Raw genomic sequence first — 72,089 nt, 5'->3', positions numbered from 1 at the left:
TGGCAAGAAAGAAACACTGAGATGGCTCCTACTACTTCAGGCCCATGGCCTGCTCAAAGATAGTGCCCCAGAGATCTCACTGGCCCTTTTTATGGCAACTGTATTTCTCAGATCTTCCAGATTTCCTGTGTTGGATAATTTAACAGTCCAAAGTTATCCAAATTCTATATATTTACAGTGCCATATGTGTACAGAAAAAAGGTTTTCATGCACTCAGCAAATACCTATGGAAATCCAGAAAGGATAATTGGGAAAAGTATCTGGAAAAGATAAATACAAATTTGATATCTGCAAGTAAATTTTAGAAATAAAACAACTGAACCATGACTTCCTATTTATTTATAGACACTGATATTTGTGTATATGGAATATCATTAATATAGATCAGTTCATAATATTTTGGTAGCGATATTAGCCTAATTTGAATTTTATATTGTGCAGTAGTATTGAATGTTAGACTTGAATTTTTTAAAGTAATTAATGAGCTAAGTTACCTGAGAGAAAAACAAAATGATGACTATAATTAGAAGTGTTCCATGACTGCTGCTGACTGTTTAGATGTACTTACAGGTAGCATTTCTAATTAAAACCCTCTTGATGCTTATACATCTCTCTGTTCATTCCTCATTAAAAAAAAGTGGGATTTTTGCATTAAGGAATCTCTTAATAGAAAAATAATAGAAAAAGTTACAAGTAATTACATTCTCTGTGCTATTTGTGGTGAGCAGTCCCTAAGAGAAAATGAGCTGCAGGTGTGCAAGTGTAAGATATGCTGGCATTGATTTCATTTGTTCAGAGAATTCCACCTGGAAAGAACTTTAAATTTAGGTTAGAATTTTCAAAGAACCCAGAAAGAGTTAGGGAATTTAAGGGAAACCTGGGCACCTAGCTCCCTGGGGGCTGGACGGAAACTGCATTACTTGGGGAGGAGGAGGAAAAATAATTCTGTTCTGCTCAGAACTATGTAAAATCCCAATAAGATGCAAGCAAAGTCTAGGATTTCTCAAAATGAGCCTAGGTCACAGAAATGTCTGACAAAGACTTCAGCTAAATACAGGCCTACCATCAATAAGGTTGATCAATATTTTCCCAGTCAAAATACATTTCAAGTCTCTGCTTTCAGACAAAAATTTCAGTCCTTAGTGAAAATGAGATCTGTAATGTTGCAGCAACGTTCAGTTATCTTTGCTATCAGCCCAAACCGTCTGCTATTCAAATTTCTGATATAAACTGAAATATTCTGTATACACACGGAGAACAACTCTCAAACACCTGTAAACAGGTTTGCCAAATTTCAGAGCTGGCAGCAGAATTTTCAGCTATAACAAGGAGGCTTCTTTCTGGTAATGCCCTAAACGAGGCCGAATGTCTCTCCTTCTCCTATGCTGTCTGCAACACTTAGATATGGATGGCTGTCGCTGATGCTCACATTACCAGTGCAGTTATATTTATGATCCTGAAACTCATTAACTTGCAACCATAAAATGGACTAATGGAGTAGCCCTGCTGCAGATGCAAACTGTCATACCTTTACTGACTTCACTAAACTGATGCTGTTTTATATCACATGAGAGTCTCATCACATAATTTGCATTATTATCCTTTGTGAGCAATAGCAGTAATGGTAATAAGCTCTAGCAGTAGTAAATTCAGCCTTCCACTTTATGTCAATGCCAAAAGGTGAAGAGGAAGCTGAAATAAGGAATAATTAAGTCCAAAACTGCATGCTTGAAAGAGGAAGAGTAACTTCCCATGATCTGAGGAGTTGGGAGATAATCCTTTTCCCCACCAAAATCTCTTTTCCAGCCCAGAATTCGGCTCCAAATACAAAGGATATAAAACCAACCTTCCCGCTTTCTCCAGATTGTACTTTTGTAAGACAGAGAATTTGTACACATTTGCTGCGTTCAATCACTTTGTGATCATTAGGTAAGAAGTTCTAAAAATATGTATATTCTGAAGAAAAGGCTTAAAAGGTTCTTGGTACAACAGACGTGACTTTGAAGATGATTCACCAAGTGCAGGATGCGTGCTCCCAGCTCCCAAACCACTGGAAACTTTGTAGTCAGAAAAAACAATATCACAGTGTGAAGTGAGGGAACCTGTTTGCTTTGATAGTAGTTGCCTTGCTGTCTACAGCTTGCAGGTTGGAGAGCTTTGGGATGGGATTCACATGTACCAGAGTGCCAGAAAAGTCAGTTAGAGAGAAGGGTAGGAAAAAGAGAAAGAAAACAAGGGAGGGGAAGAAGCAATATTACTCACTTTGAAGAGAGAGGATTCTGGAAAAGAGCAATGAATGAATAAAGTCACCCTGCTAGCTTTAAAGTGCTGAACTGATATCAAGTATGCCCCCCTTTCCTGTGGGAAGAAGGAGGAAAGACACAGATCTTAAGTTTGTTGTTTTTTTTTTCCCTGATTTCTAGAGGTGGGTTTTGCAGCTTAATTATAATTACTTTTTCTTCATAAATTACAGTATGTCAAAACTGTTCTCACCTATGATCAGGAATTCTGTAGTTTTGCTGCTTTGATCCAGATCAGTATAACTCAGAACTATCTAGACTAGATTTTACCTTAATTTCTCTAAAACACTACGCTTTCTGCTACGATAGATGTCAAATCCTGTAGGCAGGTGCTTAGATTTATGCTCTTATTGACCATGTTTGACCATGATTTGGCTAGCGAAAACACAGTATTCATACTGTGAAGTCCTTGGCCTCGTTTGTGAGATTTTCTCTCTTTTCAGTCATATGCAATATGCTTCCTTATTAATCTCGATCACAATGACACTCAGTTTGCAAACAAAGAAGGAAGCTGCTGACCTCCCAAGCGCTGCTATGCTTGGGCACATGTAGGTACTCACCCTTTTTTTCCCACATGTAGCCCATGATACGTGACTCTGTTCTTTGACAAAACATGCTGGTGTTAAAAAAACAAGACTAAAAATTAAATGTTTATTCTGTACATTTTAAATCAAAATAAATCAAATCTGATGCGGAAAAAAGTTTAAGATGTTTCATTTAAAATATACTGTTGAGCAAAATGCAAAATGGTCTCCCTGTCATTTACATACTGTGCAATACATGCCCTTTAGAGAAATTAATTAGCTATGTATGACATTTATCTACTGATGTGCATATTATAACATCACGATACAGATAAGATAACTTTGCACCAAACAAAACTGAACTCTCATGCACAGCTGGCGAGTCAATGAAACGCACTCATGATTTACTGCTCTTTGACACCCATCAGCTTCCCGCTAGGAATTAGCTATGCAGCCTATGCAGTCTTATTAAAGCATCACGCTATGTGTAACAACTGATCTTTAATCTTTACATGATTCTTCAACCAGTCCTCCATATCAAGTTGGTGGCGTAGAAAACAGGAGGGGTACAGGCAAATTAACACGTTAGAAAGAAAAAGAGAGAGAGCTTTTTATGCTGTAACTGCGTAAGTAAATCTTCCACAAAACTTAAAGTCATGTAATACACCCATCAGTTAGTGACTACATTTTTAAGCATTAGATGGGAGACTTAGAAAAAGGGAATGCCTACTTCTGTGTCTGATTACAAGAGAGAGCGAGCTTTTGTTTTTTCCACTCATGCCAAAGAAAACTTCACAGACACCTACATGCAATCAAGTTAAACGTGGGGCAATCATCTACTATGTCTTTTATCATGTTTTTCCTTCCCCATTTACTGACGAAATTAAAAAAGAAAAAAGAAAAAAAAAAAAGAGGGAAGGAGATCTGAGTCACAAAGTGAGACTTCAGATCCAAGGCTTCTTCAAGCACAGGGATCTGTCCTGGCTTATTGTATAGGCTAAAAGCCATGAAATTTGAATAGACTTTCCAAGGTTAAAAGATGTTAGGGTTCAGGCCAATCTTCAGTAAAAATGTTTCAAAGACATGGAAGGAGGTTATGGAATAGCGGGCAGTGGGTGAAGGAGAAGCTACTGTATTATCTGCTATTCTATTGCCAATCCCTCTCCATCTAACTCTACTTTTTCTCTTGAAGCCCTTTAACATCCAGGGCTGAATGCAAGCAGTGCCAAAGAGCACAATGGCAGCTGCAACTGTGAGTGCCAAGAACTACCAGAATTTCACTCATCGCTTCACAGAGTGCACTGGACTACTCATGCATAGAAGTCTCTGTGAAATTGAATTCTCTTCTAAAATTCACTGCATAAAAAGGAGATTTGTTCCCCAGTCCTCCACATCACAGTCTTATCTCCATTGTGCATGCAATACAGGGAAGCACATTGCTTTATTCAGACTAAAACTACAGCAAACTATGCTTATGTTATCACTAGGATAGTCATACAGAATCTCACAATAGTCTTAGATTCCACGTTTTAGAGAACATGTTCTTTTAGCAAACAGCTAGGTTTAAATCCAGGTCCATAACATGAAAGGAACACCAGATGTAAAACATATTCTGCCTCCTTTGAATATTTTGGCATTACAGGAAACATTTGCATCTTGTCCTGCATTTCATATCTAACTTTGTAAGCATCTTTGAGTGTAGAGAACTAAAACCACAGTTAGACATTCTAGAGTTATTAAAAATATGACATAGAAATACAATTCTCTAGGGTATGCAATTAATTTTAAGAACGAATAATTGAAATTCTGGATAAAAGATACCTAAAATCAAAACTAGTTAATCAAGGTTATTATTCTGATAACCTGGGTGCAAGGCCAAGGTTAAAGCCAGTTCCTTAATCTTGTGCTCTTCTGAGCAAGCTGAAATTCAGAGTCCTGATTTTCACGAACAGACCCAAAGAAGTGCCTGGAAGCGACACTGGAGCAGGTTGCCCAGTGAGATTGTGGATACCCCCACCCTGTAAGCACTCAAGGCCAGGATCAATGGGGCTCTGAGCAACCATTTCAGGCGGGAGGTGTCCCTGCCTACAGCAGGGGGGTTGGAACCAGATGATCTTAATTGTCCCTTCCAACCCAAACCATTCCATGATTCTATGATCCTAAGACAGCAAGAGAAACTTCTCTTTGAAAATATTTTTCATCTGAGGCAGAGCTGAATTATATCTTCCATAACACCACACAGCTGTGCTAATAACAATTCAGTGTAAGCTCCCTACACTGCTCATTTACTAGAGAGCTGCTTTTAGTGAGCATCAAGGTCTGAGCAGCAACAAAAAGGGAGCATAAGCTTCTTTTGTATTTCAGCTAATAAAACCTAGGAACTATGCACTGTGATTTTAAGTGGATTTCTAAGATTTATTGAAAAGTTCTTGGAGAAAAAATGAGGCATGTAGCAAGTTAGCCATACCAGTGATAGCCACCAGAGCAGAAACCACAGACAGACATCAGATATTTATAGAGATAGAACTTGAAAGACAAGGCATTCATATCACATTTTTGTAGGGAAGGTGGAGTGGGATTTAAAAAATAGTTAATTATTCAGTAATGAAGCAAAGTTTTGGTCATTCCCATGACAGCTGATGTCAAAGGCATTGGTGAACTTGTCCATAATTTTCTAGAGTCATTACTCTTCTGTGAAAAGTTTGCAGAGAGGTAAAGCATTGCTTGGTTTGTTAATGTTTACACGATGTTGTCCACAAAATGAAGAATGAGCAAAAAAAAATCAGTACGTGTATGAGTATTATCAGATTTGTACACTCAGCCAAGTACCTATAGGCTCCAGGCAGAAATAAAAGTGTGAATAACTCCCCAAAAGAAGAACATCACAGCTAGTACTGTAGCCAGACAAGTCTTATTGCCAGAAGTATCGCTCTTTTATTAGACTAAATGTGAGAAAAGGGAGTGGAAGGAGAGATGTTCTCTGTACGTAAAAATCCTTTTTCACATTAGATCTCATAGGCCTTAACACTTGCCTATTTTTCTCTACCCTGACTACTGGTTGAACTAATAAAAGCTATTACCAGTTCCTACAAGAGCAGAAATATATAATCCAAACCTCGTATCCTTGGCTCATATTCTGCCAAGTGTCAACCCCTAAAATCTCAGTCCATGTATGACCAATAAAAACTTGTTAGAGTTTGGCATCTAAAACCTCTTATTCTTTCTGCACTGGTTTTGATCAATTCAGCAAGATGGTAAGGACTTTCCTTCTCCTATCTGCAGGGACTACAGCACTATGTAACCTCAGATCTGAGCAAAAAAATCCCTGTGGCAGAGCCCAAGCAGCACAGGCGAAAGAAGGAAACAGCCGCAGTGAAATGCTCAGGGATGGGGAAGAGAGAGAGATTAGGACCTCTGGGGAAAAGGATAGGCTCTGATGTTGATTTCACTGAATGATCATTCAGCAAACCTTTGCAATCCATTTGGAAACAGGACCTAAATATAAAATAATATGGCACCCTGTAACCAAAAATTATGGTTTCAAATAGCAGTTGTAACCATGCTGGAGAAGGTATTTTTCATACTAGAGTGCAGTATGGATCTGCTATATATGGGAGCTCTGGGTGAGATAAGTAACACTTCCAGAGGATCATGAGACGTTCATGAATGCCGTTTTATCACTATCATTATCTGTATTAGTTCCCAAAAGCTATAGCCATAGATCACATACCCAAAGTGCAAAGCATTGCACAAAACGCACACGACAAACCTGTGCCTCACACAGCTTATAACCTCAGTTTCAGATAAACTCCTTTTCTCAGCTTTAATCTGTTTTGTAGACATTTTTACAGGACTATGACAAAGGACAGGGAAAAGATACAAGGAACTTTCTGCTACAGTACCAGGAACTACACTACTGTGGTCCAGAGCCACTGTGAAAAGGTTCAGATTACAAGCTGCCTGTACAATACAGCATACATAAAAATCACAGAAGCTATAGAGGGGGACGTTATACCTTGCACATCCATCAGCAACAGAGACCAGAACAAGCAGATTACCAGCAACAGCAGGATATATTGAAACATATCTCGCCTCTTTGTCACTAAGCCATATGAAGCATTTGCTGTAGAATTATTCTTACATCTCTTCTGTTGATAAGCTACTTAGCAAGGTAGAGTTGAAGCTAATCTGAGCGCTGTATGAGAAACGTGATGTGCTGTTTCACTGTGCCACTGTTTGATATTTGATCACCTCTTTCCAGGCACTTTTTGTAAACTGCAGCTGCTATCTTAAAGCGAAATCCTTTGGCCCATACAAAGGTCATAAAAAGGCTCTAAATACTGAAGAGTCTCCTGAAAGAAGGAAGATAGCACATTTTCTCTTGGTTTGCATCTGAGAGCAAGGGATGGAATTTTGATATCTTTAAACAAATTCCTTCTCAGCTGCACAATGAAGCAATACAATTCTGCTGTGCTCCAGTTTGATAAATGACTTATTAATACAATTGAATCCCCTACATTAAATCCATTTCTGAAGAAGAATTTCATGTAAATACACCAGGCACTATTCCAACGGCCATATGACAGATATTCCACTGTGCAGCCAGTATCTTGCAATTATTTTCTACTGTAAATCTTTTGACAGTTTAAAATAACTCAATCAGAGGTTTTCAACCACTGAGTTTATAATTTCAAGGTTTCCCCCCCCTCTAATCAGCAGTTTTATAACCTACTGATCTTCCTTCAAAAAGAGCTGGTGATGTTCAGTGTTTATTCCAAGCCATTTAAGAAGGCAGCTGTTTATTAAAGTGCCAACAGCAATGATTGATTTCTGATGCTCATGAGTGCATCTGTTTTCTAGTTAATGACATCATTGCAAGCAAACACATATTGCAAGCTGGGGCTCTAATAAAGAACTAAAACAGCCGGGCCTTCTCTATTAAAAAAATAGCACAACAATAAGAAAAAAAACCTTTATTTCACTCAGAAAGAAATCTAGTATATGTCAACTGTTCAAGTTACATTCATGCCAATTGGCATTCTTATATGCAACTGGCATTTCATCAGTAAGAATCTGTGGGTTAACAGTGTTTATATTAAAATCTCTAAAGAGGACATCTGTTAGCTGAAATTCCAAAAGTAGTGACTGATTTATGATCTAGTAAATCACATCTGTACAGGAAAAAAAAGGACTGAATGGCAGTGAAACTAACATCTGTCAACTGGCAAATACAGACCACAATAGTGAATGAAAAACTGAAGTATTTCAGGTTGGGTTCTCCTTTTTAAGGTATTTGAGATAAAGAATAAAAATGAATATACTCCAAGCTCCACTGGAATACGTAAAAGTAATGGCAGCTAAAATCTCATTTCTTAGGACCAAATTCCCATCAGGTATAAACAAGTGTGGTCTTCCCAGCTCTACCTTCTCCTGCCTTCTAAAGAATGCACTGCAGCCCATAGCAGCACCCAGAAAGCACTTTTGTAAAGAAGCCTTTTTTAAATATAAATGTTGTTTGTTTTTTAGAAAAAACAACAAACCAAACCATAAAGAATGGAAAATAACCAGCTGCCTTGCAATTCTTTGTATGCATCAAACAGGGACGTGGAGCTGAGAGCACTGCTGTCTACTCTTAGAAATCCTTAGGAAATGTTTTATATTTCACAACCAACGTTGCTTGATGTGCTCAGAGAGCAAGGCCATGACTCAAAAACCCAAGACTGTGAATAGCTTCAGCTGTACCTCTGTAAGGATGCGTCAGGAGCCAGAGGAGTGGATTAGCCCATGAGAGAAGTTCCACCTCCCGCTGCCACATCTTTGACTCAGCCTTCTGGTATTACCACTAGAAGTCCCCTAGGTGTCTGTTTCTTAAGAATGTGCTTCTTTCGGTATGCATGTGGTTTGCCTTGCTCTGCAATACTGCTTATTGTCAAGAGAGATCTGAACGAGAGGCACAGAATCTTGAAAAAAAAAAAACAGCCATTCAAAAGTCTACACACTGAAAAAAAAAGTTATAAAAGAAAAACAGAAAAAATGCAATCACAGTTTGAGGTCTGAAACTGAGCGTGCACATTTCTTGGCTTTGCTCCTCTTCCTTGGCTCTTGACCCGAGTAACAAGATTCTGAACGTTAGAAATGTTATTCTATAGCAATGCCTGCTTTCTCCCTTTATTATTTCATTGTCTATGATTTTCCTTCCACTTGCATTCTTTGACAGGAGCACCGGGGAACCTTCCTGCCCTCTTTACAGAAAGCAGATGACCTATTCAAAGCCTAATGAGTTCCCTCATTCAGTTTTGAATCTTTAGCTTAAAGACTAACCTTAACCCTTCCCAGCCATTTTCATTCTTTTTTAAAAATTTATTTTCTAACTTTTCTCTCATATAATAACTCCTCATCTCATATCCTTACCAAGCTTCACTCACAAATTCAATGCAACTACAAACAGAGTGTGTCATTCCCTGTTTCCTCTAATCTCCTTGCATCTTGCAATAATTAGCAAAACAGAGACAGTAGAAGGCATTGGAGGGGCAGTTGGCTGCAATAATCTTTACCCTGCAGTGTGTCAGCATTAGCTTTTTGAGTTTACTTTGTAAACCTCTGCATCTTAACCTACAGACACATCCTATAGCACAGTTTGATGCAAAGCTGGCAGAAGCACCAGATGCTTACGGGCACCAGAGAGCTTGGAATCAGCTCTCAATACTGCTCTGCATAATGGTTTGAAATCTGTGGGCACCTCAACTTAACCCGCTGATGGCTGCACAATGTCATCCACAAGCAAGAGTAGGGTAATGAAACTATTTGTTTCAGAGAGAGATTTTGTGTAGTATTATTAATATTAAATGTAACCTGCCAATGTGTAAAAACCATCATGCCTCTTAGAATGAAATGCTTCCACATGGACCACACGCCTGACATTTGTAAGTCTGACTGCTTATTTTAGCTTTCAAATAGGCTACTAAGCCAAGGGAATTGCTTGAGAAATCTAGCCCTGTGCCTGCAGGGAATTCCAAGAGTTGAAATATCCCTTCCTATGATTACAGAGGAAATATTTCAAATGGAGTAGAAATAAATATTTTACAGTAGATTTTGATAATTCTTATTATCAAGTCAGTATACTCACTTGCAATGTTTGATACCATTTCATTATATTAACTAAACAAACTAAAAGAAAACAAGCTTCTTACAGCTTCAGAATACACATAAAATTTGTGTTTCTTTCTTGTGGCTTTTTTAGTTGTTGCTAATTTGCCCTTCATAAAAGACATTGGAGAAATTTTAAACCTTGACATTATCTGCAACAGCTTAGTGCATTATGCTGCCCTTATTCCTTGGGTAAGTGCTTTTCTAGGCATTCCTGATGCTGAATTTGATATCCTAAACATTTTCATTAAAATCATTCTTTTGGGCATGCATTATCACTTCAGGTAGCAAAGCAGCAAGTGAACTTCCCACTGTGATTGCATGCAGTAACCCATCCAACGCAGTCAGGATACATGCAGCAATTATGCAAATGAAGCCACACCAAGGCAGACCCCTCTTATAGGTGGTTTGAGGGAACACACTGAATGACTCACCACTGGGGAATCACCTACCAGCAGAAATGGGACTGGCACTAACGCTGCTTAAATTGTTTGAGAAATAGTTATAGTTTTTAAATCTTTAAATTTCACTCCCATCATTTACCACCAAAACTAAGATCAAAAGAGCACACGTCTATGAGGAATATTGCACATGTACAGGTTGCCAAGGAGCAGGAAGTTGCTATAGGTAAGTGCAACTGCACAGGATGCTTCTGCAGAGCAGATATCAGACATTACACTTATACATGGGTTTACTCAGTGAAAAGCAGCAGATTTAAAATACCAGAGGAGCAGAAATGACTTCAGGGGACTGCAGGTACTAAGCTATAGGAAATCATGTCCCATTAATTCTGCTGCTCAGAGAACAATTGAGGGTTTTCATTTATTTTTTGTCTCATTCTCAGATGACATATGGCTATGCTTCCTAAATACAGCTTGCATTTAAATACTGACTCTATGAAGAGAAAACACTTCCATTATTTCAAAGCTTAAGGGAGGATAATTTTGCTGCCCAGTTTCCCCTGATTTTGAGGTGGGAAATTGCCAACTGTCCTTAAGCATCTGACCAGGATATCCAAACAGATGCATTCAGCATTAGCACAATACATGCTTTCAAGGCTGTGACTTGAATAAGAGAATAAGAAGGAATATATTATTTCTGCAGTTGAGCAATTATTAGTAGGTTGTTGTAGCTTTTTATTTCTTTATTTATTTTTAATTCCTAGTAAGGAGAACATGCAAGTTCATGATGAGAAGAAAAATGTAGAACAAGGTAAATGTATTAGCTTGATCCCTAAAGCACCCAGCACCATATGCACATGTTTGTGAGGGATTCTGCTTCAGTGAACAACTCGAACAGCACATAATTTCTCTGATCCTGTTTGGTCCCTGGAGAAACACTTGCAGGTCGCTGTTTAAATGAGGAGAAAATTGGTGATAAATCAACTTAATTTCAAATGTATTAATCCAAACAGAACCCTATTTTGTGTGAGATGGCAGCATTTAGAAAAGAGTGAAAGAAAATCTCAGAAAGACGAACTCTTGTCTTTAATTTTAGCTAGCATCCAAATTTTAGACTATGACATCTTTCATTTTTCAGTTCTCCAAATTTCAGCAGTGATACAGAACATGTAGGCATAATTAGTCATAAACAAATTATTTGCAATTTTTATAAAACTAAGTATGATGGAATGCTTGATCCCCCTTTCCTGCGTAACTTTGGGATAAACTGCCTAGCAAGAGGAATTGTTACTTGTAAGTGCTGAGGTCCTGTATTTCTTCTGAAAAGAAATGGTTTAAAGTCAGAGCAAAGTGAGATGCTGGCATTAATACTACAATTTTTAACCTGCAAAAATAAAGATCTAAATTTAATGACATGCCTCATTTTTCTCTCTGTTCTTCCACATTCTTCCATTTTGCTTCTCTGTTCTTTCCAAATGAAAAACAAACTCGCAATTGTGTCCTATGCTGGTACCCAGGAAGGAATACTCACCCCCCTCCAACCCTTCTCTCCAAGGAATTCAATAATAGTTGTATCTCGAAGTGGCTTTTGCTGACATCACAAAACTACTACACAATTCATCACAATCCAGCTGTGTTCAAGAGAAAATTCACCGCTTTGATACGTCTTCAGAGCTTCTCCTTTCCCTATCTTTCTCTGGTTTAAGTGGAGAAGAAGTAGATTAAGTTTTTCAGCTAAAATCCAATATCTGTGCATTTTGTTATTGGTAGAATATTTACACAAGAAAATGCACTGAAGAGGCTCATCCCGCATAGCTCTAGCTCTAGTCAAGTGGAGGGAGCTTGCCAGAGATGCTCAGCATCTCACAGGCTATACTCCAACTGACAGCATGAAAACAAAATGACTTCAAGGTCAGAGAAATGCAGAGAACTTAAATCTCTGCATGTTCCAAACATCAGCTGTGCAGCATCTATATTTCACATTAGAAGGTGCCACATCAATTTTATAGCAATTTTTGGAAAATATGGATGAAAATATCGGCAAAAATACAAAGTAAATAAGTTTCAAAGGCAAGAAACTCAGGATTACAATAAACATATACTAAAACATAAGACTGTTTGGACTACATGGCTTCCTCGTTAGCTGGAAGAGAAATTCTCCTCTCTTATGCTGATACAGCTGTTACCAAGTTAATGAGTAAGGTCTGATCCAACTGGCTTACTGAAGCCAGAATTTTTTTTATGCCAATATGTGACATGCTGGTACTTAGCGATGCGCTTTTAATCTCGAAATACAGCCACATCTTAAAAATATTTGTAAGCCAACAAACCAACCAACCCAAAAGAAAAATCCAAGCCTTACTGTACGATGCACACCTGAAACCATCAGCAGTCTTGTCTTCCTTGAGTCAGACATAAGAGTTCTTAAGTCTGACAACCTCTCACTGCCTGCCCCTTATTTTAAGCAAAAAAACATAGTGCTTGACACATTTTTTTCCAAACTTTTTTTTTTTTTTTAACAGTATAGTAAGGGAAATGCTATTCCTATGTTTCACTGGCTCATACAAATTGTGAGAACCAATTATCATTTGCGAGACGCTTTGAATACACATTATCTGAGTAGAACTAAGGAGAAGAATGGTCATTATTCATAGCTTTCATTTTATGGCACATTTAAAACAATTTTCTGTGCCTGAACTAAGGCGATCACACCCAAACCTGATCTCTTTCAAACCCTCGCTCTCAACAGGCAAACATTACCATGCAAATGTGTAAAACAAACTAGACAAGTCTGAGAGTCTTTAGTAAATATGTTGCCTGTTAGATAAGATGAATTACAAAGTTATTTTCTTGAACATTTGCATTTACAACACTTCCATCGAATTCAAACAATTCAAATTCAGACTCTTGAACATCCTTCAGATAACAGCATCTACCAAAGCATGCTAAATACTCTAAAAGGCAAGATCTTTCTCAAAGGAATGAAGAATGTACCTACATTGACATTCATATACATTTCTACATATACATTCATATACATTTATACTCACCCATACGTACATAATATATACACAGATGTATGTAAATATATAAAAATCCGAGTGTTGTAGAGAAATCAGGTATCTATAGCAACAACGTGCTGTTATTCTAATGGCACTGTACTCTCTCATAATGGGGCCATTAGTGAAACAGTTGTTTGATGTTCCATTGCATAAACCAATAACTTTCTGCACTGTAAGTAGGCAGCTATATGGATGCGTGCACACACATTGTTTCTGACAAAAAAAAAATCCTAACCAAATCCATTAGATAAAAATCCATCATTCTATTCTTGCTTACTTTGATTTAGAGTTAGAACATTTCCAATGCACATTCAATTATGGCTTCCTTTATTCTGCAATATAAAAAATAATAACAATTTTTTAAAAAGGAACATGTATTGTTGGATGAATATAGTGACACACTACTACATTCTACATTCTAGAATTCATCTTGAGCAAACTTGGTGATCCTGGAATTCTCTCTTATTCCTTGAGAAACCCGATTATCACTGGAATAAAATTATTTATATTGGTTCTTTTCTGACAAGGAGATTTGGGATTATTCACAACCTTATTTTTTTTTATTTCTTCATTTGTTGATATTTTTCTTGCTACTTCTTCCTCATCTATTGCTTCTTTATTCTTCAGTAAATAACACAAAATCAATGCACATTTGGACAAATATTCGCAACTGGCCAGGCTGTCAAGTCCGTCACTGACAGGAATTTATAAGTTGCAGCACCAAGATCTTCCCCTCTTGCTTTTAGTAGTAAAGCAGAAAAACAAGATTTAAAAAAGTTTTAAAGTTCCAGATGTGAAGGCAGAATAAGGCTCTCTGCGGTTCATTTGTACCAACATACATTAACAAAGTGTTTAAGGCTAGGCTCATTTTCACTTTTCTGCACTCCAAGGGCTAATACTATCATTTTTCACAGGGAAGGAGCTTCCTGCTGTTCTCAAGCCCTACTGCTGAGGAACAGATCAGCTCATTAGGCATTACGACAGCTATTCTGACATGCAAAGTGTGTCAGCATCCTTTCTTCTTGTGTAGACTTAGAACTTCTGTGACAAGCAGCAACTTGTTTGGAAATATTACTACAACTATTTCAAATGTTTTATGTTTTAAAGAAATTAAAGTCTGGAAATGATGTTTACTGCAGATGGTGAAATATAAAGGGTCATACACATGATATAATAAACCATTCTTAACAAATAACAGATTTGTGTTCTGTTTTCCACTGAACTTTGTTATAACCATTTCACTCCGGCTCTGAAATTTCTCAGTGACTTTAAAAGTAATCATTCTCCTCAAGACTAAAGCTTCCAAAAACATTAACAGCACTTTGAAAACAAAGGCCAATGTACTCAGATATCTGTGCAAAGATGTAAACAAACACTTTAGAGAGTGAACAAAATGAGACTAAGTGCATACAATTCATACAATCTTACTCGAAGGAAAATGGCATTTAAATGAATTGTGATGTGTATGCTACCCCTTTCAGTCTCAAACTAGTACATCCTTGGAAATGCCACACTTCTGCCTATAATTTCTAAGTATTGCTCTTCCTAAACCACACCATAAGTGCAAGTAGATTTTTCAGTAATACAGCTCTTAAATTTAGTGCACTGAATACACTGGTCAGCTCTTCTAGCAATGAAGAGCACTAAAACATGTCCAGTTAACATATAACAAAATAAAACCAAGAGAGATCCAGTCCACGTGTGAACTGATGATGCAACCCAGCCCATAACAGGAGAGTTTCATTTTGCCACAGCTCCAGGAGATGGAAATCAAAGAGGACAGCTGGCATCAGAACCTAAACCAGCAGTCTTTCACTGATTGTGCCTATGAATCGACATTGCAGTGCTTTCTGGATACTTTGTAGTATGTCTTCTGCTTCTGGCATGAAATACGTTCCTCTCTATTTCACACTTTGCTTTCAAGAGCCACATGGCACAACAGAGAGGCATACATCATACCAACCATGCTAACCAATGGGCTATCCTCATGGCTACCTTCATAAAGGCTTCTTACTGCGCATATCTTGCATATTCTTTTGTAGTTTTCCTAATTCATTTTCCAGTCAATAAAGAGTGTAAAGAAGGAAATGCTGTATTAAAAAAATGACCTAGTGCACGCATGTTTAATTATTTCTGCGAGAAAAAAAAAAGGAAGTGACCATGTTGCCAAAGCAAAAAATATATGCAGAGCTCTTATAACAAAACACAAAGTGGATGTCTTACTACGTAAACTACATCCTTACAAAGGACATTTTCACCTTGAATCCCATCAGCCATCACTTTCAGTTGGATTCTGTTATTGTCTGTGTACACTCAAACAGCAAAGGATGTTTTACACAGCTACAGTTTTATAACTGTTTGCCCTTGGCCTAGGCCCACTGGAATGAGCAGAACTAGTAAACAACCTACACAAACACTGCATTTCTTTTGTTATCTGAATTTAAGATGTAATGAGTCGGGTTTTTTTCTGAGTAATTACAAAGCATTCTATGTTTTCAAACCTTTATGACATATAGCAAAATATGACTTACAGCACAGAAATAATAATAAAAAGCTCTCTAAAAATTTATAGCCTCCTGCATGTTGTAAAAATGCCTTGCACATTCATTATATCACCCACTAGAAAATTATTTCCACAGTATGCTTTTAATGAATCTGGCGGTGGTTTTAACACCTAGCTTGTTGGGATGCAAAAGTACTATTTTCCCTGTTGACAGATTGAGGCAAGTTTTAAGCTTTCATCCATTTAGTAGTCAGAACATTTTCAGACAAAACTAAATACTACGCTTTCCTTGTAAAGAAAAAAGGAAAATTAAATACGTTGTTTGCACATGGTGCTAAATTTAAATTTCTTGAATATGGGTAATAAAAAAAATTGGAGAGGTAGGGTAGGGGGAGTGAAGAAAAGCAACAATTCAGAGTGCTGAATTTGGGACACAGAGTCATAGAGAACATAAATAACCACGACTGATTTTTGCCCAACTTAAAACTTCTTTATGACTGGGAGAGACAGCATTAAATAGTCTGCATTTTCAAGTCTGCAACATGAAAATCATAGCATAGATCTGGCTTAGTCAATAACAACTCAAATTTAATTCTCTGAAAACAAGGTAATACAGGCACAGATATTTTCCTATCTGTACGTACGAGGGGGGGTACCTCTGTCAAAAGCAATCTTTGGGTGTCCTTGTGGAGTGAAGAACAACACAGCACAGAAGTGGGTCATCTCCAAGTTGTGCTGTGCTCGGTGCACTGCGAGCGTTTGAGTAAGTGAATAGCCAGCTGCCAGTCTTGCTGAACTGAAGTGGAAGAAAAGGAAAGCCAGAAGTCAGAGTGACCTCTCACTTTATGAGTCTAACTCTGATCACAGGTGATCGTAACAGAGTTCCCTGAGCAGCAGCCCAGGTTATCAGACTTCGTCTTTCATGCTCCCAGTGCTGTGAGCCTGCACTTTGGTGAGGGTCCATGCTGTTCTATAGAGATTACTAGCATTGTGGTTACAGGGAGTTCTACTGCCTAGAATAATATTAAGAGTAGACACAAAGTGGCAAAATAACATTGAAATATTGTGTTGATTTTTAGCTGCATTTGCAAAAGTTTTCAATTGTTCTTATGTGTCACAATGAAATAATATTAAGATGCCCAAAGGGTAACTCCTCTGCTATGTTTTTACTGCATAATGAAGGATTCCAGATTAATAACTTTTCATCAGCACTAAGATCAGTTTACATCCTTACAATCATTACACATTTTCCTAAAAGTCTAAACACAGAAAACAGGGACTGCAAGTATCTCTGTGGAGATTGTTATTATGACTTTACTCAGCTCTGTCATGAAATGCCAAGATTTTCTTTGAGCTGGAACAAAAACAGATCACAAGCATTACATTTGTTGTAATTTCAGCCAGGATTTTGTGATATCTCTGAATTGCATGCGGGATATGGAAGTGAGATGTTGTCTGAGAGTAATTTATTGTTGCAAAGATCCTCTTGTGCATCTTTGTTTTGTGTTTCTACACATTTCTTTCTTCTCCTTTTTTCCCAGACTGCTAAATAATGTGGTATCAAGAACACTGCAGTCGAGCTTTTCAAACAGTGCTACTCCTGGGCCCATGCACATTTGTTTGGAAATCTGGTTTAAAACAGGAAACACTTCTTGCCCTTTTCCCAAGAAAACTGGCAAAATTCAGATCCTACATCCAGATCAAGATTTTTTCGCAGGTCCATGCCAGATATGCTCAAATGTATGCAAGTCTACACTGAGTATAAATAGCTCACAGAAAGCAATGAAGAACTAAGCTCCTGCAAGGGAACCAGCAGTAGCCTGCTTTCCTAAGGCTATCATCTCAAACAAATGATATTTCTCCCTATCAACATTATTAAAGCCAATGTGTCTTGTGATCAATTTATCACTGTCTTTCTCCCTTTCCTCGTATCACACATCTTGGTCTAACCAAATTCCAAACATCGAGCATCTCTCATGAGGCAGCGGTTACTGCCTTCCTGTCTTTTCCAGCAATACACACATAATTAATAATAATAATAATAAAAAATAACTGTGTGCAGCAGGATGAATTATTCATAAGTGAATATACCAGACTGCTTGACGTTATCTTCATCTTCATATATATCCAAGAAGGATGACTATGTCTCTTTCAAAGTAATTTTTCTGTTAGATAGAAGAGTAAGGTCTTTGATGTGTGCACAGTTGGGTACAGTTAAGTGTGCATAATGCAAAATGTTACCCAAAGCCCACGCAGTTTTTGCCAAAGTTTGCAGTTCCCTGTGCAAAAAGAAGCCTTTGCACATACTACCTAAGGAATTATGCATGTGTATTGCCCACAAACATAGATTAATTGGTACAGCTGTGCAAATTTGCACACTTTCATTTCATGTCTTCCACATGTTACTTTGTCTAGAAATTTACCAATGCTTTTATATAAAAACTACTCCTTTCCTTTCTTTCTGCAGAACTGCAATTTAGGAAGCTGCCTGAGTGATTTTTTTTTTTCTGTTGCCATTATACTGGGATCCTTTTAATGGGATAGAAGAAAATGTCACATAATATATCCTTCCTTACACTTTAAAATACAATTATAGTCCAAAAGTGAATCTAAAATGGACTCGTGGGACCAAAGTCTCAGAGACTATAAAGTGGTACAGATTCATTCACTTCAGCAGAACTAGAGTCTTCAGCAAAGAATTTGGCATGGAAAATTTACATGAATGAGTTTAAAACTTCTATCATTTCCACAGAAAAAGTTTTCCCACTTACCATCCTGATTAAAAAAAAAAACAAACGTATATTTAATATCAATGCACTTGATATTGCGTCAGCAGCTATAAATAATGCCATAAACAAAACACAGTTAACAATTCTATTACTGATAAATGAACCAGGCTCAAAGCGGACTACCCTTCCACAATCTGCCTCCCATGTTTGCAAAACCCTCTTTTGGCAAGTCACGTATATTCAATGCTAACGTGATTTAAATATAATGCTATAAATACAAGGTAAATACAAATTGCTAAGGCAATTTTTCACTTTAATGCCTGAAAATTTATCATTAATGTTATGGACTTGACTCCAGAGCATAATTGTACTTCCTGAGCTTCTATCCCTGAGTTCTCTGTACTTAAAGACACATTTATTCCTGTCTTGAAAACCTCCTGCAAAATTTATGGTTGTCTTCCAGGAAAGACTGCAAGGAAAACATAGCTCTAATAAGCAGCAGTGCTAAAGTTGGTGGTAAAGAAAACAAAGATGGAGAATACACTGCGGGATACAGACCTCTAAAAAGTTAATGAAGTCCTTGTTTAGATGTGCTGGCCCAGTGGATAAAGCAGACTGGCAACAAGAATGAGTAACCTCATGGTGAGTAGGAGACAGCCGAGGATTACTGAGGGGCCTGGGGCTCTGATGACAGCTTTGAGCAAATCTCTTTAGTCATAGTATTTAAGCAACTTGTATGCCAATACCTGATAACTTACAGAGTCATCTGCTTTAACTAAATGTTTCCAACTTTCACGGACAGTTAAATAGTGAGTTTCTATCTCCACCACAGAAGAGATATTCAGAGCAGTTTACGTTAAGGAAAGCAAACCTTGAACAAAGTCAACATGTCTCATTGCCACAAAATGAGATCTACCTAGACCTCTAATATCTCTAGACCTCTAAGAATAGAACTCCGTTATCAATAGACAGTAAAAGCAGGCAGAAGTATCTAGGTCAAAATACATTCCAGGATATTTAAAACACGCTATTGATATCCATAAGCGATAGAAGCCAGTGCAGCCCCGCTGATGGCAGCAGTTCCAAGTGAAGATGAGGGCTGTATAACACTGCCTGCTAACAGACAGGAGGATGCGTTATCATTTAGAAATGTAACTCAGTAACTTCCTTGGAGACCTACTTATAGTAATTATTTTTTATTTCAGAGGCTCTCCTAACATGACTTACCAGAACAAAGTGTTCTGTTTATTAATAATTACTATTGTTACTATAGAAACAAGCAAAACAAACAGAAATTACCTATAATTTTTCTTTGCTGAAGTTCGCATGCATGATTTTGCTACTGAAGCAAATTCGTAGGAATATTTGAAAAATATGCAATTATCTCTAAAATATGCTATTAACCCTAAAGCAAATGGCTTTTTATTGCATTTGTTTCTTGTGACCTCTTAGCTTAATAATTCAAGAGAAGGTGACTGCAACCACTTTCATACTAATGGAAGGGGTAAACGTTGTTTGATTTGTGGTTATTTCTGGCAATCTCAAATAATTAACTATCTAAGCCAGACAAAGTGATACAAGATAGAAAGATGCATAGCCCAAGTGTTGTGCAGCCACAGGAAAATACGAGGTTTTGTTTTGCTACAACAAGTCACCAGCAAAGTGTAATAACTCACTGTGAGAATGGATTTTGCATATTTCTCAGAAAGAAAAAAGTCTCTGTCAAAGCAATATCTGACTCATTAATAATCAGTAATCAATACATGATAATGTTGCCAGTAGTTTGATATAACAAGATTTACCCACCAAACCTACTTAGATTTACTTGACCATCAAACCCAACCACAACATTTTGTACAGCTCCCAAGACAGAGATAAACCAGCATCACTGACAAACAGGCTCAGATCTTCTCGTGCTGAAACATGTAATTATAGGAAACACAAATTCTAAAAATAGGCAACACAGACTGTGCTGCAAAAGCAAAATTCACTAGTAATGAGAATTTGTGCTTGGGCAGTATGAATTTATATATGTAAAGCCACATACTGCTGTACACAGCGCTAACAGAAAGTCCAACACATATCTTCCTTTGCAATGTGTTTTCTCTGACCGCAGAAATTTTCATTATAAAATTCATTGTCTGGTGGGGGGCTGAACAGGGAAGAAATTCATTTTATAATTCATCATTACGTGCGCTTTATCTATTTTCCTTCTTTGTTCTTCTGATGAGAGCACAGCGTTGTCTGAGGACAGAACCAGTGAACTTCAGAGAAGTCATATCATAGGAGAGTTGTCTGTAAATGTGTTCCAATGCTTGAAAGTCTGTTTAATAAGGCATTTGATGGAAACTTTTCATGGATAGTTAGTTTTCAGTGCCAAAAAAATATCCACACATTCATTCACATTAAAAAAAAAAGGATTTGTATTTAAGAATTCTTACAGGGTATGGGCTGGGGTGGCCTTTTCATCTCCACTGGCTAACAGGTCAAATGCTATACTGCAGCAGTACTGTGGACTTCTGAAAGCTTTTTCAGCCCTATGATCAAACTGATGTAAAACATGTTAAATCTGACCCTGCAATTATGCTTCATTGAATAGGATGAGCACAGTTATTGCCTCTTGCAATCATTCTTTGTTGGTTTAAATACAAATAGCACTGATAAAAATTAATGGTAACCAGGTCATAGACAAGCTTCAGCATTCATTTTTAATCTTGCTATTTCAGTAAATAAGTCCAGGGACCACCATCTAAAGATAATGAGACAGCTGTCAATGGCATAAATGTGTTATAATTGTGCAAAACTATATGGAAGACAGAGAAATCAGAAGAATATTTAAGCTAATTTTATAAAGGCCTCAGTGCCTTTGATTATGTTTAAGAAACAGCAGGTGAAGCACTTACTTTTCTTTTTTTCCCCTCATGTAGTATAAATAAAGAAATAGAAAACATAGGTCTTTCCATCATAAAGATTAACTTGGGTTTGAATTTTCAGACGAAGTTCAGTAAGTGTATGCAAATGTGCTTGAAAGGAATTTTTCCTTCACAGCAGAACATTTACCCAGAGAATCATCACCAGACCCTCCGTGAGAAGCAGCCCTTCTGTGCTGCAGAGAAACAAAGCCTGACCTGGCCCAGTCAGCACCACCCCTGCTCCCACTGAAGCTGATGGAAGCAGAGAGAACTCAGCAGTGCTGTCCCAAACCAGTTCTCAGCAACTGAATGGTAATTTCACAATGACACATAGAACGCTCCAGACAAACCAAAGTAATGCCACAGCTTCAGAGCCACCAAAGCTGCAATTTATTCTGCAGAGAGCATGCAGCAGTTAGTGGGAGCCTGTCAAACTATGCACGACAAATTACATGCACCATGAATTTTGGAATGTTTTACTTTAAAAAAAATAATCATTAAAAACTAGTTCCAATCTCTAAGAATGTCTTTTTAAATTGAAAGACTGGAATGTAATTTCTGGTTTGTTTCTCAGCCAATCACTTCAGATATCATTGCTATAAATTGTATGATAAATATTACAATTGTATTCAAATTAACTCTTCCAGAATCAAAGAGGTACTGGATGTCCTTTACGCCCTGCCCTCAAAGTACAGTATTTCTCTGAACATCACTTATTTTGTATCATGTTTGCAGTTTCTATGTCTCCTCTTCAGATCTGTAGACTGACACATAGATCTGCATAGAACAGAAATGTGGGGACTTCACTGTGGAGTAACCGCTCAACACTACCTCAATTTTACCTGCTTTTCAAAAGGTTTTTGTCTGCACTCATTCTTATACACTCTGACATTTATTCTAGATATCACTTCATAAAATGTTTTTAAACTGAAAGTATATGCTTTGGAAAATTCTTTCTCAAAGCACTACACCTTCAATCTCCCACATCCTGTTTGAAGGCACACCTTTTCTACCCACAGATCCACATCATGCATGTAACATTATCTGCTCTCATATTTACCAACACCTTTGTGTTTGCAAGTTTGATCATTTCACTTATACTTCAGGTAGTTAACATACAGTTTAGATTTTATTAAACTAAAATTCAAAAGGTCTTTAAACACCACTTTGCAGTTGTGATGAATAGAAACCCAAGACAGAAACTAACAAAAACCGTAAAGCTGGTTGTAAAATCAGAAAAATCTCCCGTGGCTGCTGATCTATCCCAGATGATTCTTGTAACTTCAAAATCAGTTGTGACTGTAGGTTTGTCTTTTGAGAAACACGATTTTTGGCTCTGCAAGTGCAGTTACTGAAGTGAGTCCTGTTTTGCACTCCTCAGGCTTTTTCTTTAAGGTAATAACCACAAAAAAAGTAGGGGACAAATACAGTTCCCAGGATAGTTTTACCACTCAGGCTGATACATATCTAGCACAAGCCAGACTTCTGCCTGACAGGTACATTGGCACATTGTCACTTAGGATGCAGTTAGTCGTCTTGACAAGTCAAAACATCTTGGTCCACATCCCCTCATGAGCAGGGCCCATATCCCTATGTATGGCCTACTGCCAGTCCTAAAGCGACTCAGCCCCAAAGGACCATATCTTCAAGTCTGAATGGGACACAAAGGCCCTAAGTTATACTTCATGCATACCAGTAGACTTTACACAGGCCAGGCAGGCTATTTCTCAGAGTACTTTTCAAGTTAAAAGAGAGTAAATAAATTTAAATCATGACTACGGAGTGACTTGAGAGCTCCAAGTTATAATATACTCCATCTTACGCAATGTGTGTTTTTATCCACGTCAGTGAAAACATACAGGGAGCCAACAATTCCTGCTATAACTGGTGGGAGTCGTAGGTACAGATACAAACTGGTTTTACTCTTCAGTATATACAACATACGGAGCCATGCAGTCAGTCAGGAAAATTATTTGTCACTGTTCTGTGGGTAGAGTTCTGATAGCAGTTTTATTCTTCAGTGTTGCAAGCTTTGAAAGTGTTACGACATTATTGTTTCTTTGTCGATTGCCTTGATTAAGATCAAAGTTCGAGGGTTGTATTGTTACCCAAAGATTGCTTTGCTCCTGTTATTTTCAAAGAATTGCATGGATCTGCACTGAAATGCTTAAGAAATGGCAAGCCTTGACTTCGTTCTTGCTAGTATTAATGAAAATCGGGAATGGAACAGTGAAACACAATTAAGCTTGTGAAAAAGAGAAGAAACTCCAGCCCACACATTTTTTTTTTCCATTGTTTCTCTGCTTTGTTATTTACAGAGGGTCTAAAAAGAAATTGCTGGAAAGATGCAACTTGTTTCAAACTGTTTTCATTATTATACAGCCTTTCACTGCTCCTGCTTTTTAGGCCAAAGACTTTCAGAGTAGTTCTGTCTTCAATGCTCTTTTCACTTATCATATAGCTCCACAAGGGAGTTATATGCAGTGGATAATTAAGCATCTTTGCTGATGGTAGTCTGACTAGGGCAAGATTCTTATAGTACTAGTCTTATTTTCTGAGCAACTTTGTCATTCTCTAATTAGAATCTGGCCTTAAGGTCTCTTAGAAATATTCTCCTGAACTCATCTTATTATGCAAACTTTTCTGTGTGTTTTCTGCCATCATACAGCAGTTAATTGCTAATATATATACTTATCAAAAGAAGCTTCCTCTTAAGTGAGCAGTCCTCTTTTCCTAAAAAGAAGAGTTGAAATCTGTTGCACTGAGTAGAACTTTTTTTTTTTTTTTTTTTTTTTTTTTTTGTGAAATGGAATGATATTCTGTTGGTATTGTAGAGGATATAAACTTAATTCTGAGAATGTTGTTTGTGAGCATCCAAAAATCTCCTAGGTAGGAGCCACAGGAGTTTCTGCACTCCTGTTAGTTAACATGTGCTATGAAATTCAAGATCACTCCAAGGTGCAATCATCACTTGGGAAATATGGAACAAAATTCAGTGAACTGAGGCAAGTTTTATAGCTTGATTACATGAAGATTTTGTTAAGTCATACTTCACATACATGAGTTTTCCCTGTAAAGCTAAAGCCTTACTTAACTATTCAAAATTAAGCACACAATTATAGGCTTTTCTAGATTCTAGTCAGACTGCTCAGCAACTTGCTGCATTATTGCTCAGCAGAGTAATTAGTTTTTCTTTTGAAAGCCAATTTGTCCACCCTGAGTGAATCATTTCTTGCCTCTGTCTCGTGTTTTCTTTCATTAGTTTTTACCTACATTCTTGTGAGATAAAATGACCATCCTGTCGTCTTTCAAGCTCTTTGGGCAATTTAAATATTCAGCCCAGGGTAGCATTGAATCCAAATTCATGGCAGAGTTAAGATCCATAAAATTACCTCAGGATTACGAAGTAGGAAGTGCATAATCAAACTACCTTTGCCAAACTTGAACAGAAAATGTAAACACAAAATTACAGCTCAGGAAGATGAAAAAGGAAGCGAGTCAGCAACCATCTCAAATTCACCACAATGCAATGTTTCAGTTCTGCTCTACAAAAATACAAAACACAAGAGAATATGAAGAAAAGTCATCACTAACAGGTTTATACACTTTATAAACAGATACTTTGATAACTGCATCTCTGCAAACAATCTGCCTATGATTGAGAAAATATTTGTTAAATCAAACAAGATGCTCTTGGTAGATCCAGAACTACTGAAATGGGAGGAGAAAAGAAGAAGTGAGGCTCTTGGACCTACTGTAACTATCTGAGGCAGAAGTATGTATTAAAAAAAAAAAAAAAGCTACAGTGTCCTCTAAATGCTATTTTTCCTTACTGTCTAGCAAACACTTTTGCTTTAAGACAGGCATAAAAATTTATGATAGCCCTACTCTCTCACCCACTAATTATTTCTTAGGACAAAAAAAACACATTGTACATTCCTTGGTTCACCCTTTCCCATCCTCACTGTAGTAAAACTAAAGTGTTTGACAGTTACAAGTCATATCAGTGCATTCACAAGAGGAAAAAGAAAAGTTTAGACAAACTCCAAAGCCTTTACAACTAGTAACTACCTACAAACTCAACCCATCAAGAACTCAGGCCAGGCCCTCAAATGCCAGAGAACAATAGAAAAGCACTCAAAATCCTGTCCCAGTGAAGTAGGAAAATTCAGCACCTCCCTTCTATTTTACTAGCTACACCTTCCACTGCAAAGATCACATTTGAGGTGCTGGTGAGAGTGCACCCTGTCTGACCAGAGCAATGGCAGAGACCCGAGCAGCCCAAAAGACACTCATGGAAATTATGGGAAAAAGGAGTCATGATGTGGGTGGGATATTTTAAGAGCTAAAATAGTCCCTCTATCTGATTTTAAAGGAGGACTGTAATCCTCAACAGTTGTTGGTTTTACACCTCTAGTTCCCCTCTTTGATTTTATCAGAACGATAAAACAGACGAGAAGCACTCATCTGGCTTTTACTTACAGATTAACAGCTGTGCAGCCAAGGCAATCTAGTAAATGGATGATGTCACAGTTCCAAATCTTTTAGCTTGCTTAAAAAATGCCTCTTGGCTTTCTATGGTGTAATTTTCCTGCAACATATTTTTCAGGAGAAGCGTGTTAAACCTATGGTAACAATGCACATCCTGTCAAAACAAGGAAACATTTTGTTTGCATTACAGCAACTAAACTTGCTGAAACACCATATGAAGCACAAGGTTCCAGCTCATCAAATGTACTGTATATTCATTATATGCACAAGTACTCCTCATGCATATCAAAAATCAGTCCATGACTACAAGGGAAGTATAAAATAGCAAGGCAAATTTTATACTCTTACTTGCTACCTGACTTGTGATGGAAAGGCAAAGTGGTTGTTGTAAGGATCATATGCCATGCACAGAAGTACTGAAGACACAGATGAAGATTACCTAGAGTATATTTCCCTGTTTAAGGTGACAATTGGATAAATTTGGTCACTTACAAGAGTTTTACTTCCGACAGCCTTTGGAATTAGTAACACTAGGAATGCTGCTGTAGGAGTATTCATAGCTGAAATGGATACTGTAATACTGAATGACAATTTACATTTGTGGCACAAAAGTGGCACTCAGTTATTTTGTCACATTGCTCCATGCAATGGCAGAGGGAGCCAAAATGGTACAATACCACCTACAAATTCTAAGGCCTATTTTCTCCATCTATGTACAGGTATTCAAGTTGCTATCAGCTCTAATACCATTTCTAGGAGAAATAGCATGACATACCAACAACTCACTGGAGGAACATAGAGCAGCCTGTCAAGTTCTGGCTGTCAGAAAGACCCAGTTTGTTGGTACTCAAATTACTGGAAAGCTAGATGACTTGGATGCAGCTGAAAAGGCAAAAAAAAGTAGTCATCTACCTTAATAACCAAAGGAAAATCACCAGAGGTGGGTAGCAAAATAAATACTGTTGAAGATCATCTACTCCCTGCTATCCTCAGTTACCAAATAAAAAATTGAAGTCATCATTTGGTTATTGAATGCAACAAGATATATATCTGTACAGACTTCCCTCAGATGGAGAATAAATAGGTGAAAAGTGACTCTGGAATTTACTTCAGAAGTTTTTAAAATCAATTTCATTATTTGAACCCTGATACCTATGATCACTTGCAGCAAATTCTGAAAACACAAACTTTTTTTGAGGACAACTGGAGAAAAGTTTTTCAGACGTTAGCAGCAAAACAGAGAAAGGAAATGGCTCTCAATCAACATTAAAACTGCATCTATTTAAAAGTTCTAGCTATACCTCAGAACAAGTACATGCAATCTTCTATACCTTCATCATTAAGAATTGCCAGTTAGTAAAGTGCTATTATGTGCTTTTTATAGATGTGGAAGAGTATACAGGGAGCCTGACTAACTTGTTCAGTGTCATAAACAGATCATGTAGTAGAGCTGAGAATTAAACTTTATTCTGGTAAGTCTCAAATCAATGGCATAGTTCGTGAGTTCTTTAAATAAGAATCATTTAACAGGGAAAAAGAAGAGGCAAGAGAAAAGGAATATTTTATCACTGGAGATAAAGAATTGGAAGTGTTAGCAGAAACAAAACTCAATGCAACTTAATGTAGGCAAGTACTATCAGAGACTTCTAATAAAGAAATTAATCTGACCGTAATGAAACTAAGAGGGAGGAATATTTTTAATTCTATATTTAAATGGGAAATCAGATTACAGTTTTAATACGATACAGAAAAGCAAATATTATTCATTCCCAACTATAGTTAGAAATGATATAGGAATGTATCACAAGGTCTTCACAGCATTTAAAGAACAAAGGAGAATTCTTTTGATTCAGACTCATTATCCATTCTACAGCGATCGAAAAAGATCAGCAAATTCTAGCCTACCTACATACGTATCTCTTGTTATCACTTATGAAATGATAAAAGCTTATCAGTTAGGAGTTGTCCTGTGAGAATAAAAATTTAAAAAGGGAGGATTTCAACATGAAATGATCAATAATTTAGTTTCTAGTTCTTATTTCTATGCAAATCAATTCCATAATCCTGGTCCATTTATTAACTGAAGTCCAAACTGAATAAACTTGATCACACAAATTCAGGCCTCTAACTTGACATAAAAATGAGAAAACTACTCGGGATATTCAAATCTGACAGATGGACTAAGTCGCTTAGGTACCATAAAACTGAATACATTAAGAACAAGGAGATTTCAAGATATCCAAAAGGAAACTAAAAAACATAGTGGGTTTTGATATCCTGAACATTTTGCTTTTTTTTTTTTTTTTTTTTACAGATATACTCCATAATATGATAATTTCCATGAGAATACCGTTGCACACTTTTTATTTATTCATGCATTCCACATATTCATGCCTGTCAGGAGATGGCTGCATTACCATTTATTTTAGCAGATATACTATGATACGCCTCCAAACAATACCTCTTTTAATGGTTTTGAAACACGAACAGCATACATTCTTTAAAATTATCCCCATTTAGCATGACCTGCTTAAACCGCTAATTCCCGTTCTTAGATATGTCTGCGGCGTGGTTGGTGCATGGCTTAAGGAAAAGGTACTACAGAAATCTTCAGTCTGGCCTGTTTCCAGTTTTCCCCTCCAGCAAATATTTTCTGTTTGCTTCCTTGTTATTTTTCAGCTATATTCTCTGCTGTAACATAATTCACACAGAACAGTTTATATTTGTTGTTGTCTCAGATGACTACAATTAAAATCTTTTGCTGCCACTAAATGTGGCCATTGTTGTGTGTTCACTAAACAAGCATTGTGAATGAGCCATGAGAAAGGAAGAACACATACTTGCAGCAGAGAAAATAACACAACAATCCTATGCACTTTCCTCCTTCAATCAATGAAACAACACAACTCCTCCCCTCCCCTCCCCCCCAAAAAAGGAGTGATTCCAGAATAGCTAGAAGCTCCGACTGAAAAATTGGATGAGATCTTCCTCCTGGTGCTCCCAGTTTGCTGTAAACTGGCTTGGAATACATTCTCCTAATACACATTTAAATGAACACAACACAGGAAAAAAGAATCTGTTAAGAAATAATCTGAGTGTAAGTCTGCATTGTTCAAAGAATTATTCCAAGCAGTATTCTGACTGCATATCCCCATGTGAGAAACTCTGTTCATCATCCAAATGACTGTAATTAATTGGGAAAAAAAAATAACTGAAGGCGATTACTGGGAAACACATGGGAGGTGAGATAGACTATTAAATTTATTTCCAAGAGGAGATGTGGGAAGCGTTACATTTCCCTGTCCAAATAACCATGGTTAATATACATTGATCAACTACTGCTTCAAATATATGCATGGCTTTTCAGTTTATCAACATCTCAAGCCTTTGTGCCAATTGTTCTGACATGTTCTCAATAAATATAATAATAGCAAAAGGACAAAAAATAAATGGGGAGATCCATCTTTCACTGACTACTAGCACCTCAGAAGATCAATACATGTCATAACATTCTTATCACTGGGGAAAGGGAAATCTTTTTATGGCAATAAAGCTTTAGCATTTTACTTATTAATTTAGATCAAGTGTGACAGATCCAGGAAATTTCACATTGGTGCATGAAAAACACAACATTTGTCTAAAATAATTGTGAAAAACTTTTGTGATCTCAAGTGAAAACTTCTGCCTGTTACATGAGCTTCACTGGTTAAGGTGGGAGATTCCATTTTTACTGCATGATGGGATTCTATAAAATAAAGCTGCTTTATATTAACATTGGGAGAATAACCAAACGCCGTTTTCTTTAACTGGAAAACAATAATTGTCATACCAAATAATACAATACTGCCAAATGTAGGCTGGAACTTAGTTGCTATAAGTAGTGGGCAACAGAAGGAGCTTCAACAGAAGGTGCTGAAGTGTTCGTAAGGTGCTGTGTTCTCATCTGGAATTTTTGGGAGTTGATTTGGGAATCTCAAATTCTGCTTTCTCAAAGACAAATATTATTTGTTACTTTAAGTAGGGGGGTTGATAGTCCTTTTAGTTTTAAGTTGATCTATTGAAATTGAATATTATTATAATTATTATTATGCATATACCTTTTTTCAAGAGCTGACAATTGCAATTATGGGTATATCTGATGGTACTCATTATCTCCAGAAGTTACCAACTGTTAATTTTTACAACCAAGTTGAGAAAGAAGTTATTAATTTCTTTTGGAATATGCACAAACTAAGAAACATAAGGGTTAATTAAGATTCCCATAATACATCAGTGGCAAATAAAATCCACGCCATCTCAACTTTCAATACTGAGTTCAGTCAGCATTTGTACAGAGTGATAAGTGAAACATCTTTTCCCGCAAAGATAAATTCAGCTCATTTTCCTGATTAGAGTAAATATTGATAGGTACTGTCTGGTTGTGCTAAATAATGATGCAGACATCCCCGTTATTAGTTGTCAATTAACAAGACTATCAGCTGGGACTTAAAAACTAAATCTGTGTAGTTTGCTTTGAGCCTATGAGCTACTGCTTAGACTGTGAAGGTTTGAAGGCAGCTCAGATATAAAAAGTATATATAGGTTGTGTATGTTCATGAAAAAAAGATGATATCAGATATAGTTGACTTTTTGCTCAGCCAAGGACTGGAATTTATATAGGGCATATTTCAGGAAAAGACTATGGCTGTATTTTACATTGGGCTGCGCTACCACAGTGGCAATACTAATATTTGGCACAAGGGAACACTGTCATGTCAGGCAAACTCCAGCTGTCCACTCCACCTGTCACTGCCTTCATCGTCAAGTTTGTAGCAGAGGAGTGGGCAGAGGAATGTCAGAGTGGGTAGAGGAATTCCTCACGGAGGAATGTCTCCGAGCACGTTAGTGAGGATTTGGGAGTGTGGGCCCAAGGGAGAGGAGGATAGGAGAGGGAATGGGGAAAAGGGGACAAGCAAATTAGAAAGAAGGCAAGGATTACAAGGGGGTAGGATGGGAAGAAAACACGATCCTGCACAGAGAATAGAAAGGAAATAATAGGATAAAGAATTAAAAAGCTGTTGGGCCCCCAAAGGTATATTTGCTATTTGGAAAGAAATGAAACGCACATTTACTTGAAAAACATCCTCAGGGGAAGGTTCTTTTAAGGTAAATCTAGATGTCTCTCGGCTGCCTGCCATGTCAGTTTGAAATGATTCTCCCCCTGCTTCCCTCTCCTCCCCCCGAGTAATGACATCAAGGCATGCACGATGGAATCCACCTGATGTCATCATCTGCGGCTCAGCCATGTGGCTCTCAAAAACAAAGCTAAAAGGCTATTCAGGGAGCAGAGCAGAGGGAGATTCAGCAAGAGATATTTACCTCTCGAATGAGAGACATTATCTCCTTTGAACATTGTCATGCAAACCTCAAGGTGAATAAAACCTTAAAGATCAACACACAGAGGCTGATTCTAGTTGTTTCTCTAGCCAGATGTCATTATTGCGAACAGAAAGAAAACACTCTGAAAACAGAGATGAAAGTGCAGGTGAAAAAAGAATCCTCACACTACTTCATCATGATCTTGTTCTTACAATCAATTAACACCGGAAGGGAACAACATATCAAAGTTGACACATACAATACATTGACACGGTAAGGGTTAGTGTAACAGACTATGCTAGCTAACAGACGAGGTCTCTTACACCGGAAAGCACTGGGCCTCTGTGCTGACCTGAGGTGATCACCTTGCTCACCTTAGCAAGGAATTCTGGTGCCCTTGGTGGAGGCATAGTCACGATGAACAGCAAATACACATTTTGAGTTGATAAAGAATGACTTGGAGCATTTTCATGATCTGTAGATAAGCATCTATACTGGAGAAAGTCAGGAAAGATTTTCGAGATGGGTACTCCTACACTTTGAGGAGGACTTAACATCAGTACTCCCTCAAAGACATTACTTCTGTGTTACATGAGAAAAAATTGCATGTTCACTCACTATTCAGCCTAATTTTTTTCTGAAAAGTATCTTCAGATAGAGGTGGATATGACATCTATCCACAGTCAAGTGCATCTTCATCCAGAGGTAATAGAAGAAGTAGCCCAAAGGACGTATTTCCCCTGCGCTTCTTATCTCTGACCCTACAGCTGGTCTTGAGGGAAACAAACCAACAAACCAAAATGCCACAGCAACTTCGCTCTGCTTTGAGTATTGAAACACCGAACATTTTTTGCAGCTTTATATTTAGTCTAGGTACATTCTATTTCTCTTAGTTTAATAAAACTTTGGTCTATAGATAAGCACCTCCCAGCATCATCCCAGTTTTCTGAGGTTTGGAATATGCTAGTGCATGCCCTTTTGGGAAATTTGAAATTGCTTTCCAATCTTTTGTCATAAGCAGTATGCCCTATACCTGTGAAGAGATTTTCTTTTCAGTGTAAAAGATTATTTTTTAGAACATAACAGTGTGCATAGTGCCATTTAATTTTCTTTCAAGAAGAGTCGTCCCCTTCAGTTTAGCTTTTATTTAGCTTCTGAAAACTGTGCTTTAAGCTTTTCAGATGTGCAGACACAATTTTGAAAAGCTGGTTCATTAATTTTTTCCAATTATTTCATCAACTGATCATACAATAAATGATGAGATTGAAATTACAAGGAACAGATGATATAAACCTACAAAAACATGAGAATGCCAATCAAAGGCCAAATAAATCTTAATCACGCTTTTCCTTTCAAAGGAAATCAGTATGGTGTGCTTTCATATTTCTGTATTTCTGTTTTCTCTGCTAACAGACAGGATATTAATCTTAAAAGATCTAATGACCAGCCTCTATAGCCTGTTCTGTGAAATGGCACAACTGAATAATACTTGGAAAAAGACCCACAAATGCAAAGCAGAACTGAATCTACCTCATTCAAAATAGTGAAGGCAGACTACAGGAATGTGTTACAATCACACATTTTTGCAAAGATAATGATAAGTAACTCTCTCAATTCTTTTCTCATTCCTCTAGGAATTTGTCTCTGCTGTTTCTCCTCAGTAATTTCATACAATCCAAAGCTAACCGACTCCTTTCACTGGTGTTTTAATTAAAATATCAGGATCACATGCAGAATATTTAAGCTAATTTTAGGACATGTTCATAGTGCTTTTATAGAATGTCATTAAAACTCACTGCAGGTGCAGTAAAATTTGCAATTTTGTTTTTGACTATTTGTCTTCTGTGAGTGATGTTTCAAGGGCATATCAGAAACATGCTAAATCATGAAAGACACTATTCAGCAAAATCAAGCTTTTCCAGTGCTGAGTAATTAAAGCTCTGCAGGCTTCTGAAGCTCTCTACAGAGCTTAATCCTCACTGAAATTAAAATAAAATATCTGTTTACCACTATTACAGAAATTCTTTATTAGCTTTGCATTCTTGACCCTTTCCCCAACGAGTCATGAGAAATCTGCATGCTGCTGCACAATGGGGGAAGAGAGTGCTGCACTGATGTTACGATGATAAGGGTCCCATGTCAAAGGGCTGCCACATACTTGGAGTCCGACCTTTCCTCTCCTTACACCCCAGTTGTCAAAATGAGAATGATAACACATCATTAAGGCACAGGAGATACAGAATGCCAGAAGACCTGTACCCCCTGGAAAACAAAACAAAACAAAACCTGTAGCTTTAATATACTTTTATCTAAAAACAGCTGTAAATTTGCAAAAAGTATTTAGCACCTCAGGGAACTGAGTTTAGTACAAATAAAGAAATGTTGAAAAATATGAATAGTCAACCACTATCCTGGGAAGCCGGCTGTGGTAAGGTAACTGCTTCATTGATGACTTTCTATATCTATTTCCTAGGTAGGTTCAGTGTAGCCAGTTCCACAAAATGAATCCGCAGGATGAGCAAAAGTCATTGCATAAAGTTAATATAGTTTAGAGTCTTGCAACAGATGAAAAAAACCACAAGTTTTCTTTCACAGTATTTCATTTCTCCCAGTCTAAATTAAACTTCAAACATCATACACTGCATAGAGCCTGGAGCTCCCCTTAATATACCTGTTTCCACAGGAAGAAGCAATTGTTTCTCAAGACACGATGGTGAAAACAATAGAGAGAGAGCAGTGATGAATTTGGTAAAGATAGCAAATGTAGCACCCTGCCATTCTTGCATGCTGCGTCCTGCTTTGCATTCTTGTGCCATATACAATGTCCATAATCCACAGATGTTGACAAAAATACAGAGCTATGCCAAAAGAAAAAGAAAATCTTGCTCCTTGCATGTGCATTAGGTCCCAGCAAAACCCATATCAAGTGATGAAACAAACTTAAATGCTAATCTACCTTTGGATATTTTGCTACCTGCAGTCATCTCTACCACAGAAGTCATACCGGTCCCTTCTTTGAACACTGACAAATCAAACTACAAATGCTTCGCTGGCAGTTTCCAATGTTACCAGAAGCTACTATGTTCCAACAGAGCATAAATTAACAGCACACATCATTGCTTCTAATTGCCTGCAGATGGGGTTCAGACAGCCATTTTGGACCCACTCATGAAGACCGGAGGCAGACTGACATCGGCAAGCTCAGAAGTAGGACTACTGCCAGCATCAAAGGTGAGAACCCAAATGACACAGAGTAGAACTGATGATGTGCAGGTTGGCTGGTAAAGTAGCAAAGTAATGTGGCTATGAGACCACAGCACCCAAACACTCTGCCTGCACTCTTATGAAAGTGGACAAGAAATCACTGTACCAGCAACCTCTCCTCTCTCAGAGCGCTAGCAGCAACTGCTGTTGGAATAGCGTGCTGAATGGAAGCACAACAGATGAAGGAGACTCTGCAGAGTCGAGCAGAATTCACCCAGCACGCCCATGGGAGCACAAGCACACGACAGTAGAAATAAACATTCTCAGCCTTGCCGCATTTTGGCATGCCACTGACATCTTGCTAATTCAATGGTGACAAACATTGGCTGTAGAAAAGGCTGGGTAAACAAAATGTTAAAAGATGTTTGAATTTGATCCAGCAGAGAAAGGAAGAGAGTGTCCAGACAATAAAGGAATATATGGATTAGTCATGCGCTTTGTTCATACGATGCCTCTGTTCAGCTAAACTTGCCCTCCCTGACCTGCCTTCAAGATGTGTTATCATATTTTCTCCGAGTATTATTTTGGAAAAAAACAAGACAAGCAATTCCTTTTTATTGATTTCTTCTGTCAGGTTTCTTGATGTAGAAGTACATTTTATGATCAAACTTCAGTCTTTACTTTTATGGTGGTAAACAATATAGTGTGTATCTTTTTTATTTTATTTTTATTTTTTCGAAGAGTACATGCACTTGTGATGAAGGAGATAGAATAAATGGGTTACTTCAAATCATTCAAAGTTCATTCTTGATATATTTCCTGTTCTTCTATCTCAACCTACTTTAAAGTAACCCTCACTAGGAGTTAACAGTATAGCATTGCCCAGAAGGTAAAACAAAAAAGCAGAAATGATCTTAAAACTTTCTTTCCTAATTGCCAATTAAATATGAATTAAATCTTATTTAATTTGTACATCTGCATTGCAGTTGAATACTACCAGAGCATGAGCTGCAGCTCTCTGATATGCGCCTAATGAAGTCACCCACTAGGAAGGCATGCATGCACATTCATGTAGAAATGTAACTACTGAATTTAATTCACGGTGCATTTTTCCTTTCTTAAGAAACAGGCTTTCTATCCTGCTGTCTAAAACATCTGTACATGTTATTAATGTTATTACATGTTATTAATTACTAACACAAAACCAATGTTATGTCTCTGCATGAAGGCATTAGAGAAGGGCACACGGTTTCTTGCGTAACTTTGAAAGAAAAGGACTGGCTACAAAACAAGAAGATGTAGCAGGTATGTACACTGTCACCTCTAACTAGAAATAATTGTGATGTCTCCCAAAAAAACATTCAGGAAAGTTCTTTTAAAGAAACAAAGACATCTGCACTTCCTTTAAGAGAAGATCATATGTAAACGTGTTGACAATAGTTAGTATCTACTAGACATATTTATATAATAAACCTAAAAGAGAGTAGTTATACTGTAACTCAATATTTTCTTTTGCAAGACAATAGGGAAGGATGGAAGAAAGAAACATGCAGCACCTGACTGCTACAGAATGTGGAATCACAGCATTCATCTATAATTTACGAGTTACTGCAACGGTTCGTATACAGTTGGATCATATAGTTTTCACCCCAGTAGCTAGGGTAACTCTGACAGAAAGTTTCCTATTCTTCACAAAATGATGTGGATCATTATTGATATTTCTCAAAATTCTTAATAGGAATATAGAGATATGCAAACCTACAGTTCCTTGTAAGCAGCACTGTTTAACAGAATTATTTCAAGACCACTGAATTCTTGCAGAATTCTATGTGATGGTGGCAGGGGAAACAAAGAATCTATTCCAATTGAAAAGAGAAGTTGTAAAGCAAGAAATAAAAGCAGAAGGTTTTTTTTTCCCCCACACAAACCTAATATAAATGCATTAAATGATTATTTTATCTAAGCTGAAATTACATTTTAAAGAAAATTCTGGACACCATTTTAGGAATAATGTGAATGAAATGACCGATTATTCAAACGCTGGGTTCTTTTCTTGACCTCAGCTGAATGTCGAGAAATAACAGACTGCACAATCACACAGTGCTGGGTGCACTCCGCCTCATTAGGAAGACATACATAGAGTGAAGTGCGTGTTAATGCTTTTAATGGTGGATGAAAAAGTATACATTCTCTATCACAAATATTATGAGAAAAGAAGCTTCTTGTTGTCAATTATTGATTACTTAATCAATAGGCAACAGCAAAGAGAGTACTCTAAAATACCACACCTCAGCAGATCTGAAAAACAAGAGTTCAACCCCACAGGTTTTTTCAGTAAGGGAGTGCAGGCTTTTTTCCTTTCAGGAAAAGACAAATACAATAATGACTGACCTCAGCAGAAGCCCTTATGCACAGAACGTTTATAAACAACATTCCCAGTTGTTTTGATATTTCCAGCAAAATTCAGAGAGCTCACAACAGTATTTTCCTTGGTCAGTGCTCTCTTAGGTCTGCATTCTTGGCTCCTCTGTTATTATGGTAACACATCCGCAGGTCATTACTTTGTTAGGAACAAGAAAGCATCTTTCCTGCCCCTTGAACAACACTTGGACCTGCTGTTAAAAGGCAGAACTCAGCTTAATTTTCATTTGGGCTTTGCCACTTCTTCATGCATTTTCAACATAACAAGGTTCCCCAGAGTACTTGCTTTGCATCCTTCCTGGACGAACAGCACAGATATATGCTTTGTGCCATAGCTAAGGTGTAAGTTCTATCCCTTCCCACTTGGTCAGTGGACAAGCAGCAAGATCACATTTGGCACGCATCAGATCATAGAACGTTTTCTGCAGAATGCTACCTTTAAACAGAATTAATAACAGAAACCTGAAGAACCAGCAAATTATTCAACAACAGAGTGACTACAGAGACAAGATGAAGGTACACTGATGTCCCCAGCTGTCTCATAGAATCAGCTGCTTTCCAAACAACTGCTGATGCGCCCACTTGCAAATAAGTGCAATGTCTCAGCCAACCACAATGCAGTTCTGAGATCAGTATGCATTCCTAAAAGACCATTTTAGTGCTCCACAGGCTAATAGAACATCGCAAAACACAGCACGTGGTGCTACAGTTCAAGATTATTTTACCGGCTGCCACAGGTGCCATCCTAATACCTGGAGGAGTCTGCTCCAGACTTCCTGCCTCTCAGTCAGGGTGCAGACAGGCTCTTTTGTCACCAGATGCATACGGTACATTTTCAAAACCAATTTCAAGTTAGCTTGGAGGCCAATTGACCTACCCTCCAACCAAATTATTCGTTGGTGAAAATTAAGATCCAAATCACCAGAGACTGCCAAATGGAAGGTACAACTCCCTACACATCATTTTTTCAAGGCAGAAAACAAGCCAAATGCAAACTGAGGTTAATGCAATATATACAAGAAGGAGAAATAAGATTAGATGTGATGTGTGTGCCAAGAGGCCTTCTGCAGGCAAGGGAAAAAAGAGAATAAGGTTAACATCTTTGATTTTTCCCCTCCCCCTCCACTAGAACAGAGTCCTCAGCAGCAAGGTCAATTCTAACCTTATTTCCTTATTTCTCATAGTTATTTCATTACCTTCATTCCCATTTTTTAAACTTCACAGCAAAAATATTTTTTCTAGACATCTTTGTGATGAGGGATCATTTAAAATAATTAACATGAGAGATACAAAGAAATAAACCTCACTGAAACAATAGCCACCTGCAACAAATATTCTAAGGCAATGCACCCTTTTCTTCTTCTGAATGGTTGCTGCCTCTCTCACGAAAACATTAACATTTCGAACACAAAAAATGATGTAATTAGCAAGACTTTTCTCTATTTCTGTTCTCATTATTGCTGATTACCAGAAATTATCAGTCAAATAATAGCTTTCTCTTTTCATGATCAATTTATTCACCCTCCATCTGATTGCTCTGGTGATGAACTGAATTTTAGGTTCTTGTGTCTATGGCACTTTGAAAGAGTGAAAAAAAAAAAGGGGGGGGACAGAGAAATTAAACAGTGAGTATGTGTGAAGTGTCAGAAAGCATCTAAATTATTCTTGCCCACTTATAATTTTCTTTTTTTTTTTTTACAGTTTTCTTAACATCACAGCTTCTAGAATGATCTGATTCATCCAGATTTCATTTAACTACAACAATGAATTAAAAAAACATCTCAAAAGTGAAAAGGTTGAACGTATGTTTTCCAAATAAGCTTGAAATGCCTGAAAGCCTTAGGAGCTGTGGAAAAATAAAATCATTTCCTAAAAACATTTAAAAAGAGCCCCCAAATCTTATCTCCAAGCCACGCTCATCGTTTTGGGGTGATAAGTCTGATTTTCCAATAGTAGGGTAAGACTGTGTTACCATAGCAGCTGGCAAGAAGTGGGAATTGTGGGGATTGCTTCCACTTCTATGCCAAAGCACAGCTAAGGTTGAGCAGTTGCAGCAAAAGCTATCTGGGAACACTGCTAAAATAAAAAAAAAAAAAAAAAAAGAAAAGAAAAGAAAAAAGAAATAGCACCCAAACACCTGTGCTGAGTTCTGTATTGCCAGAGCTATACTGCTACTACTATCCAGCCACCTAATTTACATCTACGTGGCATACATCTTTGCAAGCTGCATTCAATCTTTAGGTTCTTTCCCAGATAGCCCTTTTGTTCCTACAAAGGTCAGGAAGTCTCGGAGCACTTAAGGCCCTGCTGTTGAGGATACAGTTGAGCAGGTTCACCTACTGCCTGGGAGAACACCCCCACCCCAGCCCCCTCCAGGGAGCAATTCCCTGCGGGCACGACTGCAGCTGCCATACTTAAGACCAGGCAAAATGATTTGCTTTTCAAAATGGAGAAAAAAACCTACTATTCTCAGCCTGAGACTCTGCATTTTAAGCTTTAGCCTGAAGCAAATTATTAAGGCAGAGTTACTGTCTAAATCCCTGGAAATAGGGGGTTTATAGTGAAAATACTGACAGATCCATAACTATAGCCATGCAAATAGAGCAGATAAAAATATGTATAAATGATAATGTAATTTAATGGCTTAAAGAATTTTTACTGGGGAGGAGGGTAATGTCTGTTTTATTTTGACAGTGTAAAATGTCAGAGCAGAATCCAAGGATGTAGCAGAGTCATACTCTATACTTCTTGGAGATTATTTGACAAGAACAATTTCAGTGTTCTATTTAATGCACTTACGACAAATTTAAGTGATGAATTGATGCCTGAGAGACAGTGTGGCTAGAATTAGGAGAACAAATTCTCTTGTTATGGGAGCAGCTACAGCCCAGTTCAGTGCTGATAGGCATACTAAAAGTTAGGTAAAGGAAATCTGAAAAGAGTATTTCTGTCAGTGGCACTGACAGTGGAAAGCTATATATTTATTAAGCCATAATGTCACCAGGTTATACTTTCAAGTACCTCAGAGGCAGCGACTCTTCAAAGTCTGTGGGTACAAGGAAAAGATCAGAGTCCTTTTGGAAAAGGTGGTTTGCTGAGAAAACTAAACATTACAGCACAACTCAAGATGTCATTTTCAGTCAAATAACACATTATTTCATTGAATGCCTCTAATACGGAGCAAAATTGAACAAATCATTTAGTAAAAATGAACTTTCACGTAATAACAGTGGAACAAAGTCAGGAATTACTCTAGAAATCTGATATTTGTACCCTCTTTCATGCTTGGTCAATAGCTACAGCCACGTGGAATGGTGCAATTCCTGGAGGTCTAATCTCACCAACGTTCCACACACAGGATTTTAGGGGAAGATGTACATCCATGAAGAATACCGCTCTGGATATTTTTAAAACACAATGGCAGAGGAAAGCCATATGCAACAAATGTCTCATAGAGCAAACTTAAAGTGAATCACTGCAGCTCCCAAAGACTTTCTGGGCAGAAGTCTGGTGCAGGCTTCCTGTTCTCAACATCATGAAAAGCACAAAGACATTTCTCACTGGTTTTCAGCAGAGTTGAACAGGTGACGTGCTGCTAGAGACTCACAAGCTCAGAAAATGCATTTGTTTTATAGGATACACAAAATCTTAGAGATCTCAGTAAGTCAGCAGAAGGGAAAGAGCTGCATCTGAGTTTGTAGGCTTTCCAGAGTGATCAGAGTTTGGAGGACGATGAGTTTTTATTGAAATGCTCTAAACTATTTTCCCCTGGAAATGAAACATTCTTATTGATAGCACTGAAAGAGACGTACAGCTAAATGATTAGGTCAACATGCTGCATCTGAGACACACCATAAAACTGGCATCAGCAGAGATTTAAGTTAGGATACAGTCTAACACAGAAGGAGAACAGAGATGCGTGTTGCTATACCCCAGGCCTTTCAAGATTGAAGAAAGGACTAACACTTGCTATCAGAAGGGCATCTTGGTATTCACCACAGAAAAGTACACCAAAAAAATGCTTTTCTTCTGTAGCAGATTTCATCATTAACGGCTTGGAATTCAGCAAAATATTTAAGCTGCTCCACTATAAAATTTCAAAGAACAGCAAAGGTATTTTTGGGGACTGGAGATATGGGACTGAAATATAGGTATAACTCTTGCCTCTAACTTGAGACTTGATAAATGGGATCCATGAAATCTGGGTAGAAAACTCGATCCTGTTCATTCAGAAGACTGATCCTCACCCAGCAGATAGGAAGCATCAGTACTTTATTACACACTGATTACAGCTATTGCCTGTTGTCCTGATACATCTTGGTATCATAATTTGTGCAATTACCACCTCAGGCAGATCACGTAGCACACCCTTGGGAAGGATGATTTAGGGAGATGAGACACATGGCTGATAAATACTAAGGGTAGAGCAATCTAAAATGCGGGAGTTGTAAAGTTCTGCCTGATAAATATGCTCAAAATTGTCCACGTAATATATTACACTTTTTTTTTTTTTGTCCATTTGCAAAACAGAAATTATTTTTTCCTCCCAGAGTTTGGAGAAATATGCAAATGCAAGTGCAAGAGACCATTTACTCTGCACAGGCATACCTAAATTAAATACTTATGACTGCAAATCTTAAGAGGTGATACCCCTAAGAATACTGGATGTGTAAACTAGAGGTGAAGCTATGAGTGCATATTCAGACTGAGAATCATACTAAAAGAAGTTCAAGGGGAATGCAGCAGAACCTACTGCTCTTACTACTTCTTGTAAGCTTAATACATTAATGAAGTTAGAAGATGGGATGAAAAAGATTATATATGCTTGTAAATGGAGATGATATACATTTTTTTCCAAATTCTTCATATTTTGAGTTCAGTGTAGTTGTAGAGTTACACCAGAAAGAAGGATTTATTAAATACAAATATAAAAATTCTCTCAATCAAGAAGAAATGTGACCAATAATTCAGAGAGCACACTCAGAAAATCATGCTATTGCAGCTATGGAATCGTGTGCCTATGCCTGTGGACATCATGAAATCTTCAGACCAAAGATCCTGGGCAACTTACTCAACTTTTATGAATTTAAGAGGAAAAGTGGAAATTATTTCTTGATTCCTCCCCCACTCCACCTCTCTCTCTTATAAAGGCCATTACCACTAAAATTTAACATTACCTTCTATGATTGTAGTCAATATTTTTGCTTTTCGAAAAGAATACAGAAAATTTCTAGCCCTTTAAATAAAAGTCAAAACAGGAATTATCCCAAGTTATACTAATTCTTAGGGATCTGAAGTCAATAATTAAAGCAAGAAAAAATTACCATTGCTACGTGGTTTCATTCCCTTATTTTTCTATTTTATCAAAAGCCACAACAGAATCCTCTCTCCTTTTGGTGATGAAATTAATCTGAAGCATTTAAAGGAAGAACCGTGTAGTAGCTTGCAAAGCACTGATTGTTTGGGCATGCAGGTAGCTAAAGGACTGCTCGCAAACACATGGTTATTTATTTCCACTAACCAGGCACTAATACAGGCTGTTTGCTACTTTAGAAACGCATCAAGCTTCTAAAAGAAAAGGAACCACAAGTGCATGGAAGGAAGGAAGGGAGGAAAAGGAAACAGCCCAATACAGCATGTAGAAGCACTAGCATACTGAATACCAAAGTGGCTTGCTAGATTTTTTTCACTGTCACTCAGCAAATCCCTAAAGACTGTCTCAAGCTCCAAGACACTCCTCTCTCAAAAGGAGGCAATACTTTTGATGGGTAGTCGAAAAAAAACTGAACATATTTTAGGGCATATTTTTTTGTAAAACAACCGTGTAATCAAAGATGTGAGGGCAGGAACCTGACCCTCTGCTAGGAAACATCACACTTCTGGACCACCAAAGAACATTTTCAGGTTGGGATTTTTTTTTTTTTCTGAGCAGGCAAATCTTAAGTGAAAGGAGCGGGTGTTGAATTATGGTGTTAAATAAGAGTAATTCCCTCTGATGGGATCTCACTAGGGATCCTCAATAGCTCATTTGAAACGGGTGCTGTACAAATCACAGTCATCACAAGATCTCTTGTATGCTAATGAAGAACGTTGACTTCACTACTCAGTTATTCAGGAGTGAATGAAGTGATTTACAATCAGTGAATGCAGCTAGGGGTCACAGATGCTGAGCTGGCCACAATGAGGCAACAGCAACAGAATAATGGCTGGATTCGGTACTCACAGAGGATAAATGTTTAAGAAAAATAGGGGAATTGCTTACAGAATATTTTCTACACACAGACACACATATATATAGTAAATATATGACCTGCTCTGTCACAATCATTTATTTCCTCAGTTTTTTTGCAATATGTTTATTTTTTTTAAAGAGTGAAGTGCTTATTTTTAAGCCTTTTTTTTTAAGAGCAGAGAAAAGATCATGATAAATTCATAAGCAAAATAATCCAAAATAATATTTTACCCTCTTCTAATGAAAAGTAACTGAACGCTTTTTGAATCAAATTTTATGAGCATGCAGTCCTTGCTTGAGTACATAGAGATAGAGCTTCAACATAATTTTATCTGTTTCCTGGGGTTTAAGCTCCTCAAAAATAAATAAATAAAAAATTACTGGATAAGAAGAAAGCTGACACAACCTTATCTATACTAGTGCAAATGGAAACAATTATACTAGAGGATAGGCTGTGGTTTTTGAATTTGCATATACAGCGGGCTTATTGCTAGTGATCGCTAATTTTCATTTATCAGGCATTCCCTTAACAAATTCAGTGGAAACAAGGAAATGAAGGCAAAGCAGGAAAGGACACAGAGGATGTAACATTTCCAATCCTGATCAGGGAGCAATGAAGAAACTGAATCTTCAAAAACATGCAGGTTCTTACACTGAGGGATGTTTTCACAGCAATGGAAGTACCTGGTTAAAAACTGTGATTGTTGGACAGTGGATATGTGCCAAACTTTGACAAAAGCATGAGACATCCTGGACAGGGAGAGGGAGGAAAGGAAGAAATGTATGTTGCCAAAGTGTCAATAAAGTTTGTAAGCTCAAGTTGCTGTAGCAGAGGGCAGGGCTGCAGAAGAAATTCAAGGTAACAATCAGAACAGTCACTGACCTTCCTAAATTATTCAGAAAGCATCATTTGTTTGCTTACTGAAAAATTACTTGAAACTTACAGTGAAGATTTGAATCCAGCTTATGCTTTTGGATAGATAAAAACTCTTTCCCCATGACACATGGAGCCTAATTTAATCCTGCTATGGAACTCTCCTAATCAATCCACTGGGTATATCCTTCTACACACTTTAAACTGCTACTGACGTGTTTCAGTGCATCCACACATGGGAGGAAAATTCTCTGCTTATATAATATGCCAGATTTAAGCAACAGTAAAGCAACCAAATAAATCCGATAACGGCAGAACTTTTTTTCCCCTCTCTTGCAAAGGATGTATCTCAGGTTGTCCTGCTAAAAATCCTAGCAATTCAATTTACTGTGTAAAAGCTATAGGAGGTGGCTTGGAGATGTTAGAGATCAGAAGAAATCAGAAGGTGCAAAAGTTAAGATTGTCTGATCCAAGTTAAATGGCATAGGATATAAAGATCTATACAACAAATATAAAAAGTAAGGTCAGTTGTAGCATGTGCTTAAAACTGCTCTTCTAACAGAGCCTAGCAAAGGTACTAGAGACATACATGGAAACGATTCTGTACTGGTATTGTTCCTTTCTTAAATCCAGGTGTTTGTTTTTTTTTTTTTTAACGTATCTTTGATGACCCTTGGAAGGCAACAACACACAAGGAAATGGAGAGTAGAAAGCAGACTCAGGTATGCGGAGCTCAAAAGACAGCTTGCGGTGCTGATAGGTTGCTACCTGCTCTCTGAGACCTCCCTGACACCAAGACCTCATCTTAGTGAAAAAAAAAAAAAACAAGAAAAAAACAGTTTTGACAGATCTTTGTGTGTTAAAACTCTTCAGTCCAGTTCAGAATCTCAAGGCAATGAGTAAGCTTGTGGTACTTCTTAATATGGCAAATAATGTCAATTTAACAGTACTGCTTATAGCAGTGCTGACTGACAGTAGACTGTTCTCCACTGTAACTGGATTCATTTTGGTTTAAGATCCCAAAGTTCTTTTAGGCAGAACTTCTTGAAAACAAAGAGACTTTGCCTAAGAAAAGCCTTAGTATCTGATTTTGATGACAAACCACCATAGCTTTGAGATACACTACTTCCAGTAATTCCCTTTCATTAATGGGCTTGAAATACTTCCCCATATTAGAACGACCCCATACCTTCAGCTATTTGCAAATAATGATGCTACTTTCTCATGAGTAAGTCTTTGTACTTTCTATTCAGTATTACTAGACTTTGCAACTGGAAAATATTGTAAATAGCTTAGACTTCAGACGCTTGTCAATTTATATGGCTTTTTTTCCCCTACTAATTATGAACTACTTGCTTTTCCATAAACATACTTTACAGAGGTACACATCTAACTTTAAAAGCATGAATGCTACATCAAACGTGTACAGCACTTTATCACATGTCAAGTTATAAGACAATTTGTTACCATTTCATTCTTTTATACTAACTCTTAAATTCAGTCCAAGGTTTCTCTGCCTTAAAAGGTGTGATTACTTTAAATTTCTAGAAGTGGGCTTTTTTTCCATTATTCATATTTAAACTAAAGTTCCCTTGAGATGAAAGAAAAGCAAGGAATTTTTATCAAGAGACTAATAATACGACCAGTGAAAAATCTGAGCATTTCTATATTGAATTTATAAATCATGCTAGCAGTAACCAAACTGTTTAAATAATATATAGAGATTAAATATAACATACTTATTGGCATAAGTAATTTTAGTGCTTTTTAATGTAACAAATCACTCAGAAAATATTCTCAGTTAATCATTAGCATACTCAAGTCTAGAAAGAAGTATATGCATTGTTCACTCCATAATTTGGTAGCAGTGGCTGAGTCATAAAACTTCATATTGTGTGCCTATTGATTTATGATTTCCTAAAGATATTTGGGTACCCTGACAGATTATCAATTTTATCTCTGCATTATAAGTCACTTTTAGCAGATAGAAAAGCATGTAATTAAACACGGGAGCAGGAATTAATTAATATATATGTGTGTGAGGGCATACGCTTGTTTGTGTATATGCATGCATGCATTTGTGTTTATTATAGAAACATTAAAAAATACCCACTGATATAAAATAGCTTTTCCATATTTGCTACTGTATTTGTCACAAAGGCAGAATGTAAAATCTTCATAATAATGGCTACATAAAATTCTGGGGGCAGGAGAGTATAATTTTGGGCTCTGATTGAGTCAAGCAATAATGCTGAACAGATTTTATGGTCTCTTCTGCACACAATGGTTCACTCTAAACGTCAAGCCACCATCTGCCTCCACCCACCCCAAACTGCAGAATCTGTAGGCCTTTATGAAGCAGTGGTTCTGCAGTATTTAGGGGACTTGGAACTTGTCTTTGTAGCTTCCCTTGTTCTTCCCTACAAAGGAGCCACAAGAGAGGTTACACAGTGTTTAGCTCAGAGACATTTTCCAAACAATTAGGTGGAATCCACTTAGAGCATTCAGGGTGAGAAGGGACCAGAGCTCAGAGTTCAAACCAGACATACTCTATTGTCAGCCTCAGTTACGTGACATGACATTTTAATTAGAATGGGTCAAAACCGAGGAAATTATGTCAAGACCCAGATCTGAACTGTCACAGATTGCGGTAGTAGTAAAAGGTTGAATTGGGTGTTGTTTCTCAGTTCTGTCCCTCATTTTCATGTTGGAAATACTTCTCTATTTGCATTATTAGCAACACTCACACTGTAACTTTAGGGAGTTTTGCTTAAAATTTTAGGTATCAACTCTACCTGTTCTTCCAGTAACAAATTCCTGTTCAGCTGATATAGTTACTGTATGAGAAAAAAATGTTATTAGAAATCCAACAGTTTTGATGTAATTACATTTTAGGGTGCTTTTTTTTTTTTCTGTAAATTTATTTCTTTTTGTGTGTGTACTAAGTGATTTACCTACAGAATATTAAGACAGAAGAAGTAACTCAGAACATAGTGGAAATACTTGAGGCCTCAGGTTTAGCAAGACAGAAGTCCCAGATTCCAGTGCAAGTTTTTAGCATTGGCAAATACTCTAATTCAGCTTTTTGTGTAGCATAAAAACTACTGTATAAAATTTGCTGATTTGTTCTACTAATAGTATTCTATTATGAGATCATCAATAGTGAAGAGACTTGAGATGAAATGGAAGATATGAAAAGCCTGGAAATTATCCTCTAGCTTCAGTTTAAAACCAAACTTCTTAGATTGTTGAACAGATGGAAAAGACTAATTCTTCTTCACATGTTGAAATACTGAAAAGGGCAAAGTTTGCAAAAAAAAAAAAAGCCAGATTAAAGCCAAAACAAATGTCTCCCATATAAATAAGAGATTAGCACAGCCATTACAAAAAAAATTGCATAAAAAAACTTTTCTTATAGATGTATGAGATTATGTAACCATTGTGCAATTGTCTTTGTATGTTAACCACAACATTTTACATAGTTCAGGAGAAACCAACAGTAGTTCCATCAAGGTCTTTTTCTTCAGGCAGCATTTCTAAAACTACAGTCTTGCACCCAAAAGTAAAGATATCTACTGATAAGCATGGCAGGATTATAAGGCATACTCGTAGACAGGAATGATTGCATCTCATACAGGAGTATGCTAAGATGGAGTCTATGCACAGGCTGCAAAAATAGTTCAAGGAGCACTATTTCTCCAATAATTTAATATTTCTAATGTATATCTTTTCAAATGTGAACTATATCTTCGTTTTTTGAAAAATGTAAAGTGATGGCTCCTTATAACGTTCTTTCACAATTTGCTCAAAGGGAACTCTGGTGCTCTTCAGAAAATACCACCTGTAAGAAAAAACTCATTCAAACGCACAGATGTTTCACAGGAAATATTATCTGATTGATTTCAGACTGGTAAGATCCTGATCTGGCCACTCTTTTCTCCCTAACATCTAGCATGTCTGCCAGCATACCTAACAACCATTTCTCTATGCTGTGCTAACCTTTCCACTATGATTCCCTTCATCTCTTTGTGAAATATATGAGTAATTTGCATCTCAGTTCTATTGGACAGGGATGCTTGTCTTGATTTTATTTTAATGCATCAGTGACACAGACGATGACTTACAGACAAATAATATTATAACCTTAAGTTCACAGGGTCAATAGCACTATTGTAACTAGAGGAAAAAAAAAAAAAAAAAGAAGAGATTACTTGAACAATGCTGATTCCTTTCATCCTGCCCAAGCAAGAGACTAACACTTTTATTGAAATGGTACATCACTCTTACAAAGACAAATCTTTCAACTGTCATATTTTCTCCTTGGCTGGAAAAGCTTATTCAGACCAACTGTGAATTTCCTCATCCTTCAAGTCATGTCTGTGGCTAGATAAAGTCCAATTGCTTTGTCCAAGTTGTTCAACAGTCGTCTATTAATTTCAGTGTGATTGGACGGTACACTCAAAATATCTCAGGGGACTGTCATGACCTTGCTATATTAGCCCTTAAAATGGATATGAATTTTATTCCATGGCCCAGCAGAAATGGGTTTCTATTCTTGGTTGTGTTACAAATTTAGGAAAAAAACACTCTGAAGGCCAAAATACTCCAAAATAGAAGCCATAAGGAATGCTTTAAATCTCTGTGTGCACTCCTGAAAAACAGACTTTATGTACTACTGTCAGTCAGAACTGAAAGAGAACAGGGTCCAGGAGACACATTTTATTGAACCATCTACACCACTGGGTAAAATACACCCAGAACAGCCCCCAGGCAGAAATGGCCATGCTGATACATCCACTGTTTGTTGAACTAGGCTCTGAGTTACATGTGAAAATCCCTACTGCATCTCAGAGTGGGCAGTCCTGCATGTGAATGACTCGAGCCATTCTAGATGTTAGCTCTCTCATCTAGCTTTGTAAGAACAGCAGCTAAAGGACAAAAATACTAAAATATTCATTTTTAAAGATAACTACATCAATGCTTTTAATAAATCTTTATTTTTTCTTGTATTTAGACTGTAAGTTATTTGAAACACATATTCTGGAGAGGCTAACCCTCTACAGCACAGCTTTCTGAGGCCAATAGTCCAGCTAAATCCACTTCATGAAATGATATTCTAAACCAGATTCTCAAGAGATTGGATTCAGTTTAACTGAAAGTTCACTGAATCCAACAATACCAATCCTAGCCTTAGAGGGAGTGGTTTTAGGTCAATACCACGTGGTTTCTTTCTGCACACTTTTCACAAACAAATACTAGTATCTCCCTCCCAGCACACTTATAGGTTCTATCTCCAGGGCTGCATTTTAATACTGGGGAAAATTTCAGTTTAAAGGTGGATGGAAAGGATAGCGTAGATATTCTACAGGCTTTGCTCTTCTGCTGCCTTGCCTGCAAATACACACATCCTGGGGACAAACAATTTATTACAAGCTGAAGAGGAACATTTTTGTGGGTGCCCTTTGACAAAAATTACCAGCACAACACCGCACAGGGACAAGATAATACAATTTAGCTGGTTGTGTTTTTGCAACAAAAAAGGTTAAAATGGAGATTGAGTTTTTATGGCTCAACTTAGAGGAAGGATTATCTAAGAAAGGTTGATACCCATTGAACAACACCTACAGTTGCCTTTTGTGTTGTATTAATTAACAGAAGAGCAGCCAGCAGAATTAAAAAAGAACAGCTGGACCCCTAAGTGGCTTGCATCTCAGTAAAAGCCAGGTGACTGCCTACCAGGGATCACAGATGTGCTTAATATAAAATAAAATCCCTGAGTCTGACCAGCTGGAGTGCCATTTTGCCCAGTCTAGCACTGTCAAACAATCCCAGATAGGAAAACACCTGTTTAAGATATCCTGCTGTTGTGATCTAAGAATGAATCCCAAACTTCTATGGAGCTTCTGTCAGCATCTTACAGTCCTGAAAGGCAGATATGCTTCAAGCTGTGTGAGAACCAGAGGTCTCAGCAGACCACTATAGATGGAAATCACTGATTTGTCATTAACAGCTTCCCTCCCAGTTAATCAAGGTTTTTCAAATTTACTCAATTCAGTCATGCAGGTGTACATAAGATTACCTGAGCCAAGATAATTCAGGGCATTAAGAGGAGCAAAAATAAAACAAAGGAACTAACGAGCAATCTACTACATCTGTGAGGAAACATTCATGCCAAATACTCTCTTTGACCAGTTTTCAAAATATGTTTTGAAATAATAATTTACAGCTCTGAAGGCCTGGTTTGGGACATTTCAGAAGAGTCTTGAGGGTTTTTTGGAGAATCTGGACAGAAAACTCAGTAGAAACTGGAAGACTGAGGAAGATAGTGAGAAGGGGTCAATGAAACTGTTCCCACAGACATGATCAGGCAATAAACTGAAATATGGTGTCTGGCACAGGAAAGTGTTTTGAGTAGTTCCTGTAAAAAGATAAGGTAGAAAAAGAGGAAGTAGCTGAGGGCAAAACCATAATCAGCCACAGTCATTCATAGAGGGTCCAATCTTTTTTTTTTTTTTTTAAATCAGTTTCCTGCAACATTTCAGCTTGAAAATATAAGTATCACTACTAATGATACTCAAAAAATCATAGCCCAAGAAAACCAGAAGGGAAATACAGTAAGATGCTTAATAAGCCTAATTGTTTATGCATGCATTTTGTTTCAAGAAATTTGATTTTTTTTAATATCTGCTATTGGTCATATAATATTTTGCCTTCTCTATATCAGAAATCCCAGTCAGTCCCACTCTAAAATGTTCAGTATGCGTCATAGTTTCTTTCACTGTAGATTAAGAAATAAATCAAGAAAATATTTATACTTATCTTTTTTTTTTTGTACAGAAGGGAAGAGAAGGGAAGTAATCACAGCATTGTCACTAATGTAGTTTCATGCTTTCCTTACAGGCATTATTAGATTCAACCAATAGGTCACAAACAAATCTTGCCAGCAGTGATAATCCAAAGACATTTTCAATTATAACCTTCCGATATTATGCACATCATGATTATGACTTAGTAAATGGAACAAGCAGGCAGAAGAAGTCTTCACTGATGTAGTTCTCATGGCAATACTGAATGCATTTTCACAAAGATTGATTAAAAGCTGAAATCTGTTTACCAACATTTGTCTATCAACATGCATCCATACTCTTTTGCTATTGTCCTTTTACTATCATGATCTTGTCAATAAAATAATATTTAAGGTTTCTCAAGTACACAGGTAGTATCAAGCAGATGATGTGCCATGCTCCTATGTTTTTCTAGCACCATGAAGTTCCAGCCTTCAAGCCTTTGTCTTAGCAAAATAATTCTCAAAATGTTCTGCAGTAGTTTTTCTTGCTGCTGCAAATTCTTTGCAGTGTTAAATTAACAGAATGGGTTTTGTGAACAAAATCAGTATAACAAGTTGTATTTTTTCCTGCCAGAACGCTGTCCTTCTTACTTATGGAATCTAAGAAAGCTTGTGCTCACACTTTCCTTTTTTTTTTTCCTTTTTTTTTTTTTTTTTAATCTTCTACCAGGCACAGACCGATACCATGGTTGTTACTCAGTCTATTCCCACCTTTCTCCTTGAAAGGCTTCGGCTCTATGTTAGTAAGCAGCTCTGCCTGATGGATTCTCATTAAGCTGCAGCTTTTGTGAAGGTTTCACTGCAACTGCCATTTATCTCACACCTGAAAGGATATGCTTCCTGTAAGACAGGTGGATTGTAAGCATCCTTTTTCTGTCTCTAGTGCTTTCACTCCCTTGCTAAAAACTTGTAGCAGATACTGTAAGTTATTAGGAGCCGTCATAAAACAGAGGGATATACCGGGGTCGGCAAAGAGTCTTAAAAATCTATGGTTGGATAGAGAAAGGTATTCAAAGATCTAAACTCTCTTTGGTGTCAACAGGATTTGAGCGCACTTGGTGCATCACAGAATCTGGTTCCTAATGCAGCTTAGACCAAAAACACATTACCGTTGATCCTGGAACAGGTGGAAACAAATCCCTTGCCTGGCTTGTACGGCTTCAGTCTACATTTTAGGCAAAAAGCAGCAACTAATGATTTTCTTCCATATTGTAAAACAACATAAAAAAGCAAGTCAAGCTAGTGTTCCTTGTCTGGAGCCAATTACATCCTTAAAATATATATACAAAGAGTCTACAAAAAGTCTACAAAGACTTCTTTTTGTTATAAATCTCACAAGCAATCAAAGAAACATAATGGAAGAACATTCAAACAATAAACGGACATTTGCATTTTAGCTTTTTTTTTGTTTGGCATTATGAACAAGTACAGCGACAACATTTTCAGTATCACGTACAGGTCTGAAATTTTTGCAGTATACTTTAAAAAGTGTAGCTGATTCTCTGACTTCAAATGGCTGAGAAACATGGGCTTAAAGAGGTATCTGCAGAAATGTAATGGTCCCAGAGAATTCAAAGTGCCTTTATGTATGTGCCAGCTGTAACCATCGCACTGCTCTCTCACAGTGTGTTTGAGGGTACACTTGTCTGAAAGATGCTACTGGTATCTTCAGGTGCCCACCTTTTAAGTAGCTTTCAATAAGGGAACCAAATTTTTCCCCAAAACAACAGTTAAATGCAGGCATCGCAGCATAAAAACCTTAAAAAAAAAAAGACTATTTTTCTGTTCTCAAGTAACTTAATATGAAATATATCTGTGAAGCTTTACGCAATGTAAAGAAACCAGAGTGCCTACAGATGTATGCACGTTTGTGTGACCACGCATGTGATTAAGTCTGTACTACTATCCACGTGATGTCAAACCAGATGCTGAGGGTCTCCACAGGTGCAATGCATCTAAAAGATTCAGCTGCAGATCCAGAATTGCAGGAGTGCAATTCAATAGCCATTATCTGCAGCAGGGTTAAGATGGCAATGCAAAACCCCTGACAGTCTGTCATCTCTGATGAGATCACGCATGATTGCCGATGTTTATAAGGAGCCTTGAAATATCTACTACTTTATTACAAATGTGCTGGTACAGAACAGCCAGGGCATTTGCTTAAAACACAAATAATAAAGCTAATATATTCCTGGCAAATATTTGGGGGAATATGGAAGAGAGTACACCAGATTGAGATCAATGATCCAGATGAAGTTGGAAATATCAACTCAGGGATCAAGGCCACAAACTTGCAGATATTTATGCATGTGCCTTATTTTACAAAACACTAGTATTTCTCTTTGGCTTCAGTGGAAATAGTCACTGTACAAAATTACACAGATGCCTAAATCTGTGCTGGATATATTCCCAAAAGCTGAACAAAGAAGCCAAGAAGATGAGCTAATTCTATAGGATAGAATAAACCATTCTAAAAGTCAGAAAAAATATTATTGTAAGAAAATATTATAAGTTTCAACCATAATTTGAACCTAACAGCACGTAACCACATTATTACTGTGCAGAATTACAGGACCATCCCCTTGTTCACTCAGACTCATTTGGCTATAGTGTTTTGAACTGATCTAAAAAATTGCAGTGGCCTTCCCCTTTTTCCCTGTATATGACCAATGATAGATGGGATGCGGTAAAGAATAATTGCTTGCATTTAAAATGCACATTTTCAAAAGCTAGGCTTTATTTTTGGGGTACAATTTATACCTCCATCTGCACATGAATTGCTGGTGCAAATATTAACATTTGAATGGAAAATGACCTGATTTACGAGTATATGCCAGGTTGCTGGCTATGCAAGTGCTAAATCCATATTCCCAGTTCCAAGGGCAGACAAATTCAGCCAAGCTGTATCTCAGCCAGGACAGAAACATGTTTCTTAAATATCTGTAACCATTGATAGTGAGAGGTGACTCCGAAAGGCCAGATATAGCTTATTCTGAAATACAAATAGCAGAGGTTTGGTGCACAGGTATATCTGTAATGAACAGTAATTTGGCACTGGTTTTACTACTTTATTTCTAGGAAGAAAGAGAATTAGATTAAGAAGGCAGACTCTGAAATATAGGCATTCTCCCCTCTAGCAAAAGCATACAGACTGCCCTCTTACTGTAATGTAGCTTAATTGCAAGTGACTTGTCTTCATTTTTAATCTGACATTTACAGTTCCAGCTTTTACAGCTCACACTGTATTTACATCAAGTACTTAAAGTTCCAGGCACTACACCAGTAAAGAATAAAAGTCTTCCTGCCCTGCATCCAAGCTGCACACAAGTGGAAGTGCTGGGTAAGCCTACATGCAATGTGAATAAGTAAATTCTCTGTAGGGCTTCTACTATCTTTCTGCACTTCTATTTTCGTTTCCCATTCTGCTCCATTAATTAATATTGCAAAATATTTCCTTCTACCATTGAAAAAAACTCTGTTAGGAATAGAAACATTTTTCAGAGACCAAGGAGGCTGAGGTAGAGATATCTAAGTTCCATCTATTTGTAAGACAGAAAACCTTCACTAACTTTCCTGGGAAGGCACTGAGCAAGACCAAGAACCTACTGAAAAGCAAAAGATAAATGTGACATTAAGGCATGAAATGGCTTAATGAGGCATTAAGACATGAAATTGCATAGCAGCTGGAAGAGAGACTGTCATGTGAATACCCTGGTTAATGGCAAAACTGGATCTCCCAACAAAACTCTACTGGCTGACACTCAACAAGACTCACCAGTTTAGATAACACAGAGGAACTCCCTTTATAGCTTTGATTCCAGGGGACATAGGAAAGTGTTATTTCTAGTAGCCCAACAGATAAACCAGCAACTTTCTTCAAAGCAACAGGCAGAGGGAAATAAATTGTTCATCAGAATACCGGGGAGTTGTTGTGGACATTCAAAATTGCCAAGGAAAGAACACAGCTCTTATTCAGACTCTTTCTATCGCAGGAAGATAGTCAGTGTAATTTCTCCTATAAACTCCTTTCTAATTAAACTTTCAAGCAAAAAAATAATAATTACTAAACCCATTTATCCGAACTTAAGATTATGTACGTACATTTGTTTTAATCATTGCATTAACAATCTGTTGAGTCTTCCAATTAAGAAATTAGAAGCCTGCCAATAAAAGCAAGAAAAAGGAAATAAAAAACAAGAGAATTTCCATACCTCCTGAACAGCTTCTGAGAATAAGGACTATCATTAAGCAGTCAATCTGTCCTGACTTACAGCAACAAAACAGGGAGGCTAGCCTTTCTTTCTTTCTTTCTTTCTTTTTTTTTTAAAACAGCTTTGATATTCCCGGAGTGATTTTGAGCTCAGCTTCTATTTTGACAAAATATTTAACCTTGGCAGAGCCCATCAAGAGCACAAAGGCTGAAGGGCATTATTACTTTACTGCATTTAAGTTTAGTAAGGAATGATGACTGTTTCCAGTTCTCATCAGTTCACTTTTTTAAAAACCATCTGATGATGCATATTATTAGTCCTTAGGAAGAATCTATTCGCTTGAGCTCAGCATAACCCCAAACCAAGCAACATCATCCTGCTTATCCACAGCCAGACCTGAAATACAAAATTCCATGAATGAAAGCAGTGCTGAAACACATTCGTGGAATCACTGAGGGAAAGAGGAGAATCTCCCCTCTTGTTGAAGCAGGAAGTGGTTGCTTATGTGGACAAACACAAGAGATAACGCTGCCATCTAACACAATGTCATACACCCTCAGATGCATAAGAATGTGTTTCTCTTGGGCAGGGGAAGGGCAAGTTATTTCCTAACCACAGGAGGGATGGGGCACTGAACTGGACTTGACCCTCAAAAGTTTTCCAAGAAGGGATAGCAACAAGGGCTGTCAGGAAAGGGTTATCTCTAATGAATGCAACCCAGCGCTTACAGGAATGCGGGAAGACAGAACCTCAAAGGAGGTGTATGTCAGCAGCTGGGTACAGGGAGAGACACCTTTCAGATTGAATCTTGCTAACAGCAGATAAAGCATGCTTTTCTCTTCCTTTCCTCACCTGTGTCTTTTATTTGTACTGTCTTCTAAGAATGCTGCATGTCATTTATTTGCATTTTATGCAGAGTATAGACATAAAGTCTCTTTGAAAAGAGACTTAGTAATTATAATTATTCTTCTGTGAGCACAGAACACTTGTAAAGCAGAGTGCTGGGGCACCTAAATTCCTGCTCCTCAGCATGTTTCTGGGAGAGACCCACACGGTCAGAGATGCTCTCCTAGCAGCTAGTACCACAGAGATCAACAAGAGAAAAGTCATGCAGCCATCAGTAACACTGTGGAAGGCAGTCAGCTGAGTCAAGTATTTGGGTTGCCACACATTAAAATAGTCCTTACATTGATACATTTCTCTTAACATTGCTTACTTAAATCAGTAACCATAGATATACATGAAACATATGGATACTGAAAATTTTACTTCTTTTGCACGATGTGTATTAGAAATAGAGATGCAGAAAGACTGAGTGATTTGCTGAGATAATAAAATACTACTGCAATAAGTGAACCCAAACCAGGGAATGCAGGTGCTGCACTTCTACAACAAGCTTCATATTTCTGCCTGTGACATACATCATTTTAAAGCATAAGACGTCTCAAAAGATTTTCTACATTCTGTGAGTGAGCACTGCAGAAAAAGAAGTATTATTTATACGTTCGTAAGATTCTGAATTCATCTTTTTTCATGCCTGAAGAGGTCTGACACCTGATTAGACAGAATCAGACGATGCTGTCAGACAGACTTCACTCCAAGTACCAGGAAAGTGCCTCTGCTAAAAGTTCTAAGATCTCAGGGGTGCTGCACTTCTGAGATGAGCTGTGATGTTAATGAAAGGTTAATTGTATGTACTGCACTTCAAAGAATGTGTTCTCCATAGTGCACCTGTGATCATGGAGTATTGGCTACTTTCAGAACCAGAGACCTAGAGACATACCAGCTAAATGCAAGAACCTAACGTATATTAGACTGTTTATTACATTTCAAAGTCTTCAGCTGCGCAAGTTTTGGAAAATACATACTAATTCTATCGTGGATATTTTTCAGCACTTATATATAAATTGAGTTATGCCAGAAAATTTTTGATTTGATTATATCTTTTATCTTAATAAGGGAAATGCTTACACTTCCTCACATTTAAATGGAATTTATGCCTATTTATATTTATTTGCCTATGAAGTTAAAAGAATAGTAACCTTTCGTTAAATGAATTACAACGCTAATAAAAAAGTACTACCTAGGGAATTCACCAATCACATGGAACAGGCATAGCTCTGACAACACCAAGGTCAGCTCTCCTCCACTAAACTACTGATTTAGGGCCCCGCTGACCTTAGCTCACGGTGCCATGAAATAGTTAAAAATATATATAAAGCACAAGCTGGAAATATTCTCACGTGCTTCTTCATGTGTCTGACCTCTGCCTTATCAAACGTATTTGGACACAGCCATGCAGTATCTGCAATAACACGTGGTCTGCTATCCCAGGGAACTGACATCAGTTATACCCATATGAAAACAAAACAAAGCTGTACATCCTTTTCGAACACTGACCACAGATATAACTTAATAAAAATTGGTGCACAGCTTTCACTGCTTCTTGCTGCTTTTAATGGAAGCTCTGTTCTTCCACAGTGCCCTGCTTGTGACCTAGCTCTTCACATCATTGATATGGTCTGAATATTTCACTCCAAAAATTGTACCATGTTTTATTCCAGGGTTTTCTGTGGGAATAACATCTCATTTCTGGACAAACATGTATGTATCCAGTTGATGCAAGGGATGTAAATAAACTGTGCAAGAACTGCACAGATTCTATTCTGACTATTCTATGAACCAAGGTCTTCAGTAATATTAATAAAGCTTCAGAATTGGAAATTTAATTTGACAAGTAATTTCATTTTGCTGCAGTATTTGAGCCTAGAAATACATCAAGTCATGCACATGTTCCCAGTATTCATGTTATGACCTATTTGGAAGTGCAGAGAAAAATTAGTATGCATTCACCTTCACACTATTCTGTGAAAGACTTCAGCTTCCACTTACTTTAACAATATAGTTAAAGATTTCTGCAAACTGAATTGCAGTAATTCTTAGTGCAAAACATGGATTTTCCTGCTTTGTGCTGAGGACCTGCTCTTAGTTTTAGCTGCTCTGCTTTAACAGCTATACTCTCCTTTAAGAGATATAAGCCATTGCTTTCAGTGTATTCTTCATTTGTGGATGTGTGGATTGAGATGAAGCCGAGTTTCTCAAAAAGTAGCCTCAGACCAAGAAAACTAGTGGAAAAACAGTTTTGTTTTCTCCCATAGCAATACTGACTTTAAATGAATGCAATTTACTCAAAGCTGCTTCACAGGAAACCTGAATTTTAGGAAGAAAAAAAAATCAGCTGAAAAATTTAGTGGAAAAAATCATGCCAGGGCATGTGATGTCAGGTTGCATCAGCCTTGTTTTATTTGATGTCACAATTCACCAGCAGTGACACAATCCAAAGTGACTTTGCACAATACAATGTGTCAGCTAAAAAACCTGAAACTAATTACTTTTACAAACACTATAGCTCAGACAAATGCACATTTAAGAGCAAAAAAATTCACCAGCTTGGGATGAAAAGTAAGAGAAAGGGATATGGCTAAGATGTATATAAACTGTACAAGAACCACATGCACACTAGAGATCAATTTGATTTTATTACATCTGTGTGACGTACGCTTACATTCTAGGGCAACACTCACACATACCTGTTATCTGCTAACTGCCTTTATACACACAAAGACAAGGAAAATCTAATGCAGTAGGAGCAGAACTGATTATTGACAATACACACATGCATTCTTGCCTTCTTAAATTGACCAAAAGTTGCTTCTTCAGATAGGGTTGAGATCAAACATCAGCTCAAATAATTCATGTATTAATGGAGTTCCCACATACTCCAAACACAAAGGCTATTTGGAATTTCCTTAGTGCAGGCTTCGCGTTCACTGATTTTAGTAACAGGAAGCTTACTTTTATCTCTTTGTGATGCTGATTGTACTTTTATGAATGTAATAGGAATAACACAGAGAGAAGAATATGGTTCACAGGAGAGCTATTCGGACAAAATAGCAAGTCACACGCACCTAGTTTAAAAGTTAATTGATGTATTATAACACTACCCAAATATTTCTATCCTTTTATTTTTCCTCATGCAAAGAGTCAGTATTGAAGTTCTTTGTGTCCTCCCTCCACCTCAACCCACAATTCTCCAATTATAAGAACTCAACAGAAGGAAAATTCAAAGTTTATATATTAACACAGGCTGTGGTTCCATTGCAGATAGGTGTAATAGGTATCAGGTCAAATGCTGAGATGAATTGTGCCTGACATATTTCAGGGATGTTCTTCCATATCTGAATTGCAGAATGTGCTCTGCGCCAACCTAATTCAATTGATAATAGAGGCCTCATACTGACCACGACACATTTCACATGTACAATCATTAAAGCACAAAGGGATTTTCTTCATAGAGCAGATTCCTGGTAACAATGATTGGCTGATTATGCTGAGAGCGCAGTACAATACAAGGTTGAAATCTAAGTGCTATCTTTAGTTTCTCGGGGAAAGAAAAGCAAATTTTACGCATTTTAACAGATCTTCTGGAATCATTATTTAAACAATAAAATTATCTCCACACTGCTGAGATACAAAATATATTCAGATTTTCCAGATTTTTGCAGATATACTCTATACATGGACATACATGAAACAATTGCATTTTCTATAGTCTAGCTGGACTCTGCAGAAAATACCCTACATAGTGTCTAGAAATACTACTTGCTTTTAACACCTCAAATGCTAGTCAGAATCTACACATCTGTAATTAGCCATCAATACTTCCCTTCATAAGAAAATAAGAAACTATTTTCTATATATCATCTAAAAAAGAAAGCATTTAATTCTACAGAATCATATGCCTTTTAAATTGCTATCCCTAACTTTACTCCCACCTATAAATCAAAAACCAGAAAATGTACCAATATTTTATGCATTGCACCGTAAAAATTTAAAATCAGATTAGAAAACATGGTTGCCATGGCACCTGAGAACTACACTTTCATGCAGAGCAATTTAACAGACGTGAAAGAATTGAACCTTACAGCAGGCATGGTATAATTTTTAGATAAACTTAAGAAGAACCTGTAACAAGATTTCCAGCTCTATCTGATGGCTGGACAGCTTCTTGTTCTGTATTTCAGGGAGCTGCCTCTCTATGACCGTAAATGCTTCAATCTCTCTTCAAGGGTGGAAATGTTCTGAGGGGGAAATCTTGACATTATTCAAGTCAATGGAGGTTTTGCCACTGACTTCAAACAAGACAAGGTTTCCCCTTGGCTCTTTGAAGATGGATGACAAAAGGAAACATTTAGGGAGAACAGCCGTCTCAAGCCAGGAAGGTCAGGCTGAACTGCAACATGGCACTGCATCCTGGCTCACAGAAAATGTTCTTGCTGCCTGTTTCTACAAAAGCTGCTTCTCTGGATTTCCTGAATGAAATCTAATGGAGAAAAGTTCACTGATAAATGAAGTTAATTTCTATTTCACGCTATGGCTGTGGGTGTTGTACTCCATATTTTCTTCTCCCAGGGGCATCACTAAAGAGAATGAAGAACAGAGAAGGAAACACCAAGAATACTCGGGCAAATAGGAGCTAAAAGTAATAGGGACTGAAAAATATCAGTTTTCCATAAAGTTTTGTGACAAAAAAAAAAGCACCAACTTTTTGTCTTTTTCTTACAGAAACACTACAGTAGAGAGCTTCTGCTGACATCACTGAGATGTGATTCACAGTGACATCTGAGTTGCTCAGGAAAAATCTGCTCATCTGACAACCTAGAACCACCTCGAGAGACTATTAGCTTAGTCTTCACAAGTCTGGGCTAGGCTCTGAAATTGCTTAACACCTACTATTTCCCATTCTGGCAACTGAATTAGAGGTCAGGAGAGCAAGCTAGTCATTTCACCCAACTTTTTTTTTTTTTTTAAACCAGAAAGACCATAATTTCAATGCCTTTTAAAACTTGGACACTTCAGCATGACTAAATATTAGGTTTTGTTTGTTTTTTTTTAATCCTGTTTCCTGCAGTATACCCTGTGCAATTTATCTATCTCAGGCTGCGAGCACATGCATAGCAAGAACTGAATCTGGACACAAGGTCTGTGTGCTCAACCAGGAAGAGCAGATGTGGGCAATGTACAGGTAGGAAGAAGGCGAAATGGCAACAGCTTCCTCCAGTGCTTCAGTGAGATCACTTAGTGGAAAGAAACAGTCCTAAACAGACTTCCAATCATGTCAGTACCACAGCAGGTTTCATATGCTAAAAGAATTTCAGAAGCAAGCAAGCCAGCAAACAGGGCACCTGCCCCACTCAGGTAGCTTGATTGCTGCTATTCTGCAGCCCAACGGGATTGCTGAGCAGGAGAAAAGATGAAGGAGCCCTTTGTAGACGCTTGCAATGAATGACACAGCACACATGCATGTGCATCATGTAACACCTTTCACTTCTGATCCTGTGCTGCTGGGGTTTAGTTTTGAAGGAATTATCTCACTTTATAACGTAGAGGAATGCCAGCGGTTTAAAGCAAGGCTTTTGTGTAGCTATAGCTCCTTTAAAAATAGCATTGGAACAGGCGGGAGAAAAAAAAATAAATCACAAGAGAGTCCCACTCCCTCAGTGAATCACTGGATTTCATAAGGAGAATTAGGTACTGCACTTGGACAGCAGCATAGTGTGTCACACCAAGTCTGTCCACACGTGAACTGCTGAGACACCACGCTGCCATGAAGCCAGAAGGGCTGCGTTCTGCAGCACACCTGCACATACAGCCACGTCCCACCGAGCCACCTTCTGCCCATTGCTTCCCTTCCTCCCAGGGAGACAGAAGGTGAGGAAGAGGGATAAGCACCCATGGCACCCAGCAGCTGGAGTGCACTGTGGTTCCTTAGAGCAACCCTGCATGGAAATTCTCCCTCATTATAATACTGTCTGCTACAACCAAAATACGTGTTCAAGGAAAACGAGCACACAGAGATGGCAATGCCTCGCACGCTGGGTCTGTCTGACAGAGGGAGTGAAGATGTGCTCCCGATTAAGAAGACACAAAAACTTTGCATTTTTAGTTTGTTTCCAGGTTGCAAGGAAAGCAGAGTGGCCATCGCCATCTGGTGTCTGTCCTTGCAAATTCAGGAGAAAGATGTGGGAGGAGAATCCCATCTGAGGGGGAGCCTTTCCCTTCCTCGTTCTTTCCTAGCACTTCTGCCATGCTTCCATTTCAACCTGTTTGCTGTGCCTGCAGCCAAAAGACCCCACAGCCTGTGCCTGCCAGGACCTGAGGTCCTAGGCCTCTTCCTGGCAATGCAACGTTGAGGAGCCGCTCCAGTTTCTGTGCAGAATCAGTACTGATGGGATGTGGAAGAGAAGAGCCTGCTGCAGGGGTGTGCTGCAGTGCCTTGTTTGCAGGCAGGACAGGAGGTTATCTGAGGTGTGAGAGCATTCCATCTCCCACAGGAGAGGAAAAAAAACACAGACTGTTATTAAAGTCTTATTTAAGAACTGAACTGGAGATGAAACAAAGAGTTTCTTGAATTCCTCAGAGCAGCTGAGATGCTATTCAGACTGCACTTGAAGGGACACCTACTTTGACTTTTTTTTAAAAAAACAGATTTGCAATAACTGCTTTTTCTAGAAAAATGAAACATTTGGGGACAATGGAACTGCAATAATATCAAATATTTTTCTTTACTAACCTTCGATGTGCTGATTTTGGCAGTACATAACTTATGTTTGTAGCAGACAGGAGAATAAATCTGACAAATCACCAACAACTAAACGATGCGTCTTTGCAGTCCATGCATTATCTTTATACTAAAGCATCAATTTCACACCAGTCTTTGTTGCTCATACAGATGAGAACAAGGCTCAATCTTGCATTTCTAACTCTAATTAGGAAGGCTACAGCAGTGAAATACTTAAAATTAAGGGGGAAGACAACAAACATTTGAAATTCTACACTTCTTTTCCTTGTTGCCACTCAGCCTACTCAGAAGTTATATAAGGTTCAGATTGTTTAATTCTATTTTGAAGAATACATTCAATAGCACTTAAAATGTGATACCATTAGCTATTCATTTTATCCAATACATTTCTTATTAATAGTAATCTCTCATAGAACATAACGATTAATAAACTCTAAGTAATAAGAGCTTTAGAATAAATGAACTGGCACACTTGACTAACCTTGAAACCTGCTTTATAGATTAAAAATGCTTTTTCACCACGAACACTTCAGTCACTTCACTTCCCTTATATTCTTCATATCTCAATTGTCTTTCCTATTTTCCTCTCCAACACTTGAATCTATTCAGACAAACTAAATCATTCTGAAAGCACTGAATGCACACCTGAACACTGAGTTTTCCTTCTTTCAGTACAACCTTGGGGTCATGCTTGCACTGGAGGTTCTCAAAGCTTCAGCAGCGACCACACACAATCAAGCCCCATGTGGACATTTAGAAGTCAAATATTTATGTAGGTGGCACATGTAAAATTCTTTTTTTTTGTAGAGAGATTTGCTACTGATTTACTTCATCCAAATTTTAATTTTGACTTTTAAAACTGAAGAGTTTAGATTATTTAAATTATGTTGTCACAGATATAGACTATTGTCCTTAACAATATACAGTATGAATTGTGATAAGAGTACATTGGAAGGAAAAACCTTCTTGATTCCAACAAGAACTGTTTTAGTTTTAGGAAACAAAAAAAAAAAAAGGAAAAAAAGAGGGAAAAAAACAGAAAACAACCTTCCACAAGATACTGCCAGAGGTTTATATAGGGCACAGGAAAGAAGTCATAAAGTAAGGATAAGATATAACAACACACAACACAGGCATAAGAGGAAAGAAATAGGGAACAAATATGACGAAGTGGAGAATAAATTATTTACACACACACAACGGTAAGCAACCAAAATTACTTGACAATTCAACATATGAAATAGTGTTTAAAATAACAAATGTAATGGGCGTAAAACTATTTTAAGTCCAAACAGAAATGAAAAATGAACAACACAAAATTCAATAACATTAAAAGGATTAAAATTAATAGGATATGTATACAACAACTTTTCTTATTGACTTGGACACCTAGAGCAAACAATACATCTCGTGGTGTTGCAGGTGCTGCACAGTAGTTCTTCTCTGTAAGGAAGGCTTTCAAATGTGTTAGTTTATCTCATTACAAAAACAGTTTTATCAGAGATGAGGACAAAAGCCTTTGACATTTGAAACCTGGGCAGAAAGCTCTGGGGTTCAGCAGCCAGCATGCAGTTTTGCAGCAGGGTTGGGGTGTTTCCTTCAGGTAACTGCTATATTACTCGCAAAGGACCAAGTTTCCTTCCTATGTGAAGTGGAAGCATGGGAAAGAGGCCTTGAGAATCTTTTCTACTACACAACCCACTGATGAGTGTGTTTCTGCAGTCACCACTGTCTTTCCTTGCACAGGGTGGGGGCAATAACTAAAAGCAATAGATCTAGGCAGCCTTCAGTCTGACATTTTTTCCTCACTGCTGCTCTCCTAGCAACTCCGACTCTTACTTCCAAGCTCTGATGGATACCGGAATGTGAGAGAAAAGCATCAAGTATTTCTGTGTATAAAGACATGCAAACCCTGTTCTGCCCACTCTCCTCCATGGAACAGACACACATCAAGGTCCAGAAGAAGCAGAAGCCTTTGACCATTGCAAGTGGTTATAGGATGAAGCACTGAGAATGCTTTCTTTGACATGAAAGAAAGAAAATAAATAATAGAAGCCAGAGTTCACGTTTAAAAGCTGCAGTTCTTTACATATTCTAGAGAATGAAATTACTCCTTCCTGTTCAGAGATCTACATTCTGTCCTGGAAAAAAAAAAATCTCTTTATTTTACAGTAAGCCCCAGCTTATTTGCAAGTCCATGTAGACAGCTGATTCCTGGCACTATCTGGCCAAACAATGACTAATTGTTACTGACTTCCCAGATGGTCATTCTAATAACTGGAGAAGGGCAACCAACCTAGCAATCAGGTTTCATTTAGTTGAAGACAGCACAACAGCTGTCTTTTCTTGCCTACACATTCATGCAGAGCTTTCTGTTGTTCCAGTACTCTCCTGAGCATGCAGCAAATAGAGCTCCAATGAGGCAGAAAGTCCTGCTTAGATGACATTTTACAGAGTTCTCATTCCCTTCTCCATCAACTTTGCTGTGCATTTTTGTTCACTGCAGTTGTGGAACAGGAAGTGGCTTCAACATGTGTTGCCTCCTGCTTACACAAAACATTGAGTTCAAAGGCAAGCATCTCGTGAGAGCACCCAGAAAAATTACATAGAAAGCAGCAGCAAAGTCTCTGCAAACAAATGACAATTCAGTTCAGAGCGTTCGCACCCAACCTGGGATGCATGGGTCTGTTCCCAAAATTGAAGCAGCCAGAACAGAAAGCTAGCATAAGGCCTGGGTAAAACAGTCAAGAAGCATCTTAGATGTATAATGAGCAACAAAGCCAAGATTCAAGCTTCATCAGCCTTGCAGAAGTTATTACATGAACTTTAAAATTACATGCTCAAACAAACCTTGCTTTTCTTTCTCCTCCTACAAAACATCCTTTCGAAATCTACTCCCAGGTTGCTATTTATCTTAAAGGAGATAAAATAATTCCATTGTGAGTCACTGCAGTTATTTTGGTTCCATCATCAGCCAAGCCCACGTGCGAAGGTGAGGTCCTTCCTCCATGCTGGCATTTCCTGGATACTTGCACATCTCTGCCACCTCCTGCTGTTAACTTCACGTTCCCTGTGTCCCCCCCCTCCACCCCCCCCAATGTGCAGATATGGTAAACAATCCACTAAATTGCTGCTCACTCAACTTGAGATATCAACTTAAAACATAAGAGCATTTTTAACTAAGCATGAAATTCAGTTGATTCTTCTAAACGATACCCATCAGGCCAGAAAAAAACTCAACAGCTAATCCAATTAGCTGGCATTTATCACAATGCATTGACAGCAACCTAAAAGGTATTCGGTTCGTCTGCTGCTGCAGTTCCTCTGGCTATCCTCTGTCACCGCATCATAACTTGATCAGAGGATACATGAGACAGCAGCTCACCACAGTCTTCCAGTTTTCGTGTTAGTGCACACTTAGGCCCTGTGTTGCATTTTGTGCTGCCTTAAAAACCTTAGGAAAATAAAAATCTCTGCACACTGCTTTTATTTGTAATTTTTAGAAGTGTTTTGTTGCTTAAAAAAAAAAATTAAGTTGCGACCCATTAGAACAAATAAGTCTTGCTAAAAAGTAACAGAAGACATGGACATTACTGCTGTGTTGAGAAGAGGTAAAAATCTTGATTCCCTTGAAACAGAGGCTGGGCCAGAAGGGGGACAACTGAGAAGCAGAGGCTGCTTCAAGGAAGAGATAGACAAAAGACCAAATGGGGAGGAATGTAAAAGCTCACAGGAAAGGAGAGCTCTGCTGCTCATTTATATTGTTCTGCCAGAAAGGCACAGATAGCTCAAATGGATAAGCTTTTCTTGAAGAATATTAAAGCAATGGAAAAAAGGAAAAAAAGTTCATATCCTTTCCTGGGCACAAACAGTTCTGTCTCAAAGGAAGAAGTCAGCAGCAGAGAGTCTGGCACACACCCTGGTACAAAGCCTGAGAACTGCGATGATATACCCCTGGACTGCTTTGTCCACAGCAGAATTAACACAGTCATCTGTATGTTTACACTTAAGCAGATAATTACTGATACCCTAAATGTATCCTTCAGAATGTTAAGGTCCCTAAGTTCCTGGCTGCGTACAGCCCAGCCAAGTTCTGATCTCACAGAGTTACCGGCTACTGGTCCTAACGTGATCATGGGTGAGAAATCTGCTTTCCACCATGGAGTTCTAGTGTGTCCCATCTCTCTCCTTAGCCTGTCAGACAACCTATTTTGGTCTCATACCAGCTGAGGAGCAGCAGGCTTAATAAACCACGCGTATAGCAAGAGACACAAGCTTCACGTTTCAGAGAGCAGAAGGAAGAGGAGCTTGTAAAACTGCCTGCAGTCAGCACAGCCTTGCACTGCAGCTGGAGAGCTGGGCCCAGGATCAGCAGTGCTGGCAAACAATCCAGCACTGGCTGCCTTCCTCCTCGGATTACCCTGCAAGTCCTGCAACAGGAGAGTTCCCCAACTAATCACACGACGCAGCTCCACCACTGGAAACTATCCCCTGTAACAAGTCTCCCGTGACTTACCCTACATTAGCCCTTTGCAGAACAATTACAGCGGTAAATGCTACAAATAGCTAATCCCAGCACAGCTTCCTCTTTGCTTCTTTCCCTCCTGAAAAATGTCAGGGCAGAGAAGTGAAGACCCGCAACATACAGCGTTCCAGAGAACTTCCTTCCCTGTAGTTTTTAATGGCAATCATGCGGCAAATAAGCAAATGGCATTATGATTTGTTTCTGAAATCCTTTCACTGTGAAATACTATTACCTAAATACCAAGAGACGAATTTATAAAAAAGCTGCTTGTATATCTGAAGGGCAATTGATTACTCTGAATTTCCAAAGTAAGTCATAATCATTTTTTCTGGCTGGTAAATCACTTTCCAGCTAGATACAATTTCTTCAGATGTGCCATATCAGATGGCCTGAATGATTAATTTCCAACTGTTTTTTAGAAGGTGGTTGGCTCTTATGCAGATATCTTTTTATGTAGTGCATTTCCTATGAAACCACGCAGGTATATAACACTCACTCATCAGAACAGTGATATCCTGAAGTTTTTGAAACTTGAAATTGTTTCACACCTTTCCAGCAACGATCCAGACTTATGAACAGCCTCAGTGAGTTTTTAGCCCAGTTCTGCTAAAAAAAAAGTCACGCTAATCAGTACATATTTCTGTTTAGCAACTCTGTGTAAATGTAATTGGTGCTAAATTGCTGAACTTGGGACTGAAGAGTGTCTCAGCTAGAGCTGCATTGCCACACGTATCTCAGGTTGGGAGAACGCAATCCAGGGATTGCATCGTGACAGGAACGGAATCTACTGGTAGCGCCGGGAGCTTGAACAATTACCATGGGAACGCAAAAATCCAGCGTCTCTATAGACGAGGCGTAGAAAGGGCACTTAGCACGCTGTAGTAAATAGCTGCACTTAGGGAGACTGTTAATGCCCAATAAATATTTATTTCTTTAAAAACATCCCCAAGTAGGAGCCTAAATCAAGCCAAACATCTCTGGATCTGAATATGAACATAACCTAATAAAGTGTTTTTATTTTTAAATTATACATTGCTGTCAGGATTTTAGAAGACATCAAAAATTCTCTTTGTTAGCTTGGATTAATATTTTAAAGCTGGAAAGTATGACAAGGAGACAAAAGGAGTATTGTAGCAGATTAAACTAAAAACACCCTTGCCACATTAAAATAGCTTTTAGAAATAAAGGGACAGCTGTTCACAGGATGAAAAGAAGTTGGAATAAATGAAGCAGCTACATGATGTCTTGATAGCCTGATGTATACACTCCAATGCTACAGATCTCTCTTTGTACAATATTTATGTTTGTTTCTCTAACATTAGCTGTGTTCTTATTATTCATTTGCATTTATGAGTTGGTTTCACAATAGCTCTCAAACCCCCTCCACATCTGAGTTTTGCCTCTAACCATGATAAAAAACAACACCTGTGCCCTGCAAAAGAACAGAGTGTTCTTACAGAATATACACTAATGAGAGGTCAGGCCACTTTTTAAAAATATATATACTTTTTATTTTTTGAGGGAGAGAGATACTGGTATGTTTTCCAGTTTTTCTTCTGCAATAAAAGAAAACTGGAGATATTCTGCAAGCTCCTTTGTGAAAGTAAAATTGTAAGTATTTTACCCTGAGACTGTATTTGATTGCCCAAGGGAATCCTACAACTACCAGCACTCAAGCTAAGGACAACTCATGGTGCAGAGGCCACAACTCCATTAAAAGCACACAGGCAGCAGGACAGCAAGTCATTGAATAAAATTAACATGTTTTCTGAAACATGGGTGGAACACAAATCACATTTTTTCCCAGCTGGCTACATAAGTGGGTTGGCTTTAAGCCTAAAGTCCATCAGTGCAACTTTCCCAAAACAGGTATCTTCACTGTACATCCTATATTTGTCATCTGTGGGACGGTTAAAGAAGTCTTATTGTGACAAAGAGAAAACCTGAGAAGATGTTGGCTGCTACCCCCAGCTCATTCCAAATGACAGACAGGGAAGACACTTCCTCAAAGGCATCCCACAACTCACCAGAACATGCAAACACCCCTGACCTCCATCGCATAAAGCATTCAGCAAGCAACCCTGGGAGGTCTGCAGGAGGAAAATGCTACTTGTAATAAGTGTTGCATCACTGACTGCTTCTTTGCAAGAGAGCATTAACACTGCAAGCTGCTAGCATCGCTGCTGAGTCTCCCCAGCACGTGGAATTACTATTCCTACAGTGCAGCTCTCAGTGGATTTTCCCATGGCAAAAGGGGAACCGCCCATCAGAGCACCCACACCACAAGCCAGCTCATCCTCTCCCTGCACACCGGTGCCGGGGAAGGTGCAGCACTGCCTCTGTGCATGCTCCTCACTACAGCTCAGACAGAATACTTGGAAGAGAAGTATGACAACGTGTTAATAGTTTTAACGTTTGAAAATAGTTAAGGACCTCAGTTTCATGTCTTTCTGTACAATAAGACGAGATATTTTAAAAAAATGCTTCTGGCTTTTATCTATTCCCAGTGATCCATATTTTATTCAAGCAGTACAGGTGTGTTGGCCCATATCCTTTAATTCATAGTAAATGGGATTCTATTCTGTCTCTGCAAACTAAAATTTCATCAGTTTACCCTTCAGAAACACAGCATTTTGTCTGCTTGCAAAATTACTACTTAGAATATCGATCCATGCAGTCAGTATTTTGCTCTGAACCTATTCATTAGGAAAGGATTAAAGTGGGCAACAGAAAAAAAAAAAGAAGGAACAACACACCCCTTTGGAGTATATAAGCAGTGTGTTAGAAATTAAGCGCCGCAAAAGTGAGTCATGGGGTAGAACAGATCGATGGCAAAATTCAAATGAATGCACTTGCAGCTTACAACTGATCCAGAGATGCTGATTCTCACTGCAGGGCAAGTGCAATGCTATAAAGACAACAAAACAAAAATGAATTTATCACACTGTTCTTCACTTTAAGCAAACTGTGAATACTTGATAAGAAAAATGTATAAAGTTGAAAAATAAGATTAATAAAAAACAATTTTTCTTTGCTTTTCGTCCTCCCGCTCACATTGAAGCAATGCTCTACAAATTATTAGCCCAATATGAAACAAGAAAAGTTTCAAGAGAAATCTCTAGAGGAGTCCTGGAGGCAGAGTGGAAAAGCAAAATAAAAGAAAGATTTAAAACAATAGAAAACACATCTAATTTCTTGCCTTGTACCGTGCTGGCCCTGCCTGCATACATCCTGCCTCATACAGCAGCTAGTCACCTCATCCCAGCCCTGCTCAAGCAGGGCCAGTAGCAGGGCTCGTGCCCAGCCAGGCTCTGAGCATCTCCAAGCACGGGGACTCAATGGCCTCTCTGGGCATCTGTTCCAGTGTTTGATCGGGAAATCTGAGCGGCTGACAGTCAGCCACATCAGCTCTGTGCCAATCCTGCTTTGGTCTACGGCTCGTAAGGACCATTCGGGGAATCTTCTGGCATCCTGCTATGCTCCAGCCACCCTCGATTTAGCTGCTGTGAATGACAGCAACCATAAGGCTGTTCTAATTTATACCATAGGCTTAACAGGCTACCAGCTGTCCCACGGCCTGGGAGTCATAAAGGCAGTTTAGAGTCAGGTTTTCTTTTTAAGTTTTTTTAGTCCCTCAGCTGGAGATGAGGACTGACTCCACAGCTGGCTACTTTGTGTAACAACCCAGTTGTCTTTTTGGACACTGCTATTAATGCTTTGAACTAGTTTCACTCAAGATCTCTCAGCAAGTGTATGCCAAAACAGGAAGTATTAAACAGCTGGCTGAAATGTCCTCTTTGCCTGAGAAATTAATTCAGGGTGGACACCAACACTAAAAGCCAGGCATTGCTCTAAAAATGTAGGCAACAGTTACATAGGCCTGTATGAGTTAGCAAAACTGTATAGCATCAATACAGTGTGGGGTTTTTCCCCACCATTTCAGTGTCACCATCCTGTCACATAGCTTCGGGAGCAAATCTTTACTGGCTGACAGTCTAACATACACACGACATTCACATCATGCCATGACTGGCACACAGATCTCACCCTTTCATGCCTGCGTAAGGAACACATGATGAACACATCAGGTCATTGGAGATATTTTCTCAACAGCATTGACAGAGTTGCTCTTGTTACTTTCAGATTCAGCTCCTTTTCTTTGACTGTGGTAGAAACAAACAGCAGAGATAAAACGAATCCCAGGCTTTTTGTACTGTATCTGCATTCTTCCACAGAGTGATGATAATGCATTGATTCTTTCAGGATCTTACACTAACATGATAGTTTCTACACTAATCCCTTTCATACCGCTGTGAGAGTTGTCTGAAAATGTTTCAAAGGGATTTTTTTGTCAAAACAAGGTGAGGAACTTTGAGTGTAATTTGGTGAAAACATAACAAAAATGAAGTTTGACTTGACTGCACTGTGGGCAATTACACAAAGCAACTCTAATATGCAAATACTGCTGCATAAGTGATCTGCAAATTCTGTACCATGGATATGAAGTGAAAAATAGAAGACAGTAGATGTACGTTTAAAGCCAAAAGGGGCCATTATGTCCACACATGCTTTGTGTCCACAAAGTCAGGAGTTACTGCTGCATGATGTCCGCACCTTAATTTATTAGTGCTTAGTAACTCAACGTAATGAGTCCTGGGGCACTTTAGGTACTTCAGAACCTGCATCATCAAGTCATCAGCTAATGTG

Source organism: Numida meleagris, chromosome 19 (genome assembly GCF_002078875.1).
Source record: "Numida meleagris isolate 19003 breed g44 Domestic line chromosome 19, NumMel1.0, whole genome shotgun sequence".
NCBI classification, from domain to species: Eukaryota; Metazoa; Chordata; class Aves; order Galliformes; family Numididae; genus Numida; species Numida meleagris.
Note: the sequence above shows the minus strand (reverse complement) of the source record.